The 72,089-nt window shown below is 35.4% G+C and overlaps 1 protein-coding gene across 2 annotated transcripts; it reads left to right on the top strand.

The window, feature by feature from the left end:
- Nucleotides 1–18,475: 18,475 nt before the first annotated feature.
- Nucleotides 18,476–61,996, top strand: CRISPLD1 (cysteine rich secretory protein LCCL domain containing 1). Of its 2 annotated transcripts, XM_036887522.2 has the most exons (15): nt 18,476–18,939; nt 19,883–20,202; nt 44,624–44,742; nt 45,068–45,200; nt 46,383–46,498; nt 47,195–47,295; nt 48,948–49,088; nt 49,261–49,321; nt 49,431–49,497; nt 49,697–49,827; nt 51,479–51,522; nt 51,616–51,688; nt 56,326–56,401; nt 59,884–60,014; nt 60,889–61,996. In XM_036887522.2, exons 2-15 carry the CDS (start codon nt 19,945–19,947, stop codon nt 60,938–60,940), a joined length of 1,503 nt encoding a protein of 500 aa, XP_036743417.2. In that variant the 5' UTR covers nt 18,476–18,939; nt 19,883–19,944; the 3' UTR covers nt 60,941–61,996. The 2 variants fall into 2 exon arrangements, with proteins under 2 accessions (XP_036743417.2, XP_036743418.1); XM_036887523.2 differs by lacking the exons at nt 18,476–18,939; nt 19,883–20,202; nt 44,624–44,742; nt 46,383–46,498 and having other exon boundaries at nt 45,133–45,200.
- Nucleotides 61,997–72,089: the final 10,093 nt, after the last annotated feature.

The following is a 72,089-nucleotide window of genomic DNA, read 5'->3' as shown; positions in this document are numbered from 1 at the left end:
CCCCTTCACCTACTTTACCCATCCTCACTCCCACCCTCATGGTAACCACGAGTTTGTTCTCTGTGTTTATGTTTATTTCAGTTTTGTTTGTTTGTTTATTTGTTTCATTTTTTAGAACCACATGTAAGTGTAATCATATGGTGTTTGTCTTTCCCTTATTTCACTTAGCATAGTACCATCGAGGTCAATGCATGTTGTTGCAAATGGCAAGCTTTCATCCTTTTTATGGCTGAGTAATATTCCATTGTATTTATGTACCGTGTCTTTACCTATTCATCAATCATGGATGTTTAGGTTGTTTCCATATATTGGCTATTGTAAATAATGCTGAAATAAATATAGGACTGCATATATCTTTTCATATTAGTGATTTTATTTTCTTTGAGTAAATTCCCATAAGTGGAATTACTGGATCATATGATATTTTTAGTTTTAGTTTTTTGAGAAATCTCCATCTTGCTTTCCATAGTGGCTGCACTGATTTGCAACCCTACCAGCAGTGTATGGGGGAGGGTTTTCTTTTCTCCACATCCTCACCAAACCTTGTTATTTCTTGTATAGTTGATATTAGCATTTCTGACTGGTGTGATTGCTCTGTTAAAAATCTTTTTAATAGCCTCCCGATAAGAACAAGTTATTTACAGATAGATAGATGATAGATAGATAGATAGATAGATAGATGGATAGATAGATAGATATAGATCTAACTGCCTCAAAAATATAAAAGGTACAAAAGCTCTAGATTAGCAAGGACATTTTAAAATAACTTACATTTGTTGACACATCAGTAGTGGTTCTATTCACTTTAATGAAATCTACTGCATGTCATTACAGAATTAGAAGAAGCTGGACTTTTCAAATGCATTAAAAAATTTTGTCATATCATTCCACATTTTAATTCTGAGGTATAATTTTTATGGAATCCAAAACCTACAATATCAAATGTTGACTAAAATACTATAAAAGAGGTATAGAAATTATATCATTGATATTTCTCTCCATCATTATCCTAATAACCCCTCCCCAAATTGAAATTTTCTCTGTTGGTGCATGGCTCATTGCTCAGTTAGCATCTGTGCTAGTCTATCATTGTCAACTAGAACTTTATTCTTTTGAGTTTTCAGTTACTTCAGTAACTGTGTTTACAGTTTTCAAGACTTTCTTTAAAATCTTAGAAATCTGATATATTTTGCCAACTTTAAAACAGTGTTTTTTATAGAATGTTTATCTAATTTTGAAAGATTTCTGGTTTATCAGGAAAAAAATGTATTGGCAGAATAGGCACACTGTGAATGGTTCCCTTGTGAGCTAAATCTTAAAAACTACTCTTAAATATTCCACTTGTTTTCTTTACATTTTTATATTTAATATTTGAAATAAACATATATGTACACATGCATATTTGAAGTTTTGTATTTTCTTCTCTTTCTTTTTCTTAAGAAACAAGGCCACTGATAGTGTAAGTTTCTTAACCCAGATTTAAAAGACTAATTAATATGTGGATATGGTAAATGTAGCAGATTGAAGAAATCAGTATTGCAGCACCTTGAAGGAGAGAAATGTTTTGTTTAGAAAAATATTTTGAGAGCCCACTTTGAATAAGGACATTCACGGTTGTCTAGCATCCCCGGCCACTGGCAACACCAGACCAGGAACATCTCTCTCCCCTCCCGGACAAAACAAACTGTGAAACTAACTCCCCAAACCCCAAATCTAACACAAGTTCAAGGTGGTCCTCTAGAGGGCGCCAGCCTTTTCACTACTTCAGAGAAAGGTGGAGAAGATGGGGGTTTACAAAAAGGACATCACTCTTCATAGTTCTTTATTCTCCTGACTCTGGGGCAGCCGCTTTGATCACCTTTTCCCCAACGTTCTGTTCTTCGGCTCCACTGCATGCGCTCTCCCTTACTGCTGTCCCATTCCTCTCCTGCTACGCAGCACACAGTTTACTTCCAATCCCGTGCTTCTTTGGAAACTAAATCCTCAGTGCCTTTTCCTCCTCCAAAGGAGCCTCTCGAGGTATTTCCTTGAATGACTGTTTCCCCTTTATAACAGGTGGTAGAGTAAGATTTTCTCTTTCCTACCACATTACTTGTTGATGAAACTTTTACTAACTAGTAAAGAAAGTAACCATCATTTACAGTCTTGGCTATCTGGGGAAAAATTTTACAAATTTTGAACCAATGATTTACAAATTGACATTAGTCACAATCCATTCATAAATGAACAACTCTCAGAAATAACCAAGAGTCAAACAAAACAGAGGAAGAAAACAAAATAAGAGTTCATTTTCATCACTTATTCTAAAATGCCTGGTTTGCTTTTCCTTGATTGTAACTTGTTCTGCCAAGTTATTTCCATAAATTGCCGTGCTGTACAAGAGGCAAAATTAAATAAAGAAAACTGCAGGAGAAAGTGAGTCTTGGTGATGGCTTCTTTTGGATCTCTTTATAAAGGTGCCAAAAAACGTATTTCTGCTTCAGTGGATGCCCCTCATCCCTTCCCACCCCAGTATCGTGCTTACCAGACATTTCACATCTCATCAGAGTCATAATTACATGCAAGGGTAGTGGTCAGAGGCATATTTCAAGTGTTTTTAGGGTAAAAAAGTCTTCACTACTTATCAAAGGCAAGAAAACGTAATTCTAATCCCCAGAGATCCTATTTTTAAGCTATCCTCTACAGTCTTAGTTTGGGGACTCTACTAATCAATCAGTATCTATTTTAAAAAGCTTACAGTAGCATCTATTTCTTGGAGTGATAAAACTACTATAAACCAAATACTGCACATTTAATATTTTGCATTTGAAATAAATTGATATACCAGAAGAGGGAACAATCATCTAGTCTCTAAATACTTGATCTACCTTTTGATAATTTGTATAAACCTAAGACCTTTGAAAACTAGCTACAATTTTATGTGAATGTGTTTCAGTACTTTAAAATTTATTCTGTATTTAAATGGAAGATAAGAAAACTTAGAGTGTCTAAATTATATTAACCTGCAAAAATTTTTGTGGAACAAATCACTTTGTAATTATGGATTAATTTAATTATGGACTTAATTTGATTCCATCATTCCTTTCTTGAAGAAATTAAATGAGCTCTTAATGCAATCAGTATGGACCGTGGAAGAAAAAGAATGCCAAAAGATAGTTTAGTAACCTCAAGGTAGTTACTGCAATTCATTTATTTTTTCCATCACTCTGATGTCATTTTTACCACTTAACCATTAACAGATTAAGTGATGTTGGGTGATGGTTTCACTCTTTTCTTGTTTTTACAATATCCTTAATGAACATAACATGTGAAAATGGATTACTAGCCAATATAAAATTATTTTGGACTAGCCACTTGAAATTTGTAGGAAAAGAACAATATCAGATACAAATTTTCCTTTTTTTTCACTTTTTATTACCAATTCATAACAGTCAACACATTGTTGTCTTGTCCAAAACACAAAACTGTGTCAACAATTATTTTTCACCTTAAATGATGAGAAACATATTTCAGCCTGGTTTGCCTCATGCCTAGACTGTTGTCAATGGTAGGTAAAATGCTTTTGCAATTGTTGCATTTCTTTATATATGTCCTTTAAATACCAACTCTCTGGGCTACATTAAATATTCAAATTATGGAAAGTAGATGAAATATAAAATCATGAATATACAAGTGTAACATAAAATGCACCTGTTATATATAATACAGAACTGATTTTTCCAGAGTCTACACTTTGGAAAGGTGAATTTTGGTGACTGTATCATGGGTAGACTATCAACCTGAGGGCCACAAATCAGGAAAAACTAACGTGCCCTTCATTGCTGTTCTCCCAGCTCCTCTGCCTACAAGAGCCAAGAGCTTTGCCCTATTGCTGAGTCTGTTCTTTAGTGTCTCGTTTGAGCAGAAAGGCACTCCTCAGCTCCTTCAGGCTTGGGAGGGAGCTTTGAGAAGAGTGGACGCAATCCAAGGGTGTTACTGGAATTAGGGATCCCAGGGCCAGGTTAGTGTGAGCATGGTTGTGGTTTGGTTTTAAGGGTTTTCAATTTTTTTTTTAGTTGCCTTGTGAAGCTGTCCTCATCTGAACCTCCAGTTCCTTCTCCCTGTGGCCTAGATGGAAAGGCAAAAGAGAAGGTGGAGTTCACATTGAGCCCTGTTTTCCTCTCTGCCAAAGGTGCTCTGTTATAATACTACACGTTATGCCGCTCCACGATGGTAACCTAGACAGACAGTGATTCTTTAAACTGCCTGGGTAGCGTGTAGCACATGGAAAGAAGTATTAACGGTGACCCAACGGCAATGGAATCCACGTGTGTGACATTCATACCTCTCCTTCAGCGCACAGTTCGTTGACACAGAACTTCAGTGGTGCCAGTCAGACCTTCCTAGTCCCAAGTGCTGAAGCATCTTCCTAATACATTATCATGGAGTAATGAAGTTCCCTCTTAAGATAATAAAAGCCATTTCTGTCAGGCTAAGTTACTTTAAACATCAATGAAATGACATTTCGATTTTAATTTCTTTGGCAGTAGAAGAGTGAAAGTCCTGGCAGGAAGGTGGTGTTCTTTTCTACAATTTCCACTGGAGAGGAGACTTGAAATTCTGGCCAGTTTTCAGGGAAGCTTAACAACTAAGATTATTACAATGCCAATAGGAACTAACAGGACCAGGAAGGGTGCTCCTCCTCTCCATTACCCTTTACTCCCAGCTTCCTGACTTCGCACTCCTTTGGCCTGTCTTGGTGGATGGAGGGCAAACTGAGTAGAGAGGCAGATTCACTGAGGCTGATGAAAATCAACTTCAGAGTCCATTACCTCAAGAGATCTTGCAGGACCTCAAGAAAGGCACTAGTATTATGTTCACATGGTATATTGTTTCTGTAAAATTTGAAAAATACTGTATTTTGATGACAGCTAGTTAAGAACTCTCCTCCATGACATTTGTTCTCTGTAGGGTCATGCTGAAGTGATCCCAAGGATTGTTGGGTAAATAAGGATTGAGCTGGGCAGTTTATAATAGGCGGGATATATTTATTTAGTTCGCAGACTCTTCTAGATTTAGCTAAGTGATTGCTAACTGCCTGCATTAGAAATGGCTTCTTTGATGGTTCATGTTGGAGGAAATATGAAATATCTTTCTAGTATCTCTTTAAGAAATATTATAAGATTATTGTCATACAAAGAGGTGATCAAAGACTAAGCATTCAAAAACTAAGAGGACACATTAGAAGTGTTTCATGTAGAAATTGAGAAATATATTATGCCATTGGTCTAGATTTTGTGATATTATTTGTTACCTTTGTAAGGCTTGCATTTTTGCTGTGACTTTAAATTTATTTTATCAGTTTAATATTCATCACTGAATTATTTTTGTTTCATAATTTTTTAAAAGTTTTCTTACAGCGGGCCCTGAGATTTGTCCAAGTTAATAGAATTAGTTCAAAAAGCTGACTCGGGCCCCGACTCGTCTTTTCTCTAAAAGGACTTTTAACGACAAACCCATGCATGTCACTCTGGGGTCCTTTACTCCTTTGTAGGCCCATGTATTTGTATGGGACTTCGATAGAGAGCTGCCAGTTTTACTTGACTTCTACGTTCTTGTGTGGACCGACCAACATCAGCATCAACAAATACTTACTGAATTTTACTATGTAAGCAGTGCGCTAGGCAATGGGAATTTGGGGATTACTAATTCCCAACCAGAAGAAACAGTTTCTTTTTCTAAAGAAAACTGTTCATTGCTTTGCATTGATAAAGTGCATTATATTGAGTATCGCTTTGACTCTCACAATTTCTTTGCAGTACATGTTATTGGATCTTTTTCAGAGATGAGGAAACTAAGGCTCAGAGAGCCTCAGAGAGCTCATGTGACTTTTCCAAGTTCATGCTGCTCATAAATGTCAGAAGTTGAATGGACCTCCTGTGTGGACTCCACATCACAGCCTTCCCTCTGTGCCACAGATGCTTCCTACCAGTGTGTCCCCTGGCTCAGCTGGTAGAATGCCTTGCCAAAATGTGTTTTCAGAGCATATCAGATCAGCATTCTAATTAGGACTCCCTCAATTGCTAGCTATGTGCAAGTCAGCTAACATCTTACACTTTCTGTTTCATTGCACATGAAGTGAATAATAATAATTATCTCACTTGCTGGAAGCCCTAATAGAGACCTTAAGAGCATGAGTTCTGGGATGAGACTGCTATGAGACAGAGGTAGCAAGGCTGCAGAAGGCACATTGACTAACAATTTCCTCCTGGCTGAGGCTCAAATCTGTCTGTCTCTCTTTCCCTGTCTCTGTCTCTTCCTCTTTCAATTTAAAAGGTAACAGATGGATGCAGAAAACCTTCTTTGGAACAATATTCCCTGATTATTAATGTGGGAAGGGCTCATTCCTCTATTATTATTCGTAAAGGCAACCTCTAATCTAAGATGGTGTGTTTCATTCCTATGTAGGTTTTATAACTTATTTGTCCATATTAAAATTTGTATCAGTAATGGCATGTGCTTAGCAGAGTTTCTGCCATATAGTAAGTCCCAAAATGTTACTATAAGAGTCCCTCTTTCTCTTTGTCCTGGTCAAATGTTTATATTGCCAGTATGATGGGTTTTAAATGATATTTATTATTTTTTTATTGTATTTTCCTTATTACTAATGAGATAATACATTTCATCATTTTATTAGACTTTCAGTTTTCTTCTCCTGTTCCTTGGTTATTTTGTCTGTTTGGGTTGTTTGTGGTTTTCTTCATAATTTTTGAGGTTTTGTGCTTATTCTAAATACAATTATGTCAGTTATATAAGTTACAATTGTCTTCTTTTAATCTGTGATTTGTCTTTTAACTTTTTTAGTGGGTCTTTTATCATGACAAAGCATTAGTTTTTATCATAGTTAAATATATCACGTTTTTTGGGGGGTATGTGGTTTTCCTATCTTGTTTAATACATTCTTTCTTCACCTATTATTCAAAAGCTATTTATTCTACAAGTTTCAAACTCCCATAAATGTCTTTTATAAAATTGATATTGTTTTTGTTTGTGATGTGAAATAAGCTTAGAATTTCATTTTTCCATAGTGATAGTAATTTTTCACAGGACCATTTACTGAATGAGCCAGTCCCACTCCCACTTCTTCTCCTCACCTGTGATATGCCAAGTTTCCAAATATGCATGGGTTTATTGTGCTCTAACCCATTGGTCACACAGCCAATCCCTGAACCAGCAAGCATTTTTAAAGACAGATGGAGATCACTGTATTTATAGGATATAACTAACAAGAGTTCTGAGTCAAATACATGGAAAGCATTGGCTATTTTTCCTTTACATCTCTAGCTACCTCACTTTCATTAAGCAGAAATCATCATGGGGTGCTGTTGACAAAGAGTGGCTTCTTGCCAACTTAGCACTGACTTCTTGACTTGATGAGTATTTAAATGAGTATGAAAATCCTTTAAAAAGACACATGACAGTGATTCAGCTGAGTTTCCACATCACTAATCATGGAGCTCACTTATAGATGTGATCTCTGAAAATAACAAAAAGATAAACTTGGAGACGTAGAATCACAGAAAATTTACTGCAAGAGTTTATTAAAACAAATTCCACCAAGCTTTGCTAACGATGCTACTCCAACTTGACGTAGTAAGCATTGCTTTTCCTAATACTGAGTCTTTTCATTAGTTTCTTGACCAGAAGGGAAGGGCTCATGCAAGGTGCCTTCTTTTGGTCATGACTAGAATTTTCCTTTTTTCCCCTAAAATCCAAAATTCCAATATCTTCAAAATTTGCAGCTAGAATCATTCTATTTTTTCCAGGTTTGTCCTTGGGAGAGTTGGCATCTGTTTAGATGTACTTGATCTTGCTTTGGGCTAAAAATATGACTTTGCTATATGGAAGGGAATCCTCATACATTTTTGAAATTTTCACCGCCATAAATGAGGCTTAATAAAATAAATTGGAATATATCTGAAAACCTTCCACCTAGATAAAGTAACAGAGTGGAACTCAGTGGCTCCAGTGGTATAATCAGACAATTAATCCATTAATCTCATCAAAAACTGCATTTCCCCAGTGATGTTTTCCTCTGTTCACATTATACTATGAGCACCTGTGGCAGGTGAGGGTATTGGTCTTGATGATAGTTAAAAGGCCATCACTCTGTCTGTGCTTACCTGACAACCTCATTTGATGCAACCTCAGGGACAAATACTCAGATTTTGTCAAAAGTAATGTATTAATCCTTTTAGAAGTTCAATAAAGTGAAAGTGCATTGACTAGAGTTCTAAGCCTTCCTCATTTAGACATTATAAATACAAAGTAATCAGTTAGTTAGATTTTATTTATAAACTTATTCTTCTAATTAGGAAAGGGATACCTTGGCTATAAAAGGTAAGAAAGTGTACAGAAAATGTCCATGCGTGCAGAGACCTCCATTCATTTGAATTCATTGTTATATCAGTTAAACTATGATCTATCAGACGTGAGTCCAGTAGTAGAGGTCATTCATTTCTTGTTCTGGCAATCTAGAAGTAGTTATCAACTGAAAAGAAAATCATATTGGTAAAGTTGGCAAAACAAGTTGGAAATAAATTATCTAAGAATATGGAACCAATGTTGCTAGTTGTCCTTATCAGGCATAATGGCTTTGGAATTTGCCACATTTAATTAAATGCATATAGTAATGAAATTGATTATCTCAAACACTTTTGTCTTTTGAGATATTATCTCCAGTGGTTAAACATCTAAACTAGACTGACCACTGGCTTTCACTATTTTCTCATAATCATGAAAGACATGATTCTTATAGTTGAGAGTAAAACACATCAAACCAAATGGTGGCATTTTCTTGGCAGAAATTTCTTTAAGGTAGTGAAGTTTTAATTTTGAAAAATTGCCAGTAATTTAGCTTACTGCATATGCATAAACAATAGAGAATGGTTATTTCTTTTAGTTTAACTTACTTTTCAATAAACATGAATAAAGTTTTTTATAAGTCATTTTATATATCATTATGCTAATAATAATCTGAAGTTCATTTTTATAACCACTTCAGATATATTCCAATTTCTTTTATTAAGCCTCATAATATTTACCATATTTTTATAAAACAGATGAGTAAGTGAAAACTAAACTAATGAGCAAAATCCATTTCTAGAGGCTTGCTGCAGCTCTCTGTAGGTATTTTCATGGTGTTGGTTACCATTGGAAAGCAACCAAAGTCATGTAGACTTAAGAACCAGTAAGTCATAATTACTGAGTATCCATGAACTGCCAAGACAGAGCTACTTCTGTTTAAGGATATTATATTCTTGCTTAGATGGCCACAGTAGTATAGTGACGCCAGGGTTATGCCACAAACTGAAGATCAATAGCAAGGTATCTTTTACCAAATCAAATAGCTTTAAAAATTCCAAAAATTGTTCTGGGTTAAATGTATGTTTAAGATGTAAACATGTTAATATTAAAAGTAAAATGGAATGTCACAAAAAGAAGTTGTTTTTTAAAAGAGAGAGTGAAAAAGGGAATAGCGGATCAAATGGTAAAAAGAGAAACAGTAAAAGAAAGAGTATATTGTATAACTTTGAATTATTTTCCTTCACATTTGCATTCCTTTAATTCTATTCCTATCCCTTGGTTTAACAAAGCAAGCCAAGGGCAGACTTTAAACAAATTCTGAGAAACCAGAAGTGGAACAGGAAACCTGGTTTGATAAAGTAAAGGCAATTTGTTCAACATGTGGGAGAAGTGCTTTATCTTGTTAATAGATGGTCTGTGACCTGAATGGTTGCTAACAGATAAGCTATTAATTTTAAACAGAAATTGAATCCATCTTACGGGATTTGCAGAAGTAATGGTTTTTCTTCCATACTCCTTTCCAGATGTTCTTTTTATATCCACAGGCCATCTTAATTTTCAAATATTCCAAATGTATAATTAAAGTTACAGTTTCACCTCAAATTTAAAGTACTAAATCTTGAATAAACTTGGATAGACTGCTGCTTTGGCAAAACGAGAAACATGTCTTGCATTCTTCCGATTCCTCCTTCAGCCGTCCTGTCTGCCATCTGGGTAACAGCCATCCTTCACATCTCAAAACATGCACACCTACTTCTTCCTTCCTGGCACAAGCATTTCTCTACTTCTCAGAACATAACTTCTTTCACATAATATTGTTAAGGGAAGAAAGCCTTTGTCCTTCATTTTCCCTTTTCCAATATCAAGAAATATGCCTTACCTTGGATTTGAGCCTGGACACTTCCTGTTGTTCATTTCTTCCATCAAGTGAATATATTTTTTTGCACCATCAGACCCTTCTAAATTCAAGAACCTCACTCAGGATTGAACCAGTCTCCTAAGGTTGTTTTTCTATCCTGTTGAAAAACATAGTTCAAAAAAGATATAACATTATTGTTTCTTAAAATATAACATTATCCTGCGATCGACTAAAACAGAAATTTACCTAGCAAATTTTAAAATCATGAGATTCTTTAGGGAAGTGATACAGTTCTTCAAAAGAGGTGCAAATCTCAAATTCCAGGTACCTGTGGAGTACAGTTGTGATAGAAACTTTCACCCACCATCTTCCTATTACTCTTATCGGTTAAATCACCTTGATGCCACTATTTATATGTAGTGTTGTTTTGTTAATATACATCAATGAGCATTATGCCAAGGTTCACAAAAATGTTCTCACACCTTAAAAGTCATGAATGAGGATATTTAGCCATGAGTGAGATTTAGAGATTTCAAAACAAAATGCTTGGCACTGATGTTATTTGTTTGCTACTTCTTATTTCCTGTTCCCTACTTTCAATGTTTGCATTTTTAAAAGAATTTTGTACCTGAAAAAGAAAGGAATAGTGGGGTGAGGGCAGGTGAGGTGACAGGAAGAGGGAGGTCGTGGGAAGGCCATCAGCCTTGACGGAAAGATTTATCATCAAATTCTGTGCTGGTCACTTAATTTTTCTGAACCTCAGTAATATATTTCACATGGTTGTGAGAATGTTGATATATTAAATATAAAAGTATTCATTCATCAGTCAGTCTCCTGCTATGATAGTCTTGTGAGCACACAAAGCTGTAGGGGCTTGTAGGAATATTTATTGGGTGTTTGGGATCTGATATGCTGGTTCTGGTCTTGGTTGGCTGGCATCAGTTGGAAAAGGCTGGACTCCAAGGTTTTGATTGGTTCAGACCTACCTAAATGAAAAGAGCAAAAGCTACCTGGGCATACTCTTCTTGTGACAGAAAGCAGAAGCTCCAAGAAGGTGAGTGGAAACTGCCAAGTCTCCAAAGGTCTTTGCTTCCACCCACATTCTATTGAACAAAGCAAGCCACATGGCAAGACCACAGTCAATGGCAAGACAATGATCTGTAGGCAGATAGTTCAACCTAACACCAGCTGGAATATGCTTGGTTTTCAATGAGTGCTTAAAAAAAAGAAAAGTCACTTCCTAAAAAATGTCACATTTTTATACCTAAGATGTCACAATTTTACACCTAAATTCCAGCAAGTACATACTATATTTAATGTTGCTTGTTATGAGTTTAGATTGCTAAGTATTTCTTTTATATAAAAGAGTATGTTTTAAAGATCCTAATATCTGGATTACCAGTGGAATTAACCCTTCCACTTAAAGAATAGGGTCTTTCAGTCTAAAAACAATGCTTTTGCCCTTAAAATAGGCTTTCCTGTAGTGTTTCAGGGTCTATAGAGATTTTAGAGTATATAGTACTTCTATATGAGGACAATTAGGATTTCTTGGGAGAATTAGAATTTGAGATGAAACCTTGAAAGGAAGAGGCAGAGAGTTACAGCAATTGAGAATAATGATGTTGTAGTTTGGGGGAAGAATTGGGCAAAGGGGACAAAGACAGACATGTTTAGGAGGCAGTGAGATGCTGAAAATGGGTACCCAAGTTAAGGGCATATAAAGAAGCAAGACAGGAGTAGAACCAAAATGCACTTGTGTGAACAGTGTGATTGTGCAATATCAAGGGTATGAATGTTTCAGATCTATTCATAAAAGCTGTTTATTTCTGCTTGTTTCCTCTTTGTGCATGTGCTCTTTTTATTATTTGTTAAGTCATTATTTACCAAACCCTTTATTTTGTAGTTATTTCAGCTTTTTTAGACCAAAGCATTTCTAAAATCTGCATCAATTCTTGAGTTGATTCTGATAGTGAATAGCTAAAGGTAACATGCGGCAAGTGAAAAGTTGTACATTTTCTTTCAAATTTCCAGTGTTTTTCCTTGCAGTTATGTAATTCAAATAAATTCCCTTAATCTCATCTGTTATCTCATGAAATGTTTTTAACATTCAAAAATACACACATATACGCATATTTATATAATTTTCATATTTTATAATCATATGCATACACATACTTTTTAATTCTGAAAGTTATGTATTTGTGGGAAAACACCTGTGATTTAAATTGTTTCAAAACATTTTTGTTACATGTGATTTTTTAAAATTACCATTAAAAGTAGACTGCAGAGTTTCTGCCAACTATTTCTTTATGGGTTAGCTAATGATACTTGAGAAAGTTCTCATTTTCCTTATATTAGGATGAAAAGCCTGTCTCTGACATTAATTCTGTAGATGAAAGGGTGAACACTTTTCCTTTTATTATGCCTGTCTTTCAACAGCCCTTCCCCGCACACCTGGAAGGCAACCTCTAACCTGGGCACATTGAGAAGCACTCCCACAGATCTAGAAAGAAAAGTGATCATCAAAAGATGAAGCTGCAGCTAGATTTCTCCTGCCAACCTGTATGTACTTCAGAGACACTTCTTTAATTTTAAAAGTTTTTTAGCATTACCTGCTATTCTGGATATTCTGGTTTAAAGAAATTAAAATACAGTGTTTCAACCAGGATGGACAGTTTTAAATGAACAAATAGCTCTTTTCAGTTTCACATCTATGGCTCCTGCTGTGATTTACAATGCTGCAAATGCTAACACTACACACACACCAGCTCTTCATAAGAGCTATAAAGGGACTAATGGAAACATAAGGAAACCATCAGTAGGTACAAAATACATAGTAGAACAGCAATCAGGTAGAGCCTCATCCTGAAAGATAGTTCTTAGTGAATATTTGACCTACCTCTCTTTAGGAAACATCATTTCCCTATAAATGTTTAGAAATGATATATTGAAAAGAATGGATGGCTTCAATTGGAATGTATTCTCTTTTTTCACAGAAAAGTTTATGTACATAAGTTTTAATTTGAATAAATAGCATAGGGCAGTCCTCAAGCTTTTCCACTGACGAACCATTAATAGTAGTGAATTGTAGAGAACAGTTATGCCATGCCTGGTTTTCATTTTAAAATTAATCTGAATGGTCTGTCTGCTTATAGTTTGTTTATGACATTAATGTTTGCTTCAATAGGTTTTCCTTCAAAACAAAAATCTCCAAGTGAAAATCATCTCTCGTATAATGTACTTTGTTTATTTTGTGGATTCTAGTTCTCCTGCCTATAGGCTTGTATGTCCAGCAACATGTATGTATTTTTCTGAGAAATACATATTATTCCAAAATTACAGATTCATTTGATGATTTAACAGTGTAAATAATACAAAGGTCTCATAAACATCTTTTTTTTCTCAAGGTGCTCTTTATATTGTTGGAGAGTTAACATAAGTACTTGAATAGCCATGATTTATATCATCAAAATTGATAAGATTTCGAGGAAAATGAAGAAATAGATAATGGCTGGCTGGATCAGTGAAAATCCTTGTGGAGAAGAATGGTTCACTCAGAAAAGAATGAACAACAGAAGAGACTTGAAGCAGTGAAAAAAGGTCAAGAAAGGCATGGAAGCATGTAAAGAAATTCTTGAAATTTTGTTTTATTTAAATTTATAGAGGGCAGAAGAATATAACTTAAAATGAATAATATATATGAAGAATATAACTTAAAAATGAATCTGGAATTTAATGATGAGATCAGTCATATTTAAAATGCATGACAATATGGGTCCTCTGCAAATCTAAAATAAGCTTAAAATAATTACTTTCCTATACATCAGGAAAGAGGTTAAAGAATTTTCAGTTTATGGTATCAATGTGGATCTCAGCATTCATATTTTTAAATTACCTAATTGAAGCATCATAGTGACTCTAGATTTGAAGAGCAAAGACATTTTTTCTATCTCTTAACTTTGAAATTTACCCTTTCTGCAGAATAAATTCATAAAGAATTTTATAGTGATGAATATAAGAAATACAAGCTTTAATATAATCATTTCAACCTTTAAATATTTGGTCTCTCCCTTGTCATAATCATACAAAAAATCCCAGATGGATCAAAGACCTGATGGTAAAATGTAAAATAATAAAGCTAGAAGATAATGTATAGGACTTTTCTTCTTAACTTTGGAATAGGCAAGTACTTTTCCAATAGATCACACACATCACTAGCCAAAAGGGAAAGATGGGTAAATTATTAAAATAGGACATTCTGTTCATCAGGAGACATGATTACAAGAGTGAAAAGGCAAGGAAAGGAGAGAAATAAGAAATTAATAAAATACTTTATACCTAAAAAGGACATGTGCCCAGCACTTATAAAAGATGCCTACAATTCTATAAGAAAAAAATGTATACAACCCAATTTGTCCACTAAAATTGTTTATGGTATCAATGTGGATCTCAGCATGTATACATAAGTATACATTAGGACCCAGAAGTTCTACTCCTAGCTATATAGCCAATAAAAAAAGTGTAAATATGTGCACAAAAACATGTATATGAATGTTCTTATTATTTTTAACAGCCCTATACTGAAAGGAACTCTAATATTCAACAACATAATGCATAAATTGTGTTATGTTCTTCAAAGAAAAAGAAGAAATTACTGCTATATACAATAACATGGATGAATCTTGTTGACATGTTGAATAAAGGAAACAAGACACAAAAAGAGCTAGACAATGCAATTATTTACTGTATGATGCAAAGATTTATGTAAAGATTAAAAACAGGCAAAGCTAATTTTAAATAAGTCAGAATATTGGTTACCTTTGGGGAGGATGCATCTTTATGGAAGGAAGCACAAAAGAAGCTTCTAGGGGATGGTTATGTTGTCTATCTAGATCTGAGCAGTTTCCATGCATTATTAACTTTGCAAAACTTCAGCAAGTCATATCTTAAGATTTTTGCAGTTTAATGCATGTTGCATTTCAATAATAAAGTTTCAATAATTGGTTACACACTTGCAGCTAGAGTAGAAAGACTGGGTATGGTATTCATTAAAAGTTGGTCATGATATACATAAACCCATTTATATACATATTCATATATATACATGTTCATATACATGTTCATATATATATGAACTCTATTTCAGATCTTGAGTCAGAGACAAATAACTGCTTTGGGTAAGAATGGAAACCATGTCCTATGGTAAGTAGAACAGAATACTATATCAACTATGAGAAGAAACTGTGCTACACACTGCCAGAAATATTACAGATTGTTTTTAACATGTGTATAGCCAGTTACTTCTATTTAAAAGTGAAAATTTAAACTGCAGAGTACTTTGATTAAAGCCCATTGAGTATGTAAAGTAGCAAATATAAAGCCTGTAGTTCAGTTCTTATAATACTTAGTACTAAACTCCTATTGAGTTTTTTTCTATTTATCTGTTACTGTTTTAAGTAAGTGCTTCATGTATTAACTCATCTTAATACACAATGTGACAAAGTTTGATATAGCTGCTATTGTTATTAAGTTATTATTATTTCCCTGAAAAGAGGAAGGATCCAGGGCTGATAGAGACCAAGTAGCATAATCAAGGTTCCATGACTAATGACATGTCACAGAACCAACTCTGGCATCTTAGTTTAGAATTGCATGCTATAAAAGTTGCACTACAGTGATTCCACCTCCCCAAACATGACATGCATTCTATTCTTATATTCCCCAAGGGAGGATGAGTTTACCAACAATGTAGTGATAGAACAGCCTTGACCTGAGACTGAGGTTTGTGGGTCATGAGACTATAAAGTGGATGAAATGTCTGGGGACGAGTATATACATCCTTTTGCAAGCACAGGGTAGAAAAACACATAAAATTTAAAGATTGCATCTGTGTATGCACATGAACAGAAAATGAGAACAGCATGGAGTAAATAAGTCATTGCCAGAGAAAGTTATCTTCTTTGTAGAAATGTATCTGTTAAATACTTTGATCTGTAAGTAACTGAATACACTAGTCAATGTGGCTTAAACAATACATTTTGTAACTCTTACAGCTAGAAAAAGGGAGACTAGACTCAGTCTATCTGCTCAGCCAAGATGCTAAGTGTCTACCCTCAGGCTTGTCCCTCTTCTTTGAAGGATAACAGCTGCATCTTTAAATTTCACAAACTTACCAGAACCTGAAGCTACATTTTATCTTGCTGCATCTCTTTGTATCACACACAAAAAACCCCTTGCTAACCCTCCTCCCTAAGCAGGTTTCTTCCTTTCTCTGTGTAGCCAGGGTTGCATGGGGATGAGTCCCTGGTAGCTAAAATGGATAGTGACCACTGGGTTTGACTAATCAGCATTCACCCGCTGCGGGTTCAAACTCAGTTTGACAGAGTGTGAGAAGGTGACCACTCCCAGTAACCTGGAGGCTATGGGCTTGGAAGAAAGGGGTGGAAGGCTGGGTGTCAGTTAGTCAATAAACAGTGTCTACCACAAGAAAGTAGTAATGCTAAGAACAACCACAGCTTTATAAGTAACAGACTCAGCCACAAACCAAAGTGCCACTTTTACATGAATTCTGTGTGGATATGTTTTCTTCTGTCTACATACAGATTCTCAACAAATAAAAATGTAAACAGAATCATCCTTAAATATTCAAGAATATTGTGTTTGATTTTGTTCTTCAAAACGGCATTTCCAGCATATATATCAAATCAACATGACCAGATGCATTATTGAAATACTGATATTTAATATAATGGATGTTTGAATTATTTGTTTACATAAAAATAAGACCTGCAGTAACAAACTGGAGGCCAATGAGTCAAGAGATACAAACTTATTTTTCTTGCTTGGAGAGAGGTTTGAAATTAAAACCAAATCTTATTTCCTTTAATGTGAGCCTCTAGGTGTTCGATTTGTATATTGCATGGAAAGGTTTTATAATGGAAATATTCAAGTGTCAACGCATTTGACATCATTTTCTTATCACCTTACTTCCCTTCTTCTCAATTTAAATTCTCTTTGAAAAAATTCAAAATAATGTCACTACTTGTAATGGTTTTCTATTTGATACTCAGTATACTTTTCAATACCACAATAAAATTGCAGTTTCCAGGAGGGAAAGTCAGTTTTCTGAACCTTGTGCGTGGGAGTTATAAATAACTATTTGAAAAGTACAAAGTTAATAGTCTCTTTAAGCTGCTACAAAAATTGCAAAATTACACCTAGGAAAGTCATATATGCAACAAAACTTTCTACCTTCAGGGCCTTTCCTACAAAAAAGAAGATCTCATGTTCACTAGAGGCTTAGATTTGAGTTTCTAGGTTTGGTAAAGTGTAGTTGGATGGTGGAAAGAGATAGGTAACAGCCTGGGATGATTTGGGAGTTACTTTCAATATGTTTTAATTCATTTGATTATATATGCAATATATTCTAGCATTTAGAAATAAAGAAAATTGAAATCATCACTCATTACCTAAGGGAAGCAAAGGTAAATGGATTAATAAATGCTTCTTAAAAAAAAAAGAAGAACCTACTTGTACAAGAAGCACCACACTCAGTAGGGTGAGCCTTTGTGAATTTAAAATTAATTTTTCTACTCCAGATTATAACACGGACAACAGAGAAAACAGCGGTCTCATTTCACTATCAGTTCTAGGGCTGGGTTTTGAATTCCTGTCAAGGTAGCACTGATAAAATTTAACTCCAAAAATATCTGCATCCTTAGGGGAAAAAAATGCTGTGGTCACTTTGGGAAGCAAATGCCACGTATTTTATGGATGAAGTGGGGCTCTCAACTACCTGGCAATCCCAAGTGACGGATCACAAATTGTATGAAACCCCTTCCTCATCTGGCCGTCATTAAGATTGAAGGGAGCCACAAAGAACAACTTAAGACGGGGTCCTGGAAACAGAAGCGATCCCCTGGAGAAAATGAAAGCCTTTCTCTCCCCGTCCGCACCCCCCCTTCTGTGCCTCTGAGATCGCAGGTGTTGACCCCACCCCAAACCCCTCTGCAAACTCACTAGAGCTGCTCCTTTTCTTTAAGAGTTCTTAACGTCATTTCAGTAGCTCATCGGGAAGGAACCAGATCTGGGAAAGCAGGGGGAGATGCGAGGGGCGGGAGAGGTTGGGGCCGCCTTGCAAACGCCTCCCACAGGGTCCAGACCCTGCCCGCCCGGTCTCTGAGGCCCACAGCACGCCCACAAAGGCCAGGCGTCCCAGCTTCGCAGGGCCGGGGGAGCAGCGGGCGGCCGGCCGGGGCGGGGTGGAGGCGGAGGTGGGGGTGGGCGAGGAGGGGCGCCCACGTCACGTGCCCGCGCAGGGGCCGCAATAAATGCCCCGCCGCCGGAGTGAGCGGCGGAAGCGCTGGGCGCCCGGCTGTGCGCACTCGGCTGCACCGAGCGGGAGCGCCAGGCCGCCGCCAGCCGTCGCCGCGAGCAGCTCGTGTCCCCGCCCCTTGTTCCTGCGCATCAGGCTCGGAGAAGCGCTGACGCCCACCCCGGCGAGCTAACCGGGGAGCTCCCTTTCCGCCCGACTGCAGGCTCTAACTTTGAAGCGCTTCGCCCGCTCCTTCTCCCAGGTCCGAGAGGAGCCGTCGAGGCCGAGGCTCGCGCCCCTGCGGTCGGCGCCTCGTCGCCGGAGGACGCGCGGTGGCCCGGTCCTTCCCGAAGGACTGCGTGCGTGGCCGCGTGCGGAGGCTGGGGCGGCTGGGCTCGGTGGGCAGCTGCACACCGGAGAGGTAAGGGCAACTTCAGGGCGCATCGCCGAGTCCAGCTCCCACTTCTTCCTAGCTACCGTTTTCTTTTTAAAATCAACTTAAAAAAAAAAAAGCCAACTTGTTGAGAATGGTCAAACACGGAGTATGGTGGGCTACTCCGACAGCTGCGGCGTGGAGATGTGCCGGAGCTTGGAGGGGACTTCGTGGGTTTCACAACTTCCTTCTGAGGCGCGCTTTGCGCTGGGGTTCCCAGAGCAGTCAGTGTGCGCCTGTGGCGTGTGGAAGGAAACCCGCTGGATCTTGCTGGTGACCTGTTGGCTTTATCGGTGCGGGCCACAGGTTAGCGCACACCTTCCAGAAATAATGGTTGAATCCTTCTTAACCTTTGCCTGGGTAAGAGGAGACTTCCTCCGGGGTCCCGAACCCTTTATTCTCACTAGTTCACTGGGCCCTCTAGATGTACTCTGAATTTATGTTATGAATAACATTTTGTACTTTAAAACATTCATCTCCATTTCAGAATGTTGTGGACATTCTGAATGCCTGTGAACTGGAGATGGGACACTGGGATAAAATGATACCTTAAAGCATAGTAAGGCACATGGATTTCTAGATTGATATAAAACACTTTACAGGCTGTATGTAATCGTGGTTTAAAGCCTTGTAATTCAGAAATTGTTTTCAAATTTTGACTCTTCTGGGCTATTTTTGCCATTTGTTTTTGGCCTTATGCATATTATCTTGGAAAATATAGCTGTCTATTTTGTGAAAGTGGTGCATTGTAAAAAGTCCTCTGGAGGAAAAACGGGTTGAAGATAAGTTACTTTAAAACCTGTGTATCCATTTGCTCGTCTTATATAGACAAATCAAACTGGCACACTCCTGTGTAGTTGTTTTACGTTTGTTATTAGAAAATTAATATTTGCCTAGATTTTCACTTTCATCACACTGCATGTCATTATAGCCAAAAGGAGTGGAAGAACCTGTCTTGGAGATTTTCCTGGGGAAATCCTGAGATCATTCATTATGAAGTGTACTGCGCGGGAGTGGCTCAGAGTAACCGCAGTGCTATTCATGGCCAAAGCAGTTCCAGCCATGATAGTTCCTAATGCCACTTTATTGGAGAAGCTTTTGGAAAAGTACACGGATGAGGATGGTGAGTGGTGGACCGCCAAGCAAAGAGGGAAAAGGGCCATCACAGACAATGACATGCAGAGTATCTTGGACCTTCATAATAAATTACGAAGTCAGGTGTACCCAACAGCATCAAATATGCAGTATATGGTAAGGAAATTTTTCAAATGGCATGTATCATGCTTTCTGCCTTCCTGGTAAATTCTCTCATGCTATTATTTAGTCTTTACCACTTGTCCTGTATGAAATTTTTAAAAAGGTTTTCTTTGGGAGTATCTTCCTTTTCATATTGCTAGTGTTTCTTTCATTCTAAGAGCTCCTTGATTTTAGAGTAGAATTTAATGCCTTTAGATGCAGTGTTCCTACTAAGAGCTCTAAATTCTGCTCTGCCCAGGGAGAGTCCTATACTGATAATGCTAAACAGCTGATGTTTTTGCTTTTAAATGACTTAGTAGAACATTTGCTTCCTAAGTTTTAACTGATAGAACCTTCTTATGAGGGGTGGATATGAAAAATCAGAGACTAATAATTTAAAGGAGCTTTCTGTATTGCTGCTGTAGATCTAGTTTCTAATGGTCTGTTTCTTATGTATATGTAAATGACATACTGTAAAGAGTACATTTCTGTAGTTGCTTTATGTTAAGGAGTGCTTTAGCAATGGCTTGTTTTTTCTTCTGATTTGTGTGCCTGGGCTAAGCGTTAAATAAAAATATTTGACTTATCCTTAATCTTATATATTTTTTTAGAGTAAATTAGCAAGTTTGGGACACAAAATTACCTTTTAAAGACTATTAGCATACAATTCGTTAATGTTTATACCCTGAATGTTTAGAAAAATTTTCACAAATCTATTATACTACTTGCATGAATTAGGAATCACACTTGCAAAGACTGATAATAAGTAATCACTGGTGATAAGCAAAGCTTATTTAATGAACATTGGAAATTGCATTTCTCCTTTGGATACATTGCAGGGTGCCATTAATTTTACTGCATTCTGGTTTTTCTTTTTCTCTGCATTCACATTAGTTTTGATGGGCTAGGCAACTTTAATGAAACATGGAAGCCCTAAGGCCACATAACCCATTATAAAATATGTCGTTATATTATTTTAACTTTTACTAGAAAAATATTTTACCCTAAAGAAAGAAGGTAGCACTCGAGAACTCATCAGAGATTAAGAATCAGGACCCAAGAGTCAGGCTGACCGGGTTTAAATTCTGGCACTGATCCCCGCTAGCTGGGTTACTTTGGGCAAGTCATGAATTTCTCTCTAGTTCAGTTTGCTCATCTCTAGCATGTATACTGTCCTCAGAGGGTTGTTGTTAGGATTGCATGGGTAACCTATGTAGTTTATCTCACTATTAGGCATACTGCAAGGTCTCAGTAATGTTATTAAGACACAAGTAGTTTTATGTCTCCTCATACCACTTAAATAGAACATCTAAGGGAATCTTTAGCTTTGTTCAAAGTTCTGTGCGGGATATGGCATCTCTAATGTCTCACACTTCTGCTTTTTGTGTACTTTAAAGTGTTTGTCCAAAGTAAAAAATTCTATGATTTCTTCATTTGTGAGCTTTCTAACAGAAAGAGTCATTTATGGAGCCTTTCCAAGTAGGCCACTGTATGCTTATTCCATATGGATAGGTATTCTGTTACTTTTTATTTAAAATAAGAACTTGGGAGTTCAAACCCACAAAAAGAAACCAAAGAATATTTGTGTGTTTTAAGTAATATGGAAATAATGAAAGAACAGTTCTGTGATTCGTTTTCATGTCTGACTTCCAAAGAAAATAACTTCCTATTGTGTGATGTCTGATCTGGAGTGTTTATGCAAGTTTCTTTTTGGTTTCACTGGTTTCATTCTATCCGTGTAATGTAGATTCAGAAACCATCCAGGGTTTATATTGTGTTGCTCTTAGATACTATTGGCCCTGAAACTGTCTTGGCCATTAACTGGGCTACAAAGTTCATTGCCCAAATCTAATACTGGAACACATTTTCTAGAATACACATTTAAGGGGAAGTCTAAAAGAATAACACTAGTTTACTTGAAATACTGTTTCCTGTGTATTGTATAACAATGTAAGTACAGATGTTGATCAACCTTGTGGAAACATAATTTAGTCAAATAATTATTTAAAGTATATTTATTTTGAGGAAAAAACTGACTAAACAGTTTTTTTTTTTGTAAAATCTGCCATTCTGTATAAGTGCCACTACTTTTGGTTAGGTTATGTGTTTTATTTACACTAGGTGCTGATTTTAGTGTACTCTTTGTCTTTGAACTTATGGCAGCCATGCCACTTCCACATTTGCTAACATCACATTCCTACCCAAACATTTGCTCTCATTTAATTAATAGGGTTAAAAATTGATCCTGTAAAGCTACATCTTCCTTTGAAGAGCTTATAGGCTAATTTTGAAGAAAGAATAGACACATTTGAATATTTTCAAGTAAACAAGGACTCAAAATTCTTTATATGTACAAATAATGCCAAGGGAGCCCAGAATAATGGAATATTCCTAATGGCACATTGATCAATGGGGAAGGTGAGGTATGTTATTCCTGGTAGGTGGTCAGGACCTTGAACTGTGGCGAAGAATGGACAGCATGTCTATCCCAGGTAGAGGAAGAGAAACAAAAAGTGTTTGTAGGGAATTAGAAGCAGAGTAGGTTGAAAGCACAGACCTGTGGTAGAATCACGAAGGGGATGATAAATGAATTACTGATTACAGAGACCTATTGATTACAGTGATCCTAAGAAGATTACTGCATTTAATTTATATTAAATTGAGAAACTGGAGGTTTTAAGTTATCACATGAAGCTGTTGCTGAAGAGGCAGTGAATTTTAGAGGACAAAATACTAGCTTTGGACCTACAGAGCAGCAGGGCACATTTTGTCTCTACTGTTTACTGGTATGTGAACTCTCATGCCAGCAATCATTCTGGATATTGTTTTCTCTTGGCAAAATCAGTGTAAGGATATAAACTCCACAGACTCTAATAAGATGAGACATTTGATACTATTGCCCTTAGGCTCTTTCTTTAACCTTTTCCTTTCCATGGATTTTAACCCTATCACTTGATTCTTTTATTTCTCTTGTTATTTCATCAACATGTTGCTGTTTCCTGCTTGTCTCTTAAAACTTTGTTCCCTAAGGCTTACTTTTGGCCTTCTCCCTTCCTGCAAGACCTTATCTATTTCTGTGACTTTAAATACTATCTGCATATTCATGACATTTAGTCCATGCCATACATAGTCTGCATCTCCATCTCACAGTCCTCTCTTTCAGCTTCGTTTTCACGTTTCCTACTGCCTACTGGGTCATCTCTATGTAATATTACTCCACAGGGACTTCAAGCTGAAGACGTCTGAAAAGTAAAAGACCTTTTCCTCCACCCTTGCCTGTGATCCTCCTTTCTTCGTGGATTCTTTCTCAGTAAATGTCATCGACATCTCAGTCCTCTTTAGGCAGAAAAAGAAAAGAAAAAGAAAAATGGGAAATTGGACACATTCTCAACTCCTGTCTTGCTCCCATTCCTTCTGCCCACTCCGACATAACATACACATGCAAATGGCATTCACTCAATTACTTGCCAAATTCTGTAGATTCTGTCTCAGAAATGTTTTTTGAATCCATCTCTTCCATTTCATCCTAGCCTTTGCTTATAATTTCACCTGGAGATTGGTAGGTAGCACAGCTTCCCACCCAGCAGACTCTACTGGTCTGTTCCTTTATTATTTCTACTTTAGTCCACCTTCCTCAGTGTCACAAAATCCATCTTTCCCTTCAAACAGATCTGTGGTGGTTACTCAGCTGCACAAAACTTCTGTTCACTCCTGACTGCCCATAAGTTAAAGCCCACTTTGATTAACTTAGAAAAGGAGGCACGCCCAGTCCAGTCTGTTCCATAGCCCTCAGCTCCTGCATGTATATTATTAGTCTGTGTTCCCATTGAACTATTCACTGGTCATAAAGATGGGGCCTGCTTCCTCATGCTTCTGTGCCTCTTTGCTCATCAGTATGCTCTGTGCCCAGAATGCCTGGGCTTCCTCTTTCCTCCTGACCATTTCTTATTAAAAACTAAGCGCAAATGTTGTCTTTCCATAAACTTTTCTCCAGTGCACCCATTCCTCTGTTCCACTCTTGTGTTCCTAAAATATTTTATGTAAGCCTATTTATAATATTAGAATTCTGTTGCATTTCAATAGTTTAATGTCTGTTTTCCTTTCCAAGACTTCAAATTCCTAGAAGGGTAGGGATCATACTCTGTTTATCTTTATTATAACCCTATGTCTAATGCTTAGAAGTACTCAGGAAATATTTGTTGATGGAATATTGTTGAATGCTCAATAAATGTGTTGAATGAAGGGATGGAGGGAGGAATAGGTAAGATTATATATGAGATAAATATGGAGGACTGGTGAGAGGAATTAAAATAATAAAAGTTCTGGAAGGTATAATATCACCAACACCATAGAGATACTGATATGGAAATTGAAAATACTAGAGATGAAGGAATAAATGCTTCAAGTAATTCAGGATTTTTTTTTCCATTTTTAAAAATAGTCATTGTATACTAAAATTGTTCTGTTAGTATAGAGCTACTGAGATAGTAGTAAATATTCAAATATTCTGGAATTTATTTATTTTTATTAAGGTATCATTGATATACACTCTTATGAAGGTTTCACATGAAAAACATTGTGGTTACCACATTCACCTGTATTATCAAGTCCCTCCCACACCCCATTGAAGTCACTGTTCATCAGTGTAGTAAGATGCCAGAGTCACTACTTGTCTTCTCTGTGCTACACTGTCTTCCCCGTGAACCCCCAACACGATGTGTACCAATCATAATATCCCTCAATCCCCTTCTCCCTCCCCCACCTGCCCTCCCACACCCCTCCCCTTTGGTAACCACTAGTCCCTTCTTGAAGTCTGTGAGTCTGCTGCTGTTTTGTTCCTTCAGTTTTGCTTTGTTGTTATACTCCACAAATGAGGGAAATCATTAAATAATCTGGAATTTAAATAATAAAATGAATTAATCTGTATTTACCTCATTACATGTTTTTAACATAGAACTTCTGAAACATTATAGATTGATTAAAATCTAAATGAATTCACTGTGATACAAAGTGTATCTAAGTCTGGAATGTGCTTTAGCAACTAGGACACTTTACTTGAAAAGGACATATAAGCCAATTGTATAAGCCTTTTTCCACTGTTATAACTGTCTCCAAGTCTTCTAGAAAACTGTTGACAGATTTTCTGCTGGGAGGCTGATGGCTATGCCTACTCGCTCTCCCCTTACATGTGGGTGAGACTACGGGCAGACCTTGGCACAGCATTTTTCCAAACATAGAACCAAATACCTCTGAGTGCGTCTCCTTTCTCTAGGCAACCAAAGACTGTGAGCCAGACAACCAGTGGTAATCTTGGTCCATGCGGAATGTTGATGCAAACAATGGCTTAGTTCTAGTTGGTCATTTATATTCTGTCTAAAGTCAGCTTAACATTGGAAGTCAAGTGGGTTTTTGTTGTCGCTTTGTTTTTTCTTCTGTGCTTCAGTACAGCAGATAGTTCCAGAAGATGGACGTTGGACAAGCTATTTGGCTGAATACGGTTATACTAATATTGGCTCTGCACTATTTCTGATGTTCTGTAGTCTGAATCCCAGCCTAAAAAAGTTATCTGTAGCTTGTGAGTTGCTCAGTTTACTCTTATAAATCCATATTTTCTGAAGTTATTTGCTTCCAATGACATATGTCCAGAATAAATGCAGATAATGAAATGATGGCCTTATAACTGATTTACCCAAAGCTCAGTATTTATACATTTCTTATCAGCTAAAAGTGACAGGATTTCAGTGCAATTAAATAATTTATTACAACTTTTGATTCCAAAATGATAGTTTTCTCTCTGTATACTGGTGCTTGCCTGGTAATTGTCAAAAACTAAGTGCTTGCATCTTTTATTGATATGCAATATAATCTCCATGCACCTAAAAGCAATATATTTCTTAGTTTAAAAAATACTGTCATTATTTAAAGTTATCAAGATTTCTTTATTCTATATTTAAAATAGCTTACTTCACTTTCCTAAAGTATCTTAATTTTACTTTAAAAATACTGTGTTTATGCAATAAAGTTATGCTTTAAATATCTTGGTCTATAGAATTTAAAAGTTTACAAAAGTGTAAAGACATGTACACTTCAAATTAATGTTTTTCTTTTTGGAAGTTGCATTGTAGATGGCAATATCAATAGGAGGAAAGTGACATTATAGCCCACTTCTCTTGAGTTTAGTAATTACCCTGGAGTTCTGGGAGATTAAATTTTTCCTAAAATGTAAACAGCAAATCTAGGGTCTTAGAAAGGCAAGGAAAAAAAAAAGTATTTTCAAGAGGAGAATGAAATACCCAGAGCCAGAAAAATGCCACATAATTTTGGAATTTTTATTTATTCCTTCATTCAACAGTTACTACAAGTTTGCCATATCCAGGGCCCAGCAGTAAATACAACAAGCATTCTTCCATGCCTAGAATAGGTGTGAAGACCCTGAGACTCCACCATCAGCAGGGAGTCCATGTGGCTGACACAGAGTGAGGGTGGGACATAATGCAGGGAACAAAGTCAGAGAGTTAATTGAGGACAGGTACAGAATATGTAAGGACTCCCTTTCAGTCTGAGTGATAAGCCATTTGAGCCATTTGAACAGAGGAATAGCATGATCTTTCCTATCCTTGTTCAGAATTGTTCTGGCTTCGTTGAGAAGAGACGTTAGGTGGTAGGAGGTGGGGCAAAGGTGTGAGTAGGGAGACAAGGCTATTGTAATAATTCATTCAACAGCTGATGGTGGCTAGGAGTAGAGTTGTTGCTATGAGGGTGGTGAGAAGTGGAAAGAGTGTGAATACACACTTAAAACCTCTTTATAATCATAACATCAATCTTGAAACAAGAAAGCCTTGTTGCAAGATAGTGAAAGTGATTTGGCCAGCCAGGCAGCCAGTAGGCTGTGAGTTCCTGTATCTGGGGCAAAATCTAAATTCACCCAAGCCCTGGTTGGTATTTTGAAAACTGGTGGCAGTTTCCATTCTGGTTTAAATATCAGTGGGGAAGGTTCTGGGTCTTTCACCTTGTAGTGACTTCCAGAACAGTTACAGAGATTCAAGAAATGACCTGGTACATGGTTACTTGATACCCATTTTGCCAACCCAACTCCAGGAGATTAGAGGAGGTGGAACCAACCTGTGCCTCACTTCCCGGGGTAAGGCTGCCTGCTGTTCTTGCACATGGTCTGCCATCTCCTCCCAAAGCCAGTCTACTCTGTCACTCCTTCCATAAACAGCAGAAGATGAGAACTTTAGCATGAGCAGAGGAACAGGACTGTGGCCCAGGTCCTGTGTAGCAGTCATGAATTGCACTGTCATGGGACGTGCTATTGGGATTTTTATCTCCTTTGGAGGTAATACAAATTTTGGATGTGGGATGTGGCTGTCCAGTTTTTGAGGAACTGGAAAGTATTGGAATTACCATTTTTTAAAAATAGGGAGGAACAACCTTAACATTTCGCTTAAATTCCCAAGCAAATTAATCAAGTATGCAATTCAGACATATATGGTCTAATCTGGAACATAAAGTTAGGATTCATCAGCATTGAGCTGGTAGATGAGGAGAGATGAGACCATTAGGGGAATGAGTATAGAGATGTACAGGAAGTGAGCCCTTGATATATGTTACAGCGTAGAGGTAGGGAAGGTGAGGAGGAACAGAAAAGGGAATTGAGAATTAGGAAGAGAACCAGGGGAACGTGATGCCTTGGGAACCAAATGGAGGCAGAAGGGATGATCAGCTCTGTTAAATGCTGCTTATAAAGTTCAAGTGAAATGAGGACTTTTGAATGTAACAACTTGGGACCACACTGGGACTATCATAAAAAGCAGATTGGGTGGAGTTACAGTGGTCCAAGAGTGGTTTGAGGAAGAGTGGGATGGGAGCAGCATGTCTGCTTGTTTGTTCCCCTGCTCGTCAAACTTGAACCACCTCCTGTGGGCCAGGTGGTATCCTTAGCCCTGACTGTTCTCATAGCAAAAGTTTTCAGCTTAGTTTTAGAAGAGGCAATTCAGTTAGGGAACCTGGCCCAAATTTATAATGATGGACAGGAAAATGCAATTTCTTTGCATGGAATTTTTTTTTTTTTTTGCAGTTACCTTTACTGAATGGCTTCATTAAAAACAAAATATTCATTATTAGTTATTTGTAATCACAATTAAGAGTGACATTTAGTTCAAGAATATTCTTTGCTGTTGTTTGGCTGTGTTTTCTCACATAGTCCTTTCTGGAATGTATACAAATAATTATACATGATTTAAAATTTAAATTCTCATATTTTCAATGATTTTTACTAATTCAACTAAAGCCATATGCTTATAAAAATGGAATATGTATGTGCTTTATTATTATATATTATATACATATGTATAAAGTTTATGTAATATTTAGTTCATTGAAAGAGAATGTGAAATGAAAATTCATAAGGTAAAGAACTGTCTGGTGAAGTTATTATAGTCAGTCTAAGTAACCCTTTATTTTCCTAAATGTTTGTTGCCTTCCTAATTTTAAGATGTTACAGAAAGGCTTTTATAATTGATTAAAACAATTTGTTATTCTCATTGATAAGTTTGTGTTTAAGAAAGAACTTAGTTCAACAAATAACAGATAGAGCATTTTTGTGCCAAGTACTGTTCTTGATGTTGGAGAATACATCAGTATATAAAATGTTTCACAAGAGTTAGTAAAAATAAGCAGAGTAAAGTGATAGAGAATGACAGAGGTGAAGCTAAACATATTGGGTAGTTGGGGAAGACAACTTTAAATTGTTGGCTTTTGATCTGATAGCTGAATCATAATAATAATTCATCTCAACAAAGATACAGAGATCTGGGTAGAAGAAATACCAGGCGCAAAGTCTTTACATTAGGAATGAGGTGGGAGTTTTCAGGGATCACAAAGAAGGCAAGTGTTGCTAAATTTTATTCAAGAATGAGAAATGTGTTAGAAAATGCAGTAGACATAAAAACATGGGGGAGAATTACCTTTGTGCCTTATAGGTAAGGAGAAATGTGGATTTCATTCTGAGTGAAATGAAGAGCCGTTGGAAAATTTCTTGCAAGAGATTGGCCTGATCTTATTTCTAGATTCATAAAATCACTCTGACTACATTATGACGAGTGGTCTGAAAGGCCAAGGCTGCAAGGAGACACACAGTTAGGAAGCCATCACTGTGTTCAGAGTGAGAGACGGTGGTGACTGGGACCAGGGTGGTAGTGATAAAAGTAGAGCTGAGTTGCCTTAGTGTATTTTTTGATGGCATCGCTGACAATTTGGTGACAGCTTTAATGTGATGGGTTAAGGATAAGGAGAAATCTGGAATGTTCTTAGGTTTTTATTTAAGCATGTTGGTGTTGGCGGATAGTTGAAGCATTTTCTGAAACAAAGAGGAAAAACAGATAGGAGGAGGTGAAGACGAAATCAGGAGTTCCTTTTCTGGCCAAGCTTAGATGTAATTACATTTCATTTTCAAGTGAGGTTAATAGTCAGTGGGGAGATGGGGCTTGAGGTAAAAATGTGGAAATCATGTGGATGTTATCAGGAACCATCTTAACTTATCTGACTGAAGAGAATCTTCCAAGAAGAAGGTTTTTATGGACAAGTGTTCTCTTGAGCCCTACAGCCATGCAATCTGTAGAAGTTGGGCAGGAGGGAGTTGAGAGTAAGAGGTCAACAAGGTTGGAGGAAAAGACATGGGAGACTGGTGTCCAGAAGCCAGAAGAAGAGTGTTTACTAAGGGAGAAGTGAGTGCTTCAGTATTGATGAGCAGCACAGTAAGATGAAGAAAAAAGCCAACAATGGTTGTTATCAACATGGAGGTTGCTGGTGACCTTAATGAGAATAATTTCAGTGGCAGAATATAACTGGAATTCTTCTTGAAGTGGGAAGAAGGGAATGGGAAGTAAGGAGATGGAAAGTAACTTTAAGTAATTCTTTAAGATGATATTATTGTGAAGGAGACCAGAGCACCAGAATGAGCAATTGCTAGAGGGAAATATGGGCATTTTTTTTTGAAAGAGCATGTCTATAGGTTGATGGGAATGCACAGGTTGAGGAAGCACTTGACCATGGGAGGGAGAAAATATAATGCAAAGTCAGTTAATTTATTTTAACAGGAAAGACAGGCTTTAGGTATAGAAGCAGGTAGTTTAGTGTATTTGATGAAGAAAAGAAGAGACTGTTTTTTCCATTGAGCAGGATCATCAGCTGAGATAAAGTGGGCAGGAATGAAGTGGTGTGAGGATAGGACATGAAATGTAGTTTTGAAGATATTGCATAAAGACCTTTGTGGAGTCAAGCTTAGATGTAATTACATTTCATTTTCAAGTGAGGTTAATAGTCAGTGGGGAGATGGGGCTTGAGGTAAAAATGTGGAAATCATGTGGATGTTATCAGGAACCATCTTAACTTATCTGACTGAAGAGAATCTTCCAAGAAGAAGGTTTTTATGGACAAGTGTTCTCTTGAGCCCTACAGCCATGCAATCTGTAGAAGTTGGGCAGGAGGGAGTTGAGAGTAAGAGGTCAACAAGGTTGGAGGAAAAGACATGGGAGACTGGTGTCCAGAAGCCAGAAGAAGAGTGTTTACTAAGGGAGAAGTGAGTGCTTCAGTATTGATGAGCAGCACAGTAAGATGAAGAAAAAAGCCAACAATGGTTGTTATCAACATGGAGGTTGCTGGTGACCTTAATGAGAATAATTTCAGTGGCAGAATATAACTGGAATTCTTCTTGAAGTGGGAAGAAGGGAATGGGAAGTAAGGAGATGGAAAGTAACTTTAAGTAATTCTTTAAGATGATATTATTGTGAAGGAGACCAGAGCACCAGAATGAGCAATTGCTAGAGGGAAATATGGGCATTTTTTTTTGAAAGAGCATGTCTATAGGTTGATGGGAATGCACAGGTTGAGGAAGCACTTGACCATGGGAGGGAGAAAATATAATGCAAAGTCAGTTAATTTATTTTAACAGGAAAGACAGGCTTTAGGTATAGAAGCAGGTAGTTTAGTGTATTTGATGAAGAAAAGAAGAGATCTGTTTTTTCCATTGAGCAGGATCATCAGCTGAGATAAAGTGGGCAGGAATGAAGTGGTGTGAGGATAGGACATGAAATGTAGTTTTGAAGATATTGCATAAAGACCTTTGTGGAGTCAAAAGTATGGAATGTTCTGAGATGCTTTAAGTTCATGCAGTTCACAATACTTTATGTTAAAACATCTAATTGATATGGAAGAGGTTAACTATGTGTCAAGGTATTTCCAAAAACAGGGAGATTTAAAGTAATGATTCTTTCTCTGGTATGCCATAGGTCACACCACTCTTTCCCTACACTTCATGTGGTGTCACCTTCTCAATCTCTGAAGGCACTTGACTAAGCAGTTCCTGGAGATGAAGAAGAGATGCCTAAAGACACATTAATGGAGTTAGTGGGGGTTCAGTTTTTAAGATATTCAGATGTTACATAATACAGATTCAAGTACAAATACAGATGTGGACCAAATGGTGTGTTTGAGGTTCAAATTGCAAACTGAATGCTAAATACAGATAGTTGTATGGGAACTCTAAAAATTAAACTATGGGACTGACCCAAATATGTGGCTTGGATTAGTAGGTTAGTCAATTCACCAAATGTAAGAACCTGAAACTATAATCTGGTGAATCTTACTTCTTTTTATTTCCTTTTAACTAGTTAACAGAAGTAATAAGGTATGACTAAGTTAACAGAATCAAGAAGGAATGATTAAGTCAACTACTTACAGGTAGCTTATTGGGGAAAAGGCAACATATTTCTATTGTTGGCTCATCAATCTCAAAAGCAGAATATGAATATGGAAAAACAATCTAGTAGGCTATGCATGCTTTATATTTTAAGTTTTTAATTAGGAAAACTTTGAAATCAGTCATCAGGAAATTAAGGACTGCAGGTGTTTTTTTCCTGCATAAGAGGTAGGTATGATTTTGAGAATAGAAATAAGGAGTACTTTAGTCCAGTGCTACTCAAACTTTAATGTGCATACGAATCCCCTGGGAATCTTGTTAAAATAGAGATTTTTGACTCAGTGGGTCTATAGGGACCCACTATTCTGCATTCTTAACAAAATCCCAGGTGATACGGCAGCTGCTGTCTGGGAACCCACTCTGAGAGAAGACTTTAAACTTTCTCAGGAGTTGAAATCTAAATTGACCTAGAATTCAAATTCTTTATTTTTCTCCTCCTTAACTATCACATTCACGTTCTCCTTCTTATAAGGTAGCAGCTATATTAATGCAAGAAACCAGGAACTCCTTTTCATTCCTTTTCAAGTAGTACTTAGAAACCAAAAAGGTGAAGACACTCAAACAATAAGATTCTCCAAGGCCTAATGCTTAAATCATTCTAATTGGAGGAGAAGTGGGAAATGAAATGTTAAAATTAGCTAATGGCACAGTTCTGTAGGAAAGTGAAAAGTGAAATGCAGTCAATGCCAGGATGTACTTTAAAGGCCATATGAGAAGGGAGGAGGAAGTGAAGTTTCACATTTAGCAAGTGTGGGGGCAACAGGATGATAGGATAATGAGCTCTTATATAAGACCCAGGAATGAGCATGAGAGTTATTGTTTATGGACTTTCCCATGTATGTTACTGTTGCATCTTAAACCATACAAACTAATCCCCAACTCAGGGGATAATCTAATAAAGGTGCTGGGAGGATATATATATATATATATATATATATAAAACTATATATATAAAAATATAAAACTATATTTCCTCAAGACATGGCAAACCCATATCTGAAATATTGAGTGATTGACTGATATGCTCAAAGAAACTACAGTGAGATCCAGTGTCGTCCACAGTGGGGAAACAAGGTGATAGAAGCTTTGGGGAAGGGGTGGCTCTGGAATGAAGAGGGAATAAGTCCCATCTAGAGTAGCAGAAGTCCCATCTAGAAACAAAGGGGCTGTTAACCAGAGTTTTGGGAACACAGTGGGCACAACCTAAACAAATTAAAAAACATGCTATTTCAAGAATATCTATGGCATTTCATCTGCCTTGGGTTTTTGATGCTGTACGATGTGTGTGTATGGTGTATATCATACACCAAGCATGGTGTATGATCTCACCAAACCTGCTTGCCCTTGCAGATGTGAGGATGCCTTATGCCCTCTTGCTTGCTCTCTAATGAATTTCTCCTCTTCCTTCAAGACTATCTAAATAATCTGCTTTTGTCTAAACCCTCCATACAGAGTTAGGTTCCTGCCTCCGTTCTCTGGCTTCCACAGCATTTCATACTTGCCTCTGCCTCTGTTTATTTACCTCCTTTTCTCTTTCTCTAAGCTTTATATTCCTTTGCAGAAAGGGACTGTGATTTAGTAATTTTGTACTTCCCAGCTAAATGGCTGACAGATGCTCTAAATTCAGTTTATGCAAGTTGGAAGAAAAAAAATGGAATGAGAAAATGAAAAGACTAGATTTTCAACAAAAATTTTAAAGTGGGCAGACTGAGAAAGGACTTGATTCATTGTTTTGACAAGAAAATACAATTAAAAATTGCAAAAGCATTATTTTCAATGAAGGGTTTTATGTTTTACTTAATTCACATTTTTAAGTTGAGTAGCATTTTGGTTAGGTAAAACCATTCTTTAGTAAGTATGACAGGTGGTTAAATTAGCATTGGGTTTCAGTGACTTTCAGAGTTACATTGGTTTACAGACATCTCTGTCTTAAGAAGTAGGGATGGCCAGGTCTTTCAACAAGTAGGAGAGTCTTCCAAGAGATATGATAATCAGAATGTGAACGCTTTTTGCTGGAGAACTTTTAAAAATGTATATCACAATGTGCTAAGAAGTACAAATTAATATATTTTAAAGTGCATGAAAATCTTAAAGAACTTCAGAGTAAAACTATAACCAAGAAAGGCTTCCTACTAAAGGTACATTTTGAAATAGTATTTGAAAGACGTTGCAGTCATTGAGTCATAGGGACTGTGGTAGAGAACATTCGGCTAATGAGAACCTTATCAGTAAGGTGTTGATATGAAAATAGGGGTACAGTTGATTGAAATGCAAAGACATGGCAGTCACCATCCATGAGAACTGTGTCAAACCTCTAATATGGAGATATTTGAGGACATATTTTCCCAAATATGAAGAAAATAATTTTATTCTGTCAAGTGTGAATCATGGCATACTTGAGCAGCATAGTCTTATTTTTCTTCTCAACATACATACAAACAGTTCGTTTAACATAATGTGGCAGTATTATTTTGACTCTTTAAGAGAAATAGTTATTACAAAAGATTTCCAAACTTTGGATTTATTAATGCTTTTAAAACTATTCCTGTATGTGTACATATGTATGTGTGTGTGTATACATATCTTACCTAAATTTTAGGGTTGCTTAGAGGCTTCAATGGAAATATCATCTTGGAAATTTAATACAGAGGTCTTAAGTTAGAGAGTTTATTGTCAATAGACTCAAAGTAAAGCTAGGAGTAACTTTAAACTTTGTTTTATAATTAATACTGTGTTAAATTTGAATTCTAAAAAGATTATTTACTTTTTCATTGGAACTTTAGGTGGCAGTGATTATCTTGTTTTTCAATCATTCAAAATTGTGGACTTCCACTTTTTCATTAGTCCCATTAGCAATGGATCATAAAAAGGCTACGTGAATCACAGCAAATTAAGCAGGTACTTAAAGGAACAGGAGAGTAGGAATATTTATTAAGATCTAATAGGTAACAGATAATATGTTAGGCAGTTTACTAATGCAAACACTGTGAGATTTTTTAATTCTCAAATCTTATTTCTCAGCAGGAATAATATACCACCACCACAGTAAAGATTCAACAGAAGAAAGCTAATGAGGGGTTTGTCTGCAGAGTTGTGGACAGGGCTAAGGTAACCTACAAGAGATGGGGGGCATTTAGGCTTAACTGGTGCTGTCACAGCCTCATGAGGACAGCAGCCTGGAGGGCAGGGCTGTGTGAGAGGACACAGTCACCATCACAGTGAGGCAGAGGATGCAAAGGGGATGAGTGGGGCTGGTGAGGGCACAATGCATGCTCAGATTCACCTCCCACCCTCAGGCTTCTGCTTTTCTCTTCCACTGGCCAAATCCAACTGGAATCTGAGGTCCAAGAGAGCCTGGAGTAACTCAGTGTGTCAAGATGAGTCTTTTGGGACATGGAGAATGGCACTTAGGGGCCAAGAATGGCTATATGGAAATAAATGAATAATATTTAACACAATATTCTTTCTCAAATTTTCAAATAGGGACTTTTGGAAACCATATTAAAAAAAATCTTCATCTTAGTCTTAAGTGTTGAAGAAGACAAAGTTAAAGGCATATTCCTAAGGGATGCTTAAAAATCTGATTGAGAATGTTGTGGTTATTAAACTAGCTTTGAGCTTCCTAGCAGCCAAAGCAAACAGGAAGCATAACAATTTATCATTCTTGAGGCAGGATTTATTAGTGAAAACCTAACACAGAATTCTCAATATAGGAGCGGTGAGCCACTTAATATAGAAGTTTCATTAAATGTGTGAAACATACACATTTGAATGTTTCTTATATTGGCCTTTGGTTTAAACTGAAGCTATGGTGTTAAACTGTAGGTTTTGGTTTCTGTGTGTGCATAAACTTTATTTTTTACTAATTTGTTGAAGAAAATTTTCAATTGTTAACCCATCTCTTTTTCTTTTTGAAAATTAGAAAACCATCCCTAAGTACAATAAATAAAAGCAATTAATATTTTACTTTCAAAACCCAAGTTGTTGTTATTTTGATATTTAAATATAAAATATAAACCAAATACATAAGTAGATACTATAGCATAATTTATTATAAGAGCCTATCTTTCCTACCATGTACTTTTTTAGGTTTGAATTTCAGATGAGTCTTGCTTCTATTTGAAATTTATGTTATAAATAAACCAAAACACAGGTGTTAATTCTTATGAATTGAACCATTACCTTAGATCAAGTCTTAAAGAATCAATAAATGGTGCCTTCTCAATTACTAAAGGATTCTCTTAAATATTGAGATCTCTTCAGACTTCTCAGACATAGTCTTGAAGACTATTAGCTACTCTTATAAATGACAGTAAAAATAATGAAGGCATCATAGCCTTGGATTTTTCACTATTTAATACAAAAATATGACATTTACAAAAATAATCTAGATTCAGTTTTTCAAGGATTTACCTTTTGCTTAAGGTAGGTGCATTATAAACACCCTTCCACCTCAGTTTATATCACATGTATATGTTTTAGGCAGAGAATTTAGGCGCTCATATCTCTGACCCAAGTCACTGTGGGTTCCCAGGCCAGCTGTGAGATGAGAGATTATCAAAGATTACATAATGGCAATATATTATGTGCTATATTTTATATTAGGTGTCATGGAAAAACACACAAAAAGCATGAGACACAGTTTTTTAATTTAAATTCTAGTTTGGAAATTAAGACCCAAAGCACTAGAGACAGATAGGAAAATATATAGTAATTGGCAAATTGTGTATTTAAGAAGGTTCAGAGAAGGGTGAGATTAAATGGAAGGCTATATGGAATGACTTCCAAGAGGAGAGAGAATGTGAACAGGACTTTAGTGAAAGGATAGTCTCAGTAACTGAGGGTAAGAAAGAAAGAACAGTTCCTTTTGGGGAAAATCTCTGATGGTTTCAATGACCAAGAACTATGAATGGACAGGTGCTAAAACTTTGCTATTCAAAGTGTGGTTATTCAATGCGTGGTCCTGGCAATGTTGTAGCTTAGATTTCTCTGCTGACCTACCAAATCAGAATCTGTATTTTAAAAAGGTCTCTTGGGTATTTATGAGCTCTTTAAAGTTCCGGAGAGTTTGCTGAGGAGGACAGTTGTTGAAGGGAGGTGGGATATAAGTGAGGTTGGTAAGTTATGACCAGAAGGGGAGGCCTTGACAGTGAGATGAGATGAGATCGATCTGTAGACATTCCGTAGAAATGTAAGAATTGTATGGAATTCATGTCTCTGCTGACTCAACAAGGACAGTCTACCCTTCATCATGTATTCAGTCTGCATAATACTGAAACAGTGGACCTAACTGAAATTATCTTGGGAGTTTATCCACAGATTAGGTTTTCATTTCAAAATGTATTTTAATTTTAATGAGATGAAGGGGCAATTCCCTAAACTAGTAGGTTGCTACTTTTTAAAATACTTAAGGCCTTGTTTTAAAGTGGATTTTAAGTAAAATACTGCTACAGCTGTCTCACATCTCTAACTTCCAGGAGACCCTAATAAATGCATTGCCCGGAGGTAATGTTACTTTTCTGTACCTGGCGAGGCTTCTGTACCCAGTTGCCTTTGAAATCTGAGCCTTGTGCATTTTCCCTTTAACAAGAAAGTCTTCTCAGAGGAGGTGAAGCACAGTAGTTAAACACCGAGGTGGTGTCGAGTTGTGAGGCATGTATTATTACTGTTTTCCATAGCGCTTTTTATATCAGATGATTTAGAAAAACACCATACACTCTTCCAGCATAAACTCATTAACTTATTTATTTATTTCACTGATGTCAGTCTCTTTATTGTAGTTCTAATAACACCAACAACAGGGAGAAAAGAAGGTGGGTTTAAAGATTTTATAATGAGGCTTTATATTTGAAATTTAAATCTGAAGTCTCATGAACTGTCAAATATGTTCCCTAGAATAATAAATAACAAATATTACCTAGACTGATGAATTCATTTTTGAAGGTCAAGTTATTGCTATTGAGAGGATCACATCGACAGTTTATCCCATCAGATTTTGGGATTGCATGTTCTGATTTAAACAGGAGAACACAACAGTGATTTGGGGAGGGATTTAGTTTTGACATATAATGGATAATTTATAAACCTGTTTGTCCAGAAGTGGTGGCACAGCAAGAATTATCTTTTACCAGTGGTATTTAGAAAGATAAACTCTCTTTCTCTCTGATTTTCTTCAACTGCTTCTACATTCATGAGTTGGCTGAAAAAACCCTCATGTTGCTTTTAGCTTTGCATGTAGGAGTCTATGCCCTATTTTAATGATATTACTTGTGGTTTTTACGCTGAAGAGTGACCTAGTTTAAACTTTTCCTGAGAATATCTTCTTGTTTTATTGAGTTAAGTTTCAGTTGTATTTATCTGTTTGGGACAATATTAAAACTTTACCAAATAGAAATGTTTCAGAAAAATTGAGCTCTGCTTTAGCCTTATAATTGGAAGATGTGAAATCTTTTTAGTTTTGTAATTTTGAAAATCACAAAACAGCTTTTGTTCATTAGTTAAGAAATGCTGTTAGTTGTCATGAGAAAGATTATTTTACAGTTTGTAAGTTCTAATGGAGATCTACAAGCAATACAGGGCTTTCTATGAGACTATAAATACAAAATAATAAAATTTCAAAGTTAAAGAAATTAAAGAGACTTATTCCAGCTTCCTAATGTTGCAGATATGGAAATAGAAACTGAATTTGACACAAAGAGATAAACTTGCAAGTGCCCAATTTTAATAGGAAAGAAAACTCTTTCAGGGTGTTATTATGTATTTTAATTACCCATAATTTGGGTAATTTTTATCTCTAGATAAGAAAACAAAAAGAAAATTTATCACTAATAACCTCACTTACAAATATCCAGAAGACATAGCACTAGGGAACAGTTATTTTCAATACCATTGAAAGCTAGAGTGCTATTACTACTTAGAACAGAACTGAAGTATGAAGTAGACTTGGAGATATGATGGTGGTATTCGAGTTAAGTGTGCAGATGTATGCGTCTCAAGAGAAGGATGTTCATTTTTCAAAATGTATTGCAAAAGCTTAGTTTTTAAAAATAATTTCATCATACTATTTCTAGTTTTCAGTGGTAGGAAGTTAAGACCTGTGCTTCCAGCCTAGGTTTAGACTTCCAGCGTAATTGCCTTTTCAACATCACTGTGGTTTCATAATGTTATTACTTTGCCAGAGAGCAATACATATTTTAAAGGTCTGTATTAAATTGCAAGTTGTAGCATGGACTAGTGTTTAATTGTTATTTAATTAGGCTGCTTAATAGTATAATATTCAAACACCACTTTTTTTTGCATCCATTAAGGCTATCTCAATTCTTCAAAAGGTTTAATGAATTAAAACATTATTTCTGTATCATTTAGATACTCTTTCATATTAATTAATTCCTTTTTTCCAACATTAATTCCTCTTTTCCAGTTTTTTTAGAAAAACTTTATCTTAACTATTTAGACATTTTCTCAGCATGTTTTTGAAAAGACCTATTATAGCTTTATCAACATAGGTGGAGCTTTCTAGAATGGTGGAAAAATCTGGCAGTCTTGCTTCTACTCAGAATGGCATTTAACAGTATGAAATTGTGTGAGAGTTTCTAGTCAGAAAATTATTGCTGTTTGTATTTAAAGGTACCAGATAATGCTGGTCAGTTTCCTATGAAAATTTCTTTATTCATTGATAATATTTTACTCACTGGTGAATCTAATTCTATAAAATAAACTATTTAACAACTTCAGTGTCACTTAGGGATGTCTCTTTGGTAGACAAATTATTCTGGTACCTTTGCTAAAAAGTGCTTACCAGTAGTTCTGCAGACTAATGGATGTCCACCATCTCTACCCCTACCACCTAACTTTGGGGTAATTTATATCTGAAGAGTCTTAATAACACAAGTTTATATCGAGCAGATAATCTCACAAGTACATATTCTATGGAGTATAAATGATTAATATGTTTTTTTTTAACATTAGGTATTCTGTGAAATTAATGTTTTGATTTTTATTTGAAACAGAATCCACCTTTCACTTTGTTGTTGTTCTTTTTTTTTTTTCTGCTAACATCATTTTGAAGCTTCAGTTACAAGGAAATGCTTGTCTTCAGACAAATTCTTATTACTAATTAACACTGGACTTCAACTCTTTTTTAAGGTACTATAATCATAATTCTGAAGCCTTAAAGATTAAACAGTTTCCAGGGCATGGACTTTTAAATTATGTGAATCTGGATAGAACTGTATATTTACTACGGCTACGAAGATATATTTGAAAATACTCATTCTTAAGAGAGAATACTATTCTCAGTATCAAAGAGAAAGAAAAAGTAGTATCACTAATGACTATTTTTGCCTAATATACCATTATACAGCTTACTGGTAAGCTAGCAGTATTGATTCTATTAAAAACCACATTCTTGATTGATTTCCAGCTTTTCCAGCTGTCATTGGCTGTCTGTTATTAGAGCAGGACAGCAGGTATTGTGGTAGAAATATGAATTGTATACGATCAGTAATGTTTCACAAAGTATAGCAGTCAATGGAACTTTCTGTACATGCCGAGATAGCTGCATAAATTCCAATTTCTACAAGTATGATACTTCAGTGCTAAAATTACCGTATAGTTCTAAGTTTACTTTTGAAAGTCCTTTGTTAATACTTAACAAATATTCTTTAAGAGTTCTCATACACACCACAGAGGAAATGATAGAGCCTTCGTGTTGCGCTGGCTTAAAAATATCACTGGAGACAAAGAATGTCAATAGGGGTCTACATGTTTGTTTTAGTAATAAAACTTCATCAAACACTATTCTCTAAGAAAGAACAGCTTACAGATGTAGTTGGGAAGTAAAGTGGTTTTCATTTCTACACATCTCAAGTACCCACTTTATAAAGAAATAGTAATTTTAAGTGTGGTTTGGCTTTAAATTAGTGCTGGGTGAATAGTTCAGTGAAAAAAGAAAAAAAGAAGCCTGCAGGCCATTTTGATCTTATTTATCTGAACTTAAGTAGAAATGTGTAGAGACGAACCTGCATTTAAGTGGGATGAGTATAAATTATTGGCGGTCTTAAAACCTGAAATCTAATGTGGCAGCATAAAAATATACATTCCATGTGGTTATCTTGGTATGATAATATTTCCCCAGGAAAACTCTATTTTTGATAAGTTTTTTTTTTAAAGAATCTCTTTGCTTTGTATTGTTGAACTTGACCTAAACACCTATGCTTGGTTAGATTCTTTAAATAGATAATTACTTTTAAATTCGTCAAGTGAATTACTATTTATTAAATATTGACAGTAAATTTTAGTTGCATGCCCTCCTGCCCAGTTCTTATATTAAAATAATGTATGCCCCTATTTTAGCATTATTATGGTTCATCTGATATGCTTTCCTCCTTGTTTTTAACTGATTAAATAGAAAACTTGTGCCTTAAAATCAGGTTATCCATAGTAATATTCAATAGTGGAATTTTAGCACTGGTAGGGACCTGAGTTGTCTTCTATTTCAACTGACACATTTTACATATAAGGACACCTAGCCTAAAATATTTGAATGATAATTTTAGATTTTATTTTGGTTTCTATGTGACAGATATGTAAACAAACTTTTGAAATATAACATACTGTGAATTTGGAACTGGTTGTGTGTCTACTCTAAAAAGGATTAATCTCCAATTCACAGGAAAAACTGGCATCTAAGATTGTAGAATCATGTGTCAAACAAGGTTGTTAAATTGACCTCAAGTAAAGGTTTGAACGTCTCTTCCAAGGGCTGGCTGGGTGGTTCTCACTCCCATCTCTCACAAGCTGGCCGTGACCTGGACCTGCCGACCGACAGGCCTTGTGCCTGGGCAAGGAACACTCAGCAAAGGCAGCTCTTCCTGCTTCCCTCTCAGTCTCTGTGTCTCTCCACATTGTCTTTCCAGCTACCTCTCCACAAAGCGGGACTCCTGATTTGTTGGCTCAGGTCTGTCAAGATGTGTTTCTTAAAAGAGAAAGACCTGAATAGAGGCTGCATTTCCTGACCTAGTCTGAGAGGTGTCACAGTATGTCTTATTAGAAGGGAGTCACCGTTCAGCTCAAATTGAAGGCAAGAAGAGGAAATTCAACTCCACCTTTTGTGGGAAGAGTGTTTTAAAATGATTACAATGTTTTAAGGCTTTTTTCTGTGTGTGTGCCACCTAGAAACTATTTGCTTTTCTTTTGGTTCCTGCTTCTCTGTGAATAAAAGGTTGCTAGATTTAGAAACCTATGGATAAGTGAAGTTTTGCTGTGTGTATCACTAAAGTACTATGCAAGAACCCAATTTCCAGGTTGAAGAGAAGAATTTTTCTCTTAAGAGCAACTTAAATTCCAGGGACCTAACTCTACTTGGAAACAGATTGCTTTTGAAAGATGACTCTCTCTCCAACTTTGTGGATACAAAAGGACATCAGCATCTTATTTTTTGGGACTTCAGCCAATTCTTTGTTTCTCTAATTTGTTTGGGTAAATAATGACAACAATTTGAAGTATGCCTTAGTGTAATTATATAAAATATATGATTATAAAATTGGATCTAATTTAAGTAATGAATTTAATTAATAATATTTCCATATTTGGCAAATAAAGTGCTTCCTTAAAATTTATTTATAGCACACATTTCTGATGTCCATATCACAAACCAGTCATCCTGAATATTTGATACTAATTCAAAGTAATATTAAAGCTTTTATGACTTTTATGAAAATCAGGTATTTTGGCTGCTCTTAATTTTTCAGTTGCATGTAAATATACTTTGCATTTTAGCTAGAAAATAAAGATGCATAATTCTAATTTTGTATACATTTTACTTTTTAGGTTTGAAAACATGATTTTATATATTTCAGATCTACAGTCAAATAAAGAATGTTCATTTATAAAAAAAATATACAAATGAATGAAGAAATTTCTCCTCTCCACGCATACTTTTTCTTCCTTCCTCTCTCTCTCTCTCTCTCTCTCTCTCTTTCTTTCTTTCTCTGCTTACTCACTAGTGTCTTTTCCTTTTTACCTATAGTCATAATTAGGTTTCTTTCATCCTTTAAAAATCAAGCAAACAAATTGTTGCCAGAGTCTGGTATCTCATTTTATTAAGCTTCTGCCCATCTCTCTTCTTCCTTTCTCAAGCATTAACAAAACAACCCCCACTTTCTGGTCCCATTTTCCCTACTTCACTAACTCACTGTTTTTTTCTCCCTTTCAATTTTGATAACCCCAGAATTTTCATTCCTCTTTTCACTCCATAGCATCTTCCTGAAGAAATTCATCTCTGAATGAATAACTTCAAAATTCATATCCTCAGAGCAAGTTCTTTGCCCAGAACCCAGCCATCCATTTCTGCCATCTACATGTATCACAGACACCACGCACAGCACCCTTGAAATAGGCAGGAAATTCATAGACACCCACTTCCATCACAGCCATCTATTGATACCTCTTTCTGTAATTTCCCTCTCCCAATTTTGTAACTCATCAGTCTTCACCTCTTTCCCCTCCCACCACCTACCTTCAGTTATCCATCAACTTCTAGGAATTTAAATTCTGAAACATTATGTCATGTCTGCTCTCACTGTAGTTGGTGTCCTTGTGTCCTAGTTCAAGAACATGTTTTCTGTCCTCTGAACATGCCCAGAGTCCTGCCCTTGTGCCAAGATCAAACCCAGTTTTACCTAACTCTATTTTTACCATCAGACTTAATATACTGCCTTTTTTCCAAACTGGAAAATTGAATAATAACCCATGGCATGCAAATTAAGTTCAGTAATAATTTCATAATCTTAGGTAGTTCTTTATAATTTATTTAATTAATTAATTTATTTATTTATTTATTTTTGAAGAACATTATGTTTACTAGGCTCTCCTATAATTTATTTTTAAAATAAAAATTAGTCATTGAATGTTTTAAAAAAGTGCATGTATTTTTATAGGAATCAGATTCATTAATCACTTATGTATTCCATAAACATTTATTAATCACTTTGTCTATATGGCAGATAAAGAAAATAGGCCCAAAATACCAGCATGAGTTAAATAACTGCCTCTTAGAAACTCAGCATCTCATGAAACAGATAAACATGTAGACAAATAGCAACAGCTTTGAAAGAAAGGACTATTATAAAATTTTAAGAGCCCCGGCCAGGAAATAACTTCCATCTGAAATAATTGAAAAGGTGTCAATAATGTATTACCTAAATCTGGATTGTGAAGAGTGGGGTCTGTCTGACATAATAATTGAGAGAAAGATGTTTAGGCACAGAAAGCAATGCCAACAAGAGTAAAGAATAGCCTGCTTTATGATAGGGAACAGTGGCACCAGGTTCTTGGACTTTATGTATATGGGAATTTGTTGGAGTGTTTAGACAGAGGAATCACAAGTGCCCTTCAGACAGAGTGAATCACAGAGGAAACCTAAGTGCCCACATAGGGGATTCTGAACACCTGTGGGACAGATTGGAGGGAGAAGAGATGGAGAAAAGAAGATAAGTTAGGAGAGTAGTGCTAACACCTAGGTGAGAGTTGGCGAGAAACCAGACTAAGATACTGACTTTGCAAAGAAGGGATGAAATGTAAGAGCTAAGCAACACTATATTCAGAAGAAATGTCCAAACTCTACATATACATTATTTGTTTGTATCTGTATTTTGTTTTTGTTTTAAACTGTAGACATGGGATATAGAACTGGAAAGATCTGCAGAATCCTGGGCTGAGACTTGTATATGGGAACACGGACCTGCAAGCTTGCTTCCATCAATTGGACAGAATTTGGGAGCACACTGGGGAAGGTAGCTTAAAGTGTAACTTTTTGTTTCTGAAAATATGTGTTTGAAATGAAATACAAATCATCATTGCACATTTTCAAAGGCTAATGCCTAAAAGGGGTCAAGTAATTATGTCAACACAAATAGTAAAAAATAAATACTATACCAGACTGACCAGCAGTACTTTTAAGTAATTTATATATTAGTAATATAATGGGTATCAATATTTAAGATCAAGAACTTACACAAAAATACCTCTCTACCAAACTTTTACAATTTATTTTGCAATATTTAGTTTTAAATTTTTTCCAACTTCACTTGCTGTTTGTGGTTATTTCCTTTCACATAGATATAGGCCCCCAACTTTTCATGTACAAGCATGGTATGAGGAAGTGAGAGATTTTACCTACCCATATGAACATGAATGCAACCCTTATTGTCCATTCAGATGTTCTGGTCCTGTATGTACTCATTATACACAGGTATGTTTTGGGTATATTATATATTATATATTATATATCATGTATATTCCTCTAGATTGAGTTTGTGTAACTATGAGAGAACTTAGGCTACTAAACGTGCATCTTTCTTATGTCATTTGTTATGCCTATTAAAAAAAACTTACATAGATATTGATTTATGTAGAATTGGCTTACAAATTTCTACAATGAAAGTAATTATAAGAAAAAGTCCAAACATCTACTTAAAAAGATTGTTCCACCAAATTATTCCCCAAATCATTTCAACGATCTTATGTATGAAACATTTTTATTTTTTATTTTATTTATTTATTTATTTTTTTAGGAGAGCAAGGTACAGGCTTTTATTTAGAGATATAGTGAAAAGACAGAACTCCCGGCTCACGCCAGGAGGGGACAAGAGAGTCCCTGTATGAAACATTTTTAATAGGGCCTTCACTAAATGCAAAATGAGGAGAAATTTACCATCTTCAGAAGCATTATTTCCCAAAGAAAAAAAACATAGTTTTATTTGCCATGACACTCAATGTCAAAATGTCTACATAAACAACATTTATGTTTTTTTTTATATTTAATGTTCACATTTGGTATTGGATATGTTATAAACTTCCAAATCAAACAACTAAAGGTAGATTCAACTAGATAAAGCTCATCACAGAACTGAGTTTCTAGAATTTCTATGGCTGATTATTAGTGAATATAAAGCAGATTTTTCTGTATGCCTTTGCATGTGACAAGATTAAGATCAGCATTAAACTCCCTAAAAATGAGGGGCATAATGAAAATAATCAACTTTTATAAGAAATTTGACCACCTAAATTTTTGTTCCAATACTTTTTTGTTTAAGGTGAAAAATTCTGTTCCTTTGTTATGGAAGTTTTTCCATAGGAGCATTAACACAGCATTTAGGTTTGTGAGAATTTAACTTCTGAGGTATGTAGTAAATTTGTATCTTGAAGATGCTTATGTTTTATAGCCAGATAGAGTTATTGGCCATAGAACTCTTAACTGAATTAAGCACTTCCCAAAGTCTCAGGAAAAATACCATTTTGACACTGATCCATTTCATTTTGAATGATACAGGTTTGTTTCCCAAGTTCAGGTTTTATACTTTTTCCCTAAGATATGTTGTTGTCTTACTTCATCTCAGCTACTTTTTCTAAACCTTTCTCTTCTCTAATGTAGGTGGTTTGGGCAACAAGTAACAGAATAGGCTGTGCCATTAATTTGTGCCATAATATGAACATCTGGGGGCAGATATGGCCCAAGGCTGTCTACCTGGTATGCAATTATTCCCCAAAGTGAGTAGATAAAACACTGCTTTCAGATGTATATTTTTCTTGACAATGTGAAATAACTACATTCCTGATCATTTCTCATTTCTCACTTTATTGAGTAAAGTTTATTATTTTAACAGTTTACTCAATATCACAACAATTATGTCTTCCTGATGACTAAAACCAGTGCTTTTAAAAGGAGTACAAAAATTGAAAATACCATCTTTGTGAAGACAGGAATCACATTTTTATGCCTTCAGTTTTACTCATTGTACTATTATGTTGTATAAACACTTGATAATTTGGATTTATTAGTGATGAGCAAGTATAGATTAACTGAGAAATGTAGTTTCACCTGTGTAAAAACCATTTGAATTATCATGTTGAAAATATTACCTATCCAAACAACTTAGGGTCAAAACTCTACATGAAAACAAATGGAACATAGGCAAATATCCTATGGCAGAGTTTGTGTTCTGGAAAAGTTTGATTTTGTAATTTTTAACAATATGCATGGCAAATTACTTAGAATTTTTCAAAAGAATGAATAAACAATCTATATTTAAACTTAGTAAACAAAAGGACACTGTGATGAAAGATATGTATTAAATCTACACACCAAAATCATTATTTTGGAGCTGCTTATATAGTAATAATCTACAGTGTCTTATAATTTATGCTATTAGACTAACTCTTAATAGAGTCAACCATCTCTTTCAGGGGAAACTGGTGGGGCCATGCCCCCTACAAACATGGACGGCCCTGTTCTGCTTGCCCACCTAGTTTTGGAGGAGGCTGTAGAGAAAATCTGTGCTACAAAGGCATGTCCTATTGTATTGTCATATTCAACTTGCTTTTATATTTTAATCCAATATCTGCATTAATTTGTGTTTAGAAAACCAAAAATACATTTAATTATTACATGGAGAGTTTCCAGAATTCTATTTCAAGCATTTTGAAGAATTCACTTAAATTATTTTAAATATATTTATAATATGAATAAGTCTACTATACCAATAAGTAAAGGAAAATTTCACAATTATTGCTCATAACTGCTTCTAATTCTACTTTGAAAGTATCTCAGGGTGACAATGATATTTACATTTCTTAAAAGCCATCCTGATACATTGTTGACTAGAGTTATCTCCATAAATGTCATTATTTTGGAAGGACTTAGCAACTTAGCACAGTTTATTTTTAACACTTCAAAAGTTTTTGCCAAAACACCTATCCATGAATCTTACTGCATCATGAAGGAATTATACTCTCTCCTTCTTACTACACAGTATACTATTTCCCATGATAAAGAAACAAAAAGAAGTTATGATAGTATTGTAAAGCAATTGTAAAATACATATCTCAAATGCATTTGATGTCCTTAAAAGTGAATATAAATATGGTGTCCTGTTTCTAGCACATGAAGATAAAACTCATATGGTAAAGCTTTTAGAAGGTCTCATGCTGTTGGGCATCCAATTGAGCCCTTTTGTCCCTTGTACTTTTTCTGAATGATGACTCAGTGAAGATTAATGCAGACTAAGTGTTTTAGAATATATGGGTAAATGCAGCCTTTTTCAGGACTTACAAAGAGATATGTCCTTTTTTTTCCCTTAATGATTTAACTCTCATTAGCTATAATGAGCAGACAAGAAGTAACCATATATTACACTCTGTGAGCCATTTTTAATTTCTGTAAACATTTTTCACTTCTTGTGAGTCTCTTCTCCATCCCCAAATCTCCAACCTAGTTGCCTGTTTACCAATGGCCACTATATTTTACTTAAAGCTGATTTTCCTCTGAATTCATACTTCCCTTTCCTAGGTTCTGAGTTCTTGGATATAGTGAAAGTACCACATCTTTCCAAAATGTACCACTGTGAAGATGTTAATATAAGCCAACCTGGGGAAAAAATATAAATCCAAAGTTTGCATATTCTCTATTGTTAAGTTTAATTTTCTTCACATTGAATTCCATTCTAAGAAAGAAAAACCTTTCCATGGAAACTGATATTGTAGTAAATAACAAGGGTGTGTTAATCCCTTTTCAGGTTGAATTTCCTTTTGGGAGAATTTTAAATGTGATCCTTTGAAAATTTTAAATGTGATTCTCCTGAAAATATGATTTCATTTGGAAAAACAAATTCAAATTCACTAAGCCTTGACTTCATTAGATGACTGTATATGCATCATGTCATGAAAGCCAGTCACTGATACTACTTTGAAACAGAAGCAAATTTAGAATGAGTCCATTTAGTATTGGCCAAATGGAGCATAATTAAATCAATGACTCAAAGGCTTGTCATGTGTTTCATTTGCCCCAATGCAGTACATAAGATCAACACCTTAAGCCAAAAACAGTACTGATTTTTCTAGTTTTAAGTGTTAAAACAGGCATATAAAGGTATACCATTATTGGATAAGTCATACACGTTTAAGATGGATTCATATTTCTTAAATCCATTCTCTCTAACAGAAGGATCAGACAGATACTACCCTCCTCAAGAAGAAGAAACAAATGAAATTGAACGGCAGCAGTCACAAATCCATGACACCCGCATTCAGACAAGATCAGATGATAGTAACAGAAACGAAGTCATAAGCACACAGCAAATGTGTAAGATCTCTGCATTACTTAGAAAAATTTTAAAGCTTATGTAGATGGCATATACAACTGTATTTTAATTTGAACATTTTTAGAATGGCAAAAGGCTTGGCATCAGACTATATATGATGAATCATAGCAGCTTTAACATTAACTAAATTATTTTGGCATTTTTTGTTTTTAGCTCAAATTGTTTCTTGCGAAGTAAGATTAAGAGACCAGTGCAAAGGAACAACCTGCAATAGGTAATATTTATTATTATTCTCAAAATTAACTGGCAAATATAAGAAATATTTTCATTTTATACTGACATTAAAGGAAACTAAACTTTGTGCCTGATTTTTGTTCTTTTAGGTATGAATGCCCTGCTGGCTGTTTGGATAGTAAAGCTAAAGTTATTGGCAGTGTACATTATGAAATGGTAAGTAATACAAGTGTAATTTTGAGGGGGAATAGATCCTTTCATATATATTTAATTTTTTAATTTAAAAATTAAAAATTTATATTTGTGTAGATATTCTGTTCAGAAATGTTTAATTTATATTCATATAAATAGTAACTAGTTGTGTCCTATGCAGAGCTCAATATTTTAACATCTTTTCCCCCTCCTTTTCTCCAAGCAATCCAGCATCTGTAGAGCTGCAATTCATTATGGTATAATAGACAATGACGGTGGTTGGGTAGATATTACTAGACAAGGAAGAAAACATTATTTCATCAAATCCAATAGAAATGGTGTTCAAACAATTGGGTAAGTACTGTAATGATCTTTTGGACAAGATGATTTAAATTGCAGCAATGAGTTAACACGTTCTTTTAGAGAATAGAAGTTAACTTATAAAGACAGAAGTTGGTAATTTTCAAGGTTCATTTCAGCTATATGATTTCCAAAGACTAAAAGAAGGAAAAGTACCTAAAATCAAAGTTGATCTGTTTTGCTTACATAGAGCATGCTGAAACACCACATTTTCTGGAGTGTCATTAAGAATGTACAAATTTACAATTATTCCCGATGTGAAGCAATAAATGTTTTAGCTGTGAAAGAAAATACTCCAGTGAAGGCTAATTCATATTCTCCCTGCCCTGTTTAGGGAAAATGGTTTATTTCATGCATCAGTAACTTTGTTGATACAATAAATTAGATTTATAGGTAAATAAGGATTTTACAAAGTTCTCTAAATATGTAAGACAGTATGTTACATTTGTCCATTTAAATGTAATTTAACTCAATATCAAAGGATTGGTTGACTTTTAAAATGTTTCTCATATTAAATATACTAAATATATTATAAAATACAATATATTTTCATATACAGTATAGAAAGTAGAAAAATGTGGGTTTTTGAAATATCTTTGTAATGCCCTTTCTCCTATGTAAAAAAAATACTAATCTCATATGGAATATGATTTCTTAGGGTATATGACATAGTCTCTTTCCTTTGTAACTATACAATTGCATGAAACATCATAGTGGGGAATTTTTATTAAAAACCCTGCAAGTTTGGTGGAATGTATACTGTTTTGTTGTAAGATTTGATGTGTGGTTTTCAGTTATTATCAATTAAGTAAAAACTTTATAGAAACATTTATAGATTAACTTATTCACTCAGCAAATATTTATTATCTTTAATAAATAATACATATTAGTTATTAGCTTTAGTAAACCAAACACTGAATGTTGCATTAAAAGACATCTTCTTTCTTACTTTCTATTTCTTAACTCGGCTTTTGATTACGTTCATTACAAAAACTCTCTTGAAACTTGAAGGATGTGTCATATAAAAACACTATCACAAGCACATTTGGTAATAGATGTTTTTTGAAAGTTTGGGTTAAAATAAACAATTTTTACATATATATAATTATATTCCTATTCTTATAGTCCTGCTTTTTAATAATGCATAGAATGAAGAGGAATTCAATAATTTATTATAGACATTTTATTTGATACTAGGGGGAACAAAAAGTGAATAATGTACAATTCTTTAATGTACTAACTGCTTTAGTCTTTTAAAAATACTACTCTGTATTTATCACTGTGAAACACTAGTTTTCTTCTGTTGTGACAGGGAATTAGTATGTGGAAAGTTTTTATTTTAATAGGAAACCAATATGTAGATGTAAATGTGTGTTGTTTTATGCTATAATCTGTAAGTTTTTGAGATCAATGTTAAAAAGAGATCATCCTCTCATATCAAGAATGATACTTACTTGGTTTATACTTGAAGGTGATATGTATTTAGCATAAAGAAGGTGATGTATTCTTGTACTACTACTTATTTAGATATTTGAATAAGAAGGTTTTAAGAAGAAACAAAGTGTCATAGACTAAAAAATACCAGAAATTATGTTGATGATGATGTATCTAAGAAAATTGTTGACATTTTTGTTTTTATCTCCAGCAAATATCAATCTGCTAATTCCTTCACAGTCTCTAAAGTAACAGGTTAGCGCTTTTTAAAATCTTTTTACTTACTATTGTGTTACATGTTATTGTTTTCAAAGAGTCTGCTTAATTTTTTGTATTTTAATTCTTCAGTTCAGGCTGTCACTTGTGAAACAACTGTGGAACAACTGTGTCCATTTCATAAACCTGCTTCACATTGCCCAAGGTAGTGTTTTCTGAATTTTCTCATCCTTTTTTACGAGTGAACGTAAATGGGGCTTTTACCCTGTGATGGCTGTTTTGGCCTGAAATTTTGGTGTCTCTCAGATTCCAAAGGTGAATGATCTTGAATTGCTAAGCAGCAGGGAGCAGTGGGACATCACAGACTACATGTACTGCGGGCACTCCAAGTGAGCTCTCTCCAAATGCCAAAGCACTTTCTGCTGTTCCGTAATAGCAGGGCTTATGCATAAACTCTGAGTGTCACATACACTCTGAAGAGTTCTGCCTTAGTTGGCTCAGGCTGCTACAACAACATGCCACAGACTGGGTGGCCTAAACAACAGAAACTTATTTTCCCACAGTTCTGGAGGCTAGAAGATCATGATCAAGATGTAGGCAGATTTGTTTTTTCCTGAGGCTTCTCTGCTTGTTGCAGGTGGAAGCCTTCCCTCTGTGTCCATAGTAGGGAGGAAGGGAGAGAGAGAGAGAGAGCACTTCTCTCCTGGGATCAGGAGCCCTCCTGATGATCTCATTTGACCTTAATTACTTCTGTAAAGGCCTATCTCTGGTCCAGTCATACAGGGAGTTGGGCCTCCAACATGTGAATTTGTGGGGACACAAACCTTCAGTCTATAACAAATTTTTACTGCTGAAACTACAATGATGTAAGTCGTATTTTTAAAGTATTGTCATCCAGTTCCTAAATGAGGTAAATCTAATTGCAACTGCTGAGTTAGAAAGCCCATTTTCTGCCTTTCTTTTATTTTTGTTTTATATGCTTTCTCTTAAAAATTATAATGGATTTTACCTACTATATACTAATGAAGAAAAGTTTTTTTATTTTGACCACACTAGGGTGAGAACTGTTAGAAGTATTATGGCCACACACTATGAGCAAACATAGGAAAAGTAAAGTGTGCCCCTGTGCCTCCAGCATTAGTTCTAGCCACACTACCTACCATTTTAATTCCAGAAACCAGTAGAGATTTAGAGATACAATTGCAATTGATAAAATAGTTACAAAAAATTTGAGGGAGCTTACTATGAGAAGGTTCACTTACTTTGGAAAAGCATCATCACTTTATTCTTTAAAACTGAAACAACTTTTTACTTGAAGAATAAGATTGGTTGCTCATAAGGTAATAAGACTGTGATGGTCATAAAAGAAGTAAGGACTTCATTTTCTATCAGTAAGGTGAGGATAAGCAATGTGATGTGATGATAGAAGCAATCAGTTCCTTCACATAGGAATAGCTAACTTGTTCCTTCTAAAAAACCATATCTGTCTCTACTCTAATACGAGAATACTGTTGTAATATTTTTGGTCAGTTAATTTGGTACATGCTGATTTGAGAACTTAATAATTCCTCAGCATGTGTTTTTAGTGAAATCATAGGATTATGCATTGTGTAAAATAATAAGAGGATCCCCTACTGTTTGAAGTACATCATATATGTTTCTACCATCTGATCACAGAAACTGAATTATGTCAAATATTTTCATATAAAAGTATAATATCCTTTTACTAGAGCTTCACTAATTATGCCCCTTACAGGGGTATACTTTAATTAAGATTTTATTAAATCATGATTTGTTTCATATGGAAAATTTTATAGAGTATTTTTTTAAGATTTTGCAAACACCTGTATTTATAGATTATTTATGGTGGAGACAGGTTGCTAGGTGAAGCTTGTAGATTTTAGCATTGTGATATGGTGAAAGCAAAGCAAGAATTTTAAAATTATACACTTATAAATATTTATGAAATACTCACTATAAAGAGTACTGTGCTAGACCCTTTCTCAGCTATGTCACTAGGCTCATGAGGCTCAGATAGTAAGGATAATCTCTGTAGAGCATTCCAGCATTACACCTCTCTTTAGTACATGCTCAATAAGTGGTCATTTTAATATCTATGGAATGAACAATACTGTTCCAAAAGAAAAAAAGTCATTCAGGTAAAATATTAAGAAATATTTCTTATTTCTTGGCTACTTCCAGGAAGGGAAATATTCCTAAAAAAGAGAACTTTTTATAATTTAACTTTTCCTGTCACCAATATAATAAATCCATACAAGTAACGATTTAGACACAATATTGATCTGAAGCAGTCTGATAAGCTAGCTCCTTCCTGTTTTCTTTTAGAGACATGTGAAACAAAGGTTGTCTTTTCTTTCCTCATGAAATTTTTAATAGTTTCATGAATAATGTTACAATGGTATTTATTATTTGTATCACAGTTCATAACTTTTTGAGCACCATAGGGTTGGTATATCTGTTTTAGAATTTCATATTCTAAATATATTCTGGACAAAAATGTCAAGAGCAAATAAAGGAAAGGGATTTAGCTCAAAATGAGCAAGAAGTAACAAGATATACCTACATAGTTAGTTGTCTCCTTTAGAGGTTCCATAGCTGGCAGAATGGTCCCCAAAAAGCTCTCTCTATTATTTAGTGCCATAACTTTGTAAAAATTGTGTGTGTGTTACTGGAAAAATGTTTTTTCACCAACCTGGGGATGGGTTATGGTGGAGTGGGGTGGGGGAAGAGTGCAGAAATCTTATCCTGATTTACATATATCTATAAATAATTAGATCTTTAAAATCTATGGAATACTTAATGTAAAAGCAGTTATCATTAAAATTTGCTAACCTTTTTTTTCAAAGTTTACAAGCAAATTATAGTTAAAGGAATGTTTACTAGGTCACTATCTACATTCTCAGTAGTATGCAACAAGGTGTTAAAACCAGAGATTAGAAACACAAACAAGCAAAAACCCTCCTCTAGTCTTTCTTTGATCTGACCTTATCTAAGTAGAGGCTAACTCAGTTTGAAGCTACTGACCTTGGCCTTCCACAAATAAAGTGCAAAATATGGTCAAGATAGAGCCCACACTGTGTGCTCCTAAGGCAGAGCAGATGCTTTTACTACCAGAGAGTGGGCAGTGAATGCCCAAAAGTTCTCAAATATAAGGAGAAAATTTTACAGTCGATGAGGGCACCCTCTTCCTCCCATAGAAATCCCCAACAGCATCTTGTATTCAAAGCAACCATTTAGTTTAAAATTGTAAAAATTCAGATTTGTTACTAATGTTTCTTGTTTAGATGTTTTAAGTACTATATACACTCTATATACAGAGTTATGCAATTTTACAAATAAGAAATTTAAGTAAGAAATGTAGCTATCTTGAAGAGCTGCTTCATTTGGTAGAGGTAGTTGCAATTGAAGCATTTTTTAGAATACTTTCAGGAAAATCATTACCTTCATCAAACAATGATTTTCATGAAGCTGTTTTATTGAGACCCTGATTTGCTATGTGAAATAAGATGTTTTTTCCAGTTTTAGTTTTTAATCTTGTAGTGCATGAGTGTGGTTTGTGGGTGTGTGAGAATTCAGAAGAGCCAAATGACAGAAAAAAGTACCACTTGTTGACAGTTTCTTAAACTCTGGGAGTGGATTTTTAAAAATACCCTAACACTGATAATGATTGGACACTATGTTTCAATAAAAAGCTTTGGGAAACGTTTAAAAAATGAGCTAAGCCAATCAGATACTGGTAGGGCAATAGGATACCTGGAGAAAGAACATTCCATGTGGAGATAAAGGTCAAAGGTCCTGAGGAGAAATCTGTTTTGTATGTTTGGGGAATGACCATCAGGCCGTTTGACTGGAGCTGGGTAAGAAAGTGGAGGAGGGGTAGGCTCGAAGGTCAGAGAGACAATGAGGAGACACAATATGCAGGGCTAATTAGCTGTTATGAGGATCTTGTAATTTATTCTGAGTGAGATGGAAAGCCCCTGGAGTATTTGGGGCAGAGGAATATGATTGTATTTGTATATTTTAATCTGTGTGTGGAAAAAATAGATTGGAGGGGACAAGGTTGGAAGCAGAGAGATCACAGGAGGGAGAAATTGCAGCAAGCCAGACATTGGATGAGAGAATCCAGAGTTATAGTGACATTGGTGCTTAGGAATGCTCTGATTTTATTTTAATGTATAACAAGTAGAAATTGCTGGTGGGTTGAATGGAAAGTGTGAGGTAAGGAGAGGGATTGAGGATAGCATAAAGGTTTTTGGCCTGAGACCTGGAGTAATGTAGTTGCCATTTATTGTAGGAAGTGCACAGAAACAACAGAACTGGGAACTGGGGGCAGAGATTAGGAATTTTGTTTCAAATATTTAAAGTCTAAGATGTTTATTAGATATAAGCAGAGATACTGAATAAATACTAAGGCATATAAATTTGGAATTGAGAGATCTCAAAAGTACAGATCCAGAAATCAATAGTTTATAGATCATAATTAAAACTATATTCTGTAGACAAACTGGGTACCGAATTCCTACATACTGAGAGATACATCCTGATAATTCTTTCTGCTTGGAATACCCAAATTAGAAAGCTTCCAGTAAATAAAGAGAAAAGAAACACATTTGTGCCAAAAGCTGGAAATGGATAAAGCTAGCAGAAGCAATTTTGTCTAGTGTCTGGGTTGTACAAATGAGCTATTTCAGAATAAAAGAAAATGAGTAGTATTTAGGATGCTGAGTTTACTTTTGTGTATGCATGTCTGGTCTTACTAATAAGGAAGACTGAAGTCTTCCTTCAGCTACTTCATATATATATATACATTTTTTTTTCCAGAGTCTACTGTCCTCGTAACTGTATGCAGGCAAATCCACATTATGCTCGTGTAATTGGAAGTCGAGTTTATTCTGATGTAAGTAACCTGATTCATGCAGCTCTCAGTATATACACACTTAAGTGTATATGTGTACATTTATATACAGAATAGAAGCATGGTGTTTATATATAGTCTCAGAAAAGTTAATCATTGGCACTGAAAAATGAATATCCACATGCAAACAAGAGTTTCATAATAGTTTATTTTGACCAAATTTTTCTTCATGTCCTACACAAATATCTTATATCACACACTTAATGAAATAGTCTGGGAAGGAAAGTGCATTTTGCTTTACTATAATCTTTTTGTTTTTTCAGCATTTAAAGCATAAAATGGATAATTAAGAAATTATCAAATGTATGAACAATATCCTCACTGCCAAAGGAGCACTTAAATAGTAGCATAGACTCAAGAACAGATAATACAATGAATTATTTGCAAAAGGGAACCAGTTGAGGTGATGTTATAATGGATGACATTCCCCAGGTTGGACGAGGTATATTGGCTGTGAAGGCTTCAGTCAGGATTAGCACTTCTTGAGCCAGGGTTTGGTAAGTGTGGTTTGCTAAGAAGTGTGGTTTGGTAAGGGGAATTAGTGAACATATTCTAGGTGGGAATGGCATCCACAAAGACAGGGAGGGAAAGCAAGGGAGCTGCATGCAGGCATTAACACAAAGAATAGGATTGCTTGTCTCTGAACTGGTGGGAATTGAATCTAAAAGGGGTTGCAACCAATTCTGTGTGAGGGATGGAGGGATCCTGCTCTTGAAATATGTAAACAGATGGTCTGAGTGCTTGTGGAGGAGTTTAGATTTTATATGGCAGTCATTTAGAAACCATTACAAATTTCTAAGCCACAGGGTTAAAAGACAAATTTAGGAAATATACTTTCGATGCACATATTTGATAGAATATTATGGAAATATGATTGTGAAAAGAGGTCTGAAGTATATATCTTACCACCTTATTTCCCTCGGTGGGTTTATGGAGGTCCAAGTGTTTTTCAGTTCAGTTTTACCTTTCAAACTCTCCTCTGAGTCTCTTGCAAGCTTCAGCTTCATAGTCTTATCTGCAGCTTGAATGTCCTGCTGGTATCTTAATTTGCTAGTCCTCTTGTTTGTGCTTATCTTCTTATCTCTGCTTGAAAACATCCTTTTCCTAATTTTTCTGTCGTTAAAATAATGGTCATTCTTCCCAACCTAAATTATTGCCACTTTCTCTGTGAAGTATATTCCTGGATCCCCTAATGCAAGTGTGATGTTGCCTTTCTTTCTACTCCTATATGTTTGTTTTCTTTTTAGCACTTAGCCAGTTCTGTTCGTTGTTATGATTCTCCCACTTCTATTAATTTTTAGGATCCTTGAGGGCAGCAGCTGGTCAATTCATGCAGCAGGTTTTTCATCCATGACTGGATATGAGCTGAGCTGTGAACATGACAGGCTTACTTTCTGTCTTAACCAAACTGAGGACAAATACCTTGCATAGAAATATATGTTGAAAAAATAAAGTAATCAATGTGTATGAACAAGCATATTGAGAGTCATCAGAGATTTCCAAAGCAATCATTCTTTTCAGATTGTCCCTTTAAGTACCAAAACTTTAAATTTTAGTCATGTCTGGTGAAAATCTAAGTATCCTATACACTTGTGTACCTACGAGCTGTCTCTGCTAGAGTTAAAGTTTTGTTAGAACTTATATCCTGAGATCATTTTATCTATCTACCTCATGAAATGGATAGGCAATTATGCATTATTAGGTAGAGACCCTCTTAAGAGTAAATTTGAAATAAAGATTATTATTAGGGGTCAGTCTGCTACAGATTCAACCATTAACTGCTGATCTTCCCACCATCTACAAAATGCATCATCTCTTTAAATATATAAGATAAGTAAAGATGAGACCCAGTCTACCAATCTCCCTTCTCTCCCCCTCTCCCCACCTTTCTCTTTCTCTCTCTCTCCCTCTTTCCACTAATAGAGTTACAACTTGTACACTCTATTGCCTTGAACTTATATTTCTTATTTCGTACAGATGACGTTAATTTCAGCATTCATTAAAAACATTCCATTGTTTTCACAGATGAATTCTTCTCTTTTTTCATAACATACTAATTCTTATAAAGTGCTAGTATGAAAAGAAAATCTCTTCTGACCTTTGAACTCAGATAGGAATGCCTGCTGACTGCATAGTTATGGATAAAACAATAGTTTCAAAAGACATTAAGTGCTTGGATTTAGTGAATGTTATATCTAAGCACTTTTATTGCCTTGGGAAAAATGCTGATAATACCCTTTTAACAGAGCAAGATAAATACTGAAATATGTACAGAATTATTTTTAATTCCATCTGTTATGAACCTTATTGGATAGAAATATTAACTCAGTAAGGGACTTTAAATGGTGAATAAAATACCCCTCAGAGTAAGGTTATGAGATTTTATAGATGAGTGGTATTTTGTGATACAGCAAAAACACAAAAAAGGATTAAACAGCTTGGTATTCGGCTCTCTGATCTAATAAATACTGACTGATGCCAAAAAGTTCAGAGCACAATAATAATGCAAGGTCATGTAAGATGCACATGCTTATGTGAACTTAAAAAAAAACGTTAAGTCACTCACATGTGCATAGAGGTAAGAAAAGAATACAACAGTGGAATCAGAAAAGATGCCTGGGATATGAGGTGTATTGCTTTATACTGCAACAGTTCAAGTGTTTCATTTTATGGGATTTCCTCAGGCTGTACTTAGCTATTGACAAATTTTGGTTAGAACATTTGGATTAAAGCAAAATGTTAAAATCTAGAGAAGACTTTAATGGGCTAAAAGGTAAGTGTTGACTTGTAGAAGTCAGTAGTTTTAAACATTTGAAAGTGTTAGACCTGAAATAATAATTTTCTACTCCATAGAAATCCCATTCAATTCAGGTTATACCACTGGTACAATATAATCATAGAACTTTCCTAATACTTCATGTCAGACCATTCAAACCAGAGTGAGATATTGCAAATCTAGGTAAGAAACTATTACTGTTCTTGGAGTTATTCTTTTAGACAGTTTCTCCGTTGAGATGATGGAAAACAGGCTATAGAGACACAGAACTGTTTATAAATCAAAGCTGAACATAAATGAGGTACTGGTAATCCAGCCTGTGCATGTTTGGTCAGAGTGACTGCAGTTGGGATTAGCACAGGCTGAAATTTAAAAATGATAAATAGGCCTTTGAAGAGATGAAAGAAGCTAATTTGCATTTTATTACTTCGACAGTAGTTTGGTTAGGCAAGGGTTTGCCAGATTAGATGGTAAAGAGATTTTACCATTGCAGCCACCCTTAAATTAATCTGCCTTCATACTTGCACAGAATTGGCTTTAAATTCATGACTTTTGAAACAGTCTTTTGTGCACAAAACATCATCCTGTAGCTGCTGAGGATATGCCAGCAACTTCAGTCCAATGGAAGAACAGGCTGGGGAAGTTCTGCAGGACTTTCTTAATGGCAGCTTTTTCCTTGTCCCCTCAGCTGTCCAGTATCTGCAGAGCAGCAGTACATGCTGGGGTGGTTCGAAATCATGGTGGTTATGTTGATGTTATGCCTGTGGACAAAAGAAAGACTTACACCGCTTCTTTTCAGAATGGAATCTTCTCGGAAAGGTACATGAATATACATATATATACACACATACCATCTATCCCTTTATGTTTGCTTTACAACCAACTTACTTTAATATGTGCTTGAAGTTAACGTGGCTGAGCCATTATGTTTCCTTTGCACATTGTGTAAATAGCCAGTCCTCCAGGGATGGGAGAAGCTGTGGTACCAGAGGTGCCTATCTCCTACAGGCTTATAAAAATCAACATGAAAATCAGATTATGAGTCAGAACCACTATTTTGTTAATTGATCTTATAATAAGTAAATTTCTTTCATCCTCTTTTGGATTCTCTAGATTAGTTTTTCTATGTAATTCTTTCTAGGTAAACAAAGCACTGAATATTTCTCTAATCCAGTTATCTGACAAAGTATTTAACGAAAACAATGATTCTGATTTTCCCCAGAACCAAATTCTCTTTTTGATTGGAAGTGGATGCCTAGTATGGTATAAGTGAACTCTTTGTGGTTATCTCATACTGTTTGATCCATTAAGATTATGTATTTTAGTCGTTTGGGAAAATTTATGTTAGTTATTTTATCAAACATTAATAAAAGTTAAGAGAAAAGTACATAGAGTGGTTTTCCAAATCATTGGTACTTAGGGAAAGTTAGTACTATATAAAATACTATTATTACCATTGTGCACTTTAAATTTCTTTAGTAAACTTGCAGCCCAGCATACAACTAAGATTTAAAGAACTATGTCATCTTCACTCAAGTGTTCCAGTTCCAGTAACTATAAATTATATAGTAGCCTAAGAAAGTTGACCATCTGGATTCAGAGAGCTGCTTTCTTGACTGTCATAAGAAAGCATGATTTATCTGAAGGATTATATGTGGAGATGACATCAATATACTTTCTGTATTTTTTGCAGTTTACAGAATCCTCCAGGAGGAAAGGCATTCAGAGTATTTGCTGTTGTGTGAAATGGAACACTTGGAAGAGGATTGTAAAGATTATTCCAAATGCCATATTTCTGAAGTTTGTATAAAACTGTAACATTACTGTACAGAAGATAGCAACTATTTTTAGCCCCCCAAAAGTGCCAAATGCATATAAATCTTGATAGACAAAGTCTGTAAAATAAAACATGGGACAGTATTAGCTTTGGGAAAAGTAATGAATATGTAATGGTTTTAGAAATCCTGTGTTAAATATTGCTATATTTTCTTAGCAGTTATTTCTTCAGTTAATTACATAGTCATGATTGTTCAGCATTTCATATGTTTATATTTTATGGTGCTTTATATATGCCACTAATAAAATGAATCTAAACATTGAATGTGAATGACCCTCAGAAAATCATCTGGTGCATTTAAAAATAATCAACTCTAATAAAATGAAAGAAACTGTATTATCACATATTCCCCAGTTCAATATTATACCATTACCTACTCCAAATAATCTCAAATTATTTTCCACTTAAAACCTGTATAGTTTTTCTCTTTTGTTAAGTTTAGGCATATAGAATATTGAGTCCTGGTATTGCACTTCTTATTTTGTATAAAATAATTGCTTAATATCCAAGTGAATCTGTCAAAATGTTTGATTCCTTGGGAATGGTTTTAATAGTAAGTGGAATGAATTCAATGTAGTGGTATGGAAATATTCCTAGTGATCATATAGTAAATACAGGGGTAAACGTGGGCAGCCAGAGCTTTCTATGTATTGTTCAAACTGAGGTCACACATTTTCTTTTGCATCCTGGCAAATACTCCTGCAGGCCAGGAAGTATAATAGCAAAATGTTTAACAGTATAATGTATTGTATCACCATTGCCACTGATTTTCTTAATGGTAAATGGCCTTGTGTATAGATGTTGCCATATTATGGTACCTATAATGGTGATATATTTGTTTCTATGAAAAATGTGCTTTGAGACCAAGAATCTGTAAAATGTTAATTTTGGTAATTTTTTGTCTACTGATGAATTTATTCTTTCCCTGTAAACATATTAAAATTAATCATGTTTCAAAATATTATTTTCAGTCCCCTTTGCATCCTTATTTTGATTTAGAAATCAGTTTAAATTAACAAAATTATTGTCTTAAGACTTTTAAATTTGGGTTATTGACATTAATATAATAACATCCTTAATATCAAAAGTCTACAAAGCCAACCTGATTATTTAGGTATTTGTATATGAAAGAGAAGAGGTACATTTAGAAGCATTTTGTATGTATAATAATATATATGTTTAATATAAACATATTTGTATATTATATATAAAATATATTTATATTACATATATAATTTAGAAGCATTATATCAAGGGAAAATTTGAATAAAATGAGGTTATAAGCTGGAAGAAGAAATCTGAAAGATATAAAATAATTATAAAAGAATTAACAAGATAATAAATACTTCTTTTGCAAATATCTTTAGAAAGTAAATGAGAAGGTGTTTAGGAGCAAATAAAAGGGAGATAAATTACATGCTGGGATCAGGGAAAGCAAGAGAGATGGGTAATACAAACAAAGAAAAGAATTTCACATAAACAGCTGCTGACAAGTAAATTATAAAGAAAATAACACGATTACTTGTTAAGTACTGGCCAGGAATTAAGTGGTTCAAAATATAAGTAATCAAAATTTAACCACTTATACATTAGAAATTTCAAAAGTTAAAGCAGATTTTGTGGGAATATTTTATCTAAAAGACATGTTACACCTTCTCAATAGTGTGATTGAAATTTAAACTTTACCTTGTAGATTCCTCTACTATTCCTCACTGCTCCCCACCAGCAGGGCAGTCCCATGAATTCTTCAGTGTGAGGATTCTCTTATTTGTCCCTAGTTTAGATCATCATCACCAATTTCCTGTCCTACTGCAATGTCTACAACTGGAATCGCCATTCCTTTTCAATGCATCCTTAATATTTTCATTGGAATTACTCTCTTCTATTAAGACTCCATTATTTAAGAAAACAAAACCATATTATAAAAGCAATTAAGAGCCTCCATAGTCTTGTTCCATATTGGTTCATCTGTGCTTTTCTACACAAGGTGTGGCTTTGAATGTTATTTAACTTGCTATGCTTCTTTACCTCACCTGGAAAATGGGACAGATAATACTGCTCAGGGATTGCTGAAAGAATTGAGATGTATAATGTGCTTATGAGAACATCAGACACATAGTACATGGTCAATATATGTACATTTTTATTATTAATATAACTATACTCATTCTTGTTATTTACCTTGGGGAAACTATGCATCTGTCCTGTTACACTACTGATCCTTCAGCACTTAGGGAAGGTCCTTGAGAATAGTAACACTCTTATCTGTATCTCTACTCCAGCGATACAGTGTTTTTTTACTATATAAATGGTGGGTCAGTATTGCAAAATGAATATTCCAACAATTTCTGACTTATTCTTGATGATATACGTGAATATTCTTGCATATTATCACAGCAGACGATAATATAGCTAATGAAAATAGCTTACTGATAAACATTCTAAGTAAGGATTTGCAACAGAGGTCAATCCTTATAAAATTGTATTAGCATCATAATTTTAGCTTTCAATGTTTATTGGATCATGTGTTAATTACTTCTTTAATGTTTTGTAGTTAATAAAAGTAATCTGCACATTTCAAGCAGAGTTCTCCAAAAAATTTTTCTCCTAATCTGTTATATCATTAACATATTATAATATATGTTTTTCTGTTCAATATTGTATTTTGAGATCTTGACTGTTCTCTAGCATTTTTAAAATGTTTTTAAGAAAAATGTAAACTCTTTGGGAGGGAAGAGTGAGGTGAGCAAAAATACAACACTATCAGTTTTGCAAACATACCAGACTTCAGATTTGGAGTTTAAGTTAATTTATAGCATAAAAAATTACATTGTTTAGGTTTATTTAAAACAGTTACCTGAGGTTCAACCCTGGCATCATAATTTTCAGAAGCTGAAGGAACAGTAATTTAGCCAAATAATCTGGTCCTCTTTCACTAATTTGTTGGGATTAAAGGCTAAATTATATTAATCAAGATTTTTTAAAAGGCAAGTGAATTCTTTAGAGAACTCTGCTCTCATGCTTAGCAATTAGATACTCTCTTTCCTCTTATCCTCCAGTCCCTATATCATGTTTCACAAAATAATCAGAGTGTAAAATAATACCAGCAAACACCTTTACCCTAGACCATTAAACTGTGAAAACTAGTTTTTCAATCATTATTAAAAAATATTTTTTAATTAAAACCATAATGGTCAATTGCATGTATAACTACGCAGATAAAGGAGAACAGTAGAGAGCCTCTACAAGACTGTGTCTGATAAGCTCAATTTAAAAATGAAACATGTACAGAAGACAAGTAGAAATCAAGGATAAATATTTAAAAGCGCATGGTTTGAATTAAAATAATACAAATGTTAAATCTCAACGTGACTGAGCTCATAACTTATGCTAAAAGAAAGATTTTTTAAAGCTGTATGAGAACAGCTTGGTTAGGAACCATGTAATGAAAAACACAAACAAATAGCCCCTTCTGCAGATTTCCGCTTTCATTAATCCCCAAAGTATCAGATTCCTACAATTTACTCTGCACTGACTGATCACTATAGATATGCTTATAAGCAAAACCCTCAGATTAGAATCTAGAGAACAAGACAGCTATTAATTAAATAATCACACAAATAATATGATTACAATCCATGAATGTTGTAGAACTGCATAGTTACAAAGAAAATGTTTGTAGTACCATGGGAGTATTTAAAAGTGGGATTTGACCTAGTGGAGGACAGAAAAGATGACTTTCCTGAGAAATTGACATTAAAGCTTAGATCTTAAGGATGAGTAGGATTCACTAGGGATGGAAGAATTCCTTGCAGAGAGAATGGAGTGTGCAAATGCCTTACTGCAGAAACATTCTAGAAATAACAGCAACAAAAAGCCAAAGGTCAGTGGGTCTTGAGGGCAAAGAACAAGAGATGTACAGTCTGAGGTTAGAGAAGTAAGTGGGAGGCAAAGCAGGCTGGACAGGATCTCTTTAAGGTTAAAATGCACTGCTAGAGTTTAAAGAGATGCCCAAATTGAATAATACAATGACATGACACATATTAACATTCTCAAAAGACACTCAGGTATTCAGAGTTTGAGCAGAGAAGCAAAAAGTACTGAATACATTCTATAATATCAATCTTAGAGTTTTATTACAATGAAAGTTATTTTACAATAAAGTACTTTACTATTCTTCGGATCTAAAAACAGTTTTAGTCTTACATCATTAACATGTCTAAAGCAATGGATTGCAGATGATTGTACAAGAGGGCGAGAGGGGATGACTTGTACTGAGCACCAGCTATGTGTTAGAAACAGAGCTTTACATTTCATATGTTATTTGATGCTCACAACCAACCTATGAGAAGATTATTTTCCCAAACTTACGTTTTAGAATGCAAATTCTAAAAGGTTAAGCAACACAGACTAGGAGCTAGAGATTCTAGTACAACAAGACTTTGTGATCAAGTCCGATGAACAAAACAGATCATCAGACTTATGGGAAGATAAGCAAACATCAAATCAACTGACACCAGAAAAAGCATGCATTTCAGAGAAAAGAAATGTACCCCTAAAAATATTATCATTAATATCCTCAAGTGGAGTTTAGAAGATACCCATATAACAAGATACCCATATACTGATAAAACAAGAACAGGATAGTGAAGAAAGAAACAGAGAAAAAAACATCAAATCTGGGAAGAGATTAGAGAATCTAAGAAATAGCTATTGGACTCTGAGAAGTAATTTAAGACTCCATCTAATTCCAAAGACAATATTCTTCCTACTAGATCACCCCTGCTAGAAATTTCCATGGAGACTGAATAACTTCAGTAATTCCTCCCACACCAGTTTGAGAAGTACTCTTATGAAAAATGTTATAATCCTTGAATGTGTCACAAATTTGTTAGTTGTTGGAAGATCTGCAGAAGAGAAATAGAGATTTGGTTTTCTTTAGAAGTGGTTAATAACATAAAAGAAAAAAAAAGAACATTGGTACAGGAAATGCCAGAAACAAATAAGGTTTGCATTGCATAGATTTTTGAACTAGTAGACTAATTCTTCAAGACAAACAATTAAATCACTTCTTTCTCCACCCCCAATTCATTAAATAAATGATAACTTCCATTCAAGTGGCCATCCTGGCTTTCTCATCACCTGCCCACATGTCCCCAAATGAGTCCAGCTAATCAATATACCACTACACACAAAGAACTTTAAGTCAGACTTTCCTTATTCAGGCCACAGGATGACAATAAGAGATACCTGTGTTAATCTTGTTCTGCTGTGTATATGAACAAAAAGGATCATCAGACTTATGGGAAGATAAGCAAACATCAAATCAACTGACACCAGAAAAAGCATGCATTTCAGAGAAAAGAAATGTACCCCTAAAAATATTATCATTAATATCCTCAAGTGGAGTTTAGAAGATACCCATATAACAAGATACCCATATACTGATAAAACAAGAACAGGATAGTGAAGAAAGAAACAGAGAAAAAAACATCAAATCTGGGAAGAGATTAGAGAATCTAAGAAATAGCTATTGGACTCTGAGAAGTGAAAAAGAAGATATGCTTCAAAGTTGTGATATGGACTAAAAGTAGGAACTTTAAAAGATGTATAGAAGTGGAAAACAATTTGTTGTTAAAATGGTATAGCTGTCCACATGCATTATAATATTCCATACTATCGACAATCACATAAAATTAGATATAAACTTGATATAATATTGAATTCCTAGTGAGGAATTTTGGGTTTCCATACCAGCTTTGCCTCTTTCTAGCTGGATGATTAAATGTCTCTTAGCCCTAGTTTGCTCTTACATAATACAAAAATTATAACTTTCTTACAGCGTTGATGTGAGAATTCCATATGGATGCATAAATATTGTGTCTCTCAGGGGTTACATGGATTTTTTTCCAAATACTAATGAACTAGATTCAATCATTTTAAATAAAATTTATTGAGGTATAATTTACATATAATAAAATGCATGCATTCATTATCTAGTTTGATGAGTTGCATTAGTTTCCTAGGCCTGCTGTAATGAAGTACCATAAACTGAGTGGCTTAAAAAAGAAATTGATTTGCTCATGATTCTGGAGGCTACATGTCTGAGATAGAGGTGCTGGCAGGGCCATGCTCCCTTTGATGACAGTAGGGAATGTTCCGTGCCTCTCTCCTATCTTATGTGTTTTGCTGACATTTTTTTGTACATGCCTTGGCTTGTGGCATAAATCCAATATTCACATGACATTCTCATGGGTGTGTTTATTCCAAATTTCCCTTTATGTAAGGACATAAGTGATATTTAATTAGGGGCTCATCTTACCCCAGTATGACCTTATTTACTGTTTACATCAACAGTGACTCTATTTCCAAATAAGGCAGCATTCTTAGGTACTCTGGATTAAGATTGAACCATGAATTTTGGAGGACACAATTTAAACCATGAGTATTCACAAATTTATACATTTTTATATTCTTACATCATAATTAAGATACAAAAACATTTTCATAGGCCCCAAAAGTTGTGTTGCTAATTTCCAGCCAGTCCCCCAAATGCTTCCAGATTCAGGCAATCATTGTACTTTTTGTTACTATTAGACTTATCTTTTCTAGGGTTTCATATAAATATATGTATGTACTGTTTTGTGTCTTGTTTCCTTTGCTCAACAGAATGTCTTTAAGATTTATTCACATAATTACATCTCTGAGTAATTTTTTCTTCTCATCACTGAATAGTACACCATTGTATATAAATCCACCAGTATACCTATCCATTCACCTATTGACAGATACAAAAATTGTTCCATGTTTTAACTAATATGAATAAAGCTGCTATCAATATTCATGGACAAGGCTTTGTCTATACGTATATTTTCATTTCTTTCAGGTAAATTAGTAGAAGAATTGCTGGGTTATATGGCAAATAAATGTTTAACTTTAATAGACTTTTATCCAACTTTTTGTCAGAGTGCTGTGCCCTTTACATTCCAACAAGTAATGATTGAGAGCTTTTAGTTGCTCCACTTGCTTGGCAAACATGGTATTTTGAATCTTTGTAGTTTTAGCTATTTAACATGTATGTAATAAGGTCTCATGGTGGTTTTCCTTTTGGCATTTATCTGCTGAATAATACTGTTGAGCATCTTTTCATGTGCCATTTGTATATCTATTTTGTGAAGTGTCTATTCAAATTTTTTGCCTATTTTTAAATTAGACTGGTTATGTTTTCATTATAGAATTATGAAATTTTCTACATGTCCTGGATACAAGGCCTCTGTCATATATATATGTATATGAACATACACACATATATATGTATATATACCTCAAGATAGATAAATATCTTGAAATAGAAATGTGTATTTTAAGTGGCATATATAAACAGGTATTTGGGTTTTTTAAATTGGTGTCTTTTGAAGAACAGAAGCTTTAAATTTGATGTAGTCCAACTTACCAGTTCTTTTTGTTTTGTTTTGTGGTATATATTTTTTGTGTCCTATCTAAGAAATTTGGGTATATCAGTTACAGTTTCTGCTAAGAGTTTTATAGTTTAAGTTTATGATCCATTTCAGTTAATTTTTGTGCATTATGGTAAGGTTAGAATGGAGTTCTTTTTCTTTTCCATAGGGGAATTCAATTTTCCAAGTACCATTTATTGAAAAAATTTTGTTCAGGAGGCTAGTTTTATATTAATATTACCATTCCAGGATTCTTATTATAGTGCTTGAATGACAGATTTCAATCCATCTTTTTATTGTTTTTAAATTCACTCAAGTTTATTATTACAGGCATTCTTTAAAAGTCTTTATTTTGCTTTCATTTTTAGAAGCATTTTCAATGGATATAGAATTCTATGTTGACAGTGGTTTGTCTTTGGCATTTTAAAGATGTCTTTTCATTGACTTCCAGCATATGTGTTATTTGAAGAGACCTCTGCGATCATTTGGTTTGTATTCCTCTCTACATATGTCTTCTCTTTTATCTTTGGCAGCTTTTAAGATTTTCTCTTTTATAAGTAGTTAAGTTCATACTAAAGTCTGGTGTATCTGGGGTCTTTACTCAGAATTCCCAGTAATAAACAAAGAATGTCCATTCCTACTGATGAGAGAAATTCTGGGTGAGCTCTGGAAATGGTTCAATTTATTCTTCTCTGATTGCTTTTTTTCAGTCTCTTGGACTTTTACTTTATGTATGAATAGATTGATATTAGGCAAAAAGTCCAAGTGACTCCATGAAAATTTCTGAACTTGGGCAGGCGCAGCCCAGCAGGCCATCTTCCTGGGGCCACTGGTTCCTCCCATTGCATTCCTGATGCAGCACGGGAAAGGTTGTGAGTCAGAGCCCTTGAGGCCCTGTGCAGGTAAGACACATAGGGCCTCCGTAGGAGTCAGATCTCCCAGGTATCTCTAGCAGGCGTACTTCCCAGCACTGCTCAGGATGGCAATACTAACAATTGTCCATGAAATCTGGTTTCAGGGGAATAGGTATCTCTGTTTTGGAGCAGGTTGGAAATTGGCAGGGCGGTGTGTCCCCCTTTAACTCCAGCCTGTTGCCCCACTTATCCCTGCAAGGCCCAGCCCAGGCCTACCCCAGGGCACTTGGATGCTGAGTCCGGGAGAACGGGCACACTCAGTGACTTCCCGCGCGCGGTCCTCAGCTCAGACCCTCTTGGCTTGCAGAATACGGGCCGCCCTTTTTCACCAGGAAATCTTCCTGAGGCTGGCGGTTCCCCGCAACCTCCCATTGACTCAGGGTCTATAAAGGCGACGCTGTCATACCCCATATAGAGTCCTGCTCAACTTACAGGATCTGTAGCACGTTTGGCAAACCTGACTCCAGATGCCTCCCATCTCATCTCTCAGTGGTCGGCTCCAGAAAGGCATCCGAGATCCCGGGAAGTTTGGCTCTGAGATCTCGCGAGTTTAACTTCTCTGGAGAGGGATGGTCCTTAGCAACCCGGAGTATTCCCGGAAAAGTCCCAGCCTGTGCCCCATACCCAGAAACCCATCCCAGGGAGCCTGGAAGCCAAGTCAGCAAGATGGGGAAGCCAAGTCAGCAAGATGGGGGCATGCACTGTTCCTCTCCCTTCCCTCCTCTCAGGCGTGCAGGAACTCGAGGCCTGTGTTGACAGGGGCCAACAGGGCCCAGCAGGCCATCTTCCTGGGGCCGGGAGTTCCCACCAGTGCACTCCTGCGCAGCGGAGCAGACACCTTGTGCTGGAAAGACATACAGGGCCTGCGTGGGAGTCAGCACTAGGAGGGCTCTCTGATCAGCAAATTCTGCTTGGTTCTGGGGAGTGAGACTCAGAAGTTCCCGTGAGGTCAGCTTCAGGAGAACAGGAATCTGTTTTGAGGCGGCTGGGCCTCGGCAGCGCGCTGTGTTCCCCAGAAGTCCCAGCCTATGCCTGATCTGTCCCTCCACTGTCCTGGGCAGTGGCTGGGCAGCAGGGGGGACCTTGCAATAATACAAACAAGCCAAAACTGTATTTGAACCCAGCTGAAAAGGTGAGTGTTCATTTATAGCTGTTAAATACAAACAGCCTTTATTTTAACTTAAAGGATTCCACCAGAAGTCTTTATTTGACTTTAATTATCATACATCCGAAGAAGAAAAGATTGGAGACTTGTTACTGCTTAATAAGATTTTTGCTCCTACTTGGCTTATGGTTCTGGCACTGCTGAGATGTTCAATGGAAGGAAATAATTACAATAATATTATCTGGAACAGATGTGCTGGAAAATGTCCCATAACTTTGATATGGTTTTAATTGACAAAAAAAAATGCTCCTTTAGTAACTATAGTACAACCTCTGCCTATGTTGTATGTGTTTATGTATGTGTATAAATTTACAGTTTTCACAGATTGGTGGTGTGTTAGATAAATGTCTTAGTGTTCATCTAACTACTATTCATTGTCTCAGTTTGCAGCTGGAAAAAAACTGAATATGCACTGACTTGGCCAAAGTCACATAAAGCTGTGCTAATTTTAAATAAGTTCTTCAGGTTTCCAATCATATTTTCTATATTTCCCTCACATAAAGCCAGGAATAAGAACACAAACCAAATGTTAGTGTCCTGATACCTAAGTACTTTGAATACATCCTCACAAACTTCAGAAAGTATTAAAAGTCAGTAATTATGTCACAAGTACTACATGGAAGGGTGAGCACCACACTAACAAAAAATAAACATAATTAAATAGTTGTGTCGATTTAGAATATTGCATCAGAACTTACATCTTAAAAAGTAAAAACCATCTTTTACATCATACTTTCTCTAAGACATTAAAAAATTACCAGACAACTGGTATTTCTGTATGAAATACTCAGAAGTCTATCAAATGCTTTTTAGTACCAATAATAGCTGTTTTCATAACTGTGCTTATTTATGCCAGGCATTGTCCTAAGCAGTTTATACATAAACTCACACAATGCACTCTCTAGTCCAGTGAGGAGAATACTGTTATTATCACGTTCGTTTTATGGATGATAAGAGTTGTTCAGTAATTTCTTCAAGATGATGCAGAAAAATAAATAAATATAGCCAGGATTTCAGCTCTTCAAATATAAATATGTCTCTGGTTTCTGTGCTTTTATTATTTCCCCTCCCACTTCCATACTAATCTCTGTATGCATATATACTTTCCAGAATAAGTACAAAATGTGAAGATGTTTGTCATAGTCGGATGCCCTGAAGAAGTCATCTTCTGCAGAGGAAGCTTCCAGTAATCCCAAGACAAGCTCCCACTATGCTGCTTCGGGACATCACCTAGGCAGGTAAGTCTTCTGTGTAATCCTCTGACCCCTTGGGTATATTCACTTGTCTTTCTCCCTGACACCTTAGCTTCTAATCAGTCTCATATTGTAAGGGACATACCCCGCATGGAAACCTGCAGAACCTTGCCCAACAGAGTGTGTGTGTGTGCACCCACCACCGTGTAGTTATGCATTTTTCCTTGATAAGCTATGGAATTCCTTTAGCCTCTATACTTGATATATATTTCCCATTTACTCATCTGCTTTTTATTCCTTTATTCCTCCTTTCTTCTTTTTGATGAAT

The sequence above is a fragment of the Manis pentadactyla genome, chromosome 3 (assembly GCF_030020395.1).
Source record: "Manis pentadactyla isolate mManPen7 chromosome 3, mManPen7.hap1, whole genome shotgun sequence".
NCBI classification, from domain to species: Eukaryota; Metazoa; Chordata; class Mammalia; order Pholidota; family Manidae; genus Manis; species Manis pentadactyla.
Note: the sequence above shows the minus strand (reverse complement) of the source record. Positions and strands in the feature narration are given on the sequence as shown.

What these genes read in the sequence shown, in the direction of transcription:
- CRISPLD1 (XM_036887522.2), top strand. Translation starts at nt 19,945, where the DNA reads ATGAAGTGTACTGCGCGGGAGTGGCTCAGAGTAACCGCAGTGCTATTC. An exon ending in GCAGTGTACATTATGAAATG is followed by an intron (nt 49,498 to 49,696) that starts GTAAGTAATACA and finishes CTTTTCTCCAAG; the next exon opens with CAATCCAGCATCTGTAGAGC. An exon ending in CCTGCTTCACATTGCCCAAG is followed by an intron (nt 51,689 to 56,325) that starts GTAGTGTTTTCT and finishes TTTTTTTTCCAG; the next exon opens with AGTCTACTGTCCTCGTAACT.